The sequence below is a fragment of the Brassica rapa genome, chromosome A01 (genome assembly GCF_000309985.2).
Source record: "Brassica rapa cultivar Chiifu-401-42 chromosome A01, CAAS_Brap_v3.01, whole genome shotgun sequence".
Classification (NCBI taxonomy): domain Eukaryota; kingdom Viridiplantae; phylum Streptophyta; class Magnoliopsida; order Brassicales; family Brassicaceae; genus Brassica; species Brassica rapa.
The window spans coordinates 17,476,200-17,537,147 of record NC_024795.2 but is presented as its reverse complement, the minus strand read 5'-3'; the positions used below and the strand labels follow the sequence as shown (position 1 = coordinate 17,537,147).

Here is a 60,948-nt window from a genome sequence, read left to right as displayed (position 1 = left end):
TAATGGATATTGTGTGGCCGATTAAATTATACAAATTACTGTGTAATTGATTAAATTTATATATTAAATTACAGTTTTCTAAAGTATAACTTTTAAATATTACAGATTTTAATTAAAATTGATTACATTTTAAAACATATAGAGTAATCTATAAACTAACTCTATATAGATATGAGGAGAAAATTGCAAAGTAGTCTCACCTTGCATTTCTCTCATTCTGTGCATTCCTAATTGGAAGGAGATAATCAACATCTAATATTATGTTACTCTCAGTATATTAGAAATGGTTGAACCGTAAACCAATTAAAGATGATGTAAGGAATACATAAAGATGTATTTCCAGTTATCACAAATATAGAATTAATTGACAACAACTTAATTAAGTCCAGCGCAGGACAACAGAGAAGAGTTTTCATACTTTCTAATATTATAATATCTCACTATATTAGTGAGTAAATGAGTTTTTTCTAGCACAAATACTCACTTCATTTTTGGAGTTTAAGCTTTTATATCTGATGATATTAGTAGTTTGATCCCAAAAAAAAATGGTCAAACTGTACATTGTAATTGGAGAAAGAAAACAAACAAATATCAACTGAAGACTTTTAAGGTATATGAACAAAAATTAGAAATAACAATTATCTACTATTAAAGAATAAGGCAATAAAATTGTAAAAATACAAAATAAAACAAAAAAATATACAGAGAAAGAAAGATTTAATAAAATAAAATCAAAATATAATTTCCGTAATTGATACTCCCTCTGTTCCTTAATATTACATATTCTAGAAAAAAAATTGTTTTAAAAGATCTATTTTTTTAAATTTTCAAGACATGTCTTATTAACTAATGGCAAATTTCAAAAAACTTAATTGCACTTACTGAATTTTTATTGGTTTAAAATTATAGAACAAAGATAAACACAAAAAATTATGCAAATTTAATGTGTTTTATTAAAATATGTGAAAAAGCTAGAATATGTAACATTAAGAAACAGAGGGAGTAGTTCTCAGTTACACTAAAAAGTCTAAATTTACAACATACACAGTTTTATTTACATCTTTAAACCTATTATTTAAGTAAAATGATTCTAAAAAAGTGCCAGCTTGAAGAGTTAGAAAATATAGTAATATACGATAAATAATAATACATAACGTTAAAATTACATTATCACTAATCAATAAAATGACAACACATTTATTAAAACCATAGAATGGCACGCAACAAGATCTTATTAAATATACAAACGATAAATTAAATATGCTCAACGCAAACACACATAAAAATGAGACATCATATGTGAATATATTTAAATAAATAAATTTAAATATATTATATTCTTGATAATTTTAAAATTACTTAAAAAGAAACAAAATTATTAAAAAATTAATATACAAATAAAACTAAAGCAATATTTTTTAACGTCAAAATAATAAATGAATAAAAATATATTATGTTAATAAAATAGATTTTAGATTTTAAAGACTTCTAATTCATGTAATATTACAAAATTCAAAATTTGTTTATTACAATTAATATTTTACCATTAGATATATTAAAATAATATTCTAGATCGATATTCAATTGTTAGTTTTCAACTATTACACGTAAAAAATATTATTAAGTATGCTTTTTTTTTTAAAAAAAGGGATTTTATATTTTAAGTACGTTATGGGAGTACTTTTTCTTTTTGTGAATTTATTCGAGATGAGATTCCGATCTTTTAAACTAAGATAATTTATATTCTATACATAATTATATTTTTTTACATAACTGTAATATCTCGGAATTGATTTTTCATATTTTATTAGTTAATTGTATTACATATAATAGAAATACTTACTTCAAACCTAAAATATATAAAAAAAATTTTAAAAATTATTTATATATAATTTAATATACAAAAATTCACATACAAATAAAAATGATAAATGTAGAAAATTAAAATATATTATCCGCGCGTAGCGCGGAAAAAAAGATCTAGTACCACTTAATGTTTTATCAAAAGAGATAAATATACACTTATACTCCAATGTTAAATTAATTTAGACATTAGGGTTTATAGTTAAGGGGTGGGGTTTAGGATTTAGGGTTTAGGGTTTAAAGTTTAGGTTTTAGGGGTTAGAGTTGGGGAGTAGGGTTTTGGGGATAAGATTTCAAATTTTGAAAAGAATTTAAATTTTTCAAAAGATAAAATGCTATTTTGGTCATTTTAGTTTTTGAGGGATATTTTGTGACATAAACTTAGAAATGTATTATTTTGGAGAATTTTCCTTTATATTTGTTAATGAATGAAATTTTCTAGTTTCTATTTATGTAGATTATTTTATTGACAAAATTTTGTTCAGAATCTATTGAAAAAAAAAGATTATACAATAAGGAGTTTTATTTAAAATTTGAAAAATTCAACTTAGAATTTGGTGAGTTTGTCCATCTTCCACAAATTCATATGTAAACCTTCTTATCACTGGCGTACTTGTCAATCCAGAATGAATATTATTCATTTTTCACAAAAATGAATAAGAATGGATTATTGGCAAGTGGATATGACATGTGACAAGGCAATGAGACGTATCCCGTGCGTAACTTTCCTTCTTCCCTGGATAAGCATTTGCCACCTCTTTCGCCTTGTTCCTCTTTACTTCGCTCTTCTTGAATATTATATAAGATTTAGTGATGCAAATTCATATTTAAATTCATAGTTTTAAACTACTTTTTACTACTGATTAGTTTCTTTCTTTTCTTCTTCGATAATAATACTAATCCGAAAGAGGAATAATTTTTGCACTATTGATAAATAATAAATAATACACAAACAAAATATATAAAATATACTATTAATAGTAAGATCGAAGACCATTGAAAAGAAAAAATAGAAAAGACAGTTCCACAAAAATGGCGTTAACACTATGTGAGTCTTCTGATCAAAAGCTGATCAAAGTTTATCAGCTGAACTAATTTCCTAAACGTCATCCTTGTGTTTCCATGTTCAGGTGGAAGAGCTCGTCGCTTCGTCTCTGCAACATCAGTATATAGCAATGGTTGTCTTCAAAGAGTGAGTCCCACACCTTGATCTTGATATTCTCAATTACATAACTTCCAACCTAAGTTTACATTTTTATTTAAAACTACTTGTTGAAGCTGCAACAAACCGGATCGAATCGGTTTCAGCTTGGTGAAGCAAAAGCAATAAGATTATTACCAAGGTGATAAGTTAAGAGTTTTGTCTTTGTTTTTCAAAGTTGCGTTTCTATAAAGCTAGAATCTTTGAAATTAAGGGAATCTAATAATAAAGACAAAGATTACTCTGTTTTTTTTTTTTTTTTATGGTAGGAGGACAAACATGGTTCAGGAATTGGGAAGTAGAGAAGATTTTTTGCAAGAAAACAGAGATACTGAGACAAGTTATGATTTTCTGGGTGAGATGAGACAGAGGTTTCTTAGATTCAAGAGACAAAAGTATTTGTAAGTATAGAAACTCACTTTCTTGATCATCTATCTTTTTTTTTCTCTGTTTTTCTTTGATTCTTTTTAAATTGATGAATGGAATCCATAAAATCAGACCACAGATAGAAAAGTTTCAAGCTTTGGCCGTAGCTCAATCACCAAAGGTGAGTGTGAGACTCAACAGAATTATTCAGGTTTATTCAATTAATTGGTAAAGAAATTACTGACAAAGAAAAACAAAACAGGTTATGGTGATAGGATGTGCAGATTCAAGGGTGTGTCCTTCTTATGTACTAGGTTTTCAACCTGGTGAAGCTTTTACTATCCGAAATGTTGCCAATCTCATCACGCCCATTCAGGTGTATAAGAGTTACTCATTTTTCTACTTACAGTTTTTCTTACATCAAGATAACCTCTGAAACCCTTTTGTTGTTTTCCTCTTTTTGATTGAAAGAATGGGCCAACAGAAACCAACTCAGCTCTTGAATTTGCAGTCACTACTCTTCAAGTAAGCTTAAACACATACATAGTGAACATTGCAGCGAAAGAATGTATACACTCATGTTGTTTCTGCATAGGTTGAGAACATTATAGTAATGGGTCATAGCAATTGTGGAGGAATCGCAGCGCTTATGAACCATCAAAACCATCTAGAACAACCGTCTAGGTATAGATATATCTACACTAATGTTTTTTTCTCAACAAATCTTCAAATTGCTTTATTCTAGCAACAACTTTTGTGTGTATAGTTTGGTAGAGAGATGGGTCATGAATGGAAAAGCCGCCAAGTTAAGAACACAAGAAGCTTCATCACACTTAAGTTTTGATGAACAGTGCAGAAACTGTGAGAAGGTATCAAATTTCCAAACATCTTCTCTCTGTTACTTCAGGGTCGCTTGTACCTGAATCTGATTTATGTGTGTGCATGTTGTGTTTGGAGCAGGAATCTATAAAGGATTCCGTGATGAATTTGATAACCTATCCATGGATAAGAGATAGAGTAAAGAGTGGTGAAGTAAAGATTCATGGATGTTATTACAATTTGTCAGATTGTAGTCTTGAGAAGTGGAGACTCAGTTCAGACAAGAATAGCAATGAATTCTATGTTTCAGACAAAGAGATATGGAACTGAGAAAATGTACAACAACTATCAGTTCCTTTGTATATGTAAACCTAATGCAATTACTGTAAATAAGTATTAGGTGCAGACTGGAAGGAAAACAAAACAAATTTCAATGAGGAATTACTAAAGATATTTAATTGAGCTCATTAGATCCCCAAACTTACAACACCACAAAATACTTCAAACAGAACAACATTACATTGATGATCATAAGATGACACAAAACAAAATAAAAACTGACGACAAAGAAAGAAAACATAAAATAGAATAATAGAATAAGAAGAGACTGGTATTGATGGATAATCTCTCTCAGGTCTGTCTCCATGTTCTTAAACTTCAACCCCACCATTGATGCACCGCAACACCTTCATCTCTAAGTTTGCCATATAGAGCCAAACACTCCCAATAAGCCTTACCACTCTTACTCTGCATCTTCCTTCCCCTTAGCCCTAAACCCTTTGGCTTGCACTCCAAGAAAAGCTCATCCACCATTTTTATGGACTTGCTCCTCATCATCTCCTCCACCACTTCAGCCTCTGCCTTCATCACCACGTATTCCTCCTCCTTCACATTCTCTTTGAGCCACTCGGTCATCCCCATATTTTCAGATTCTAGGCTCATCTCATCGTTCACTGTCTTAATCTTGTACATCTCAAACTTGAGGTTCCTTGTTGGGTAATTCTTAACGAACCATTCTGTTCCACTGCTTCCTTTTCCATTACCCACATCGATAAATACTCGCCTTGAGTAACTCCCCAGGTCCATGGTGTCCCCCATAAGGTCTGGGAGGTACCTTGTCCGTTTCAAGTAGGTTCTTGATTTCCTCGAAGCTGCTCTTGGTGGTTCAAGGAGAACATCCTCTAGCTTACTCAAAGCTTTTTTCTTGGCCTCTTCTTCTGTGATAGCGAGAAGCTTTCTCCCGGGGGCCACTGTGCCCTCCTGTTTTCCCTCTGTTTTCCTCATCGCCATAACCGTGTACTCGGAGCTCTTCATGTAGACTATTTCGTAGTTTAAGTGTTCCAAGAAGTTTGGAGGAAGATCCTGGAGGTTGATCTGGACGGTGAGGATGCCGCCGACTTTGAGAGCCCGGTCTAGAAACTCAGCAGAGTCAATGTGACGAGAATGTGCAAATGCAAAATCAAAGGTCTCGCTTGGGACCCTACTCTGCGTCTCCTCATCGCTTGCAGATACGAAAAGCACCTCGGTTTCGATAACTGTTTGAGAGTATGAAGTAACCGTGACCTCATCATCTCCTCCACTAAGTAGGAGGGCTTTATCCCCAAGCTTAAACAGACCTTCCTTCTCTAAATCATTCAGAAGCAAAGGCAATAATAGCTCATGTTGGTCAGATTCAACCAACTTAGATGCAGCGGTCGAATCAGTTTCACACTTCAGGAGACTCAACCAAGTAAACGAAAGAAACAACAAAGCCAAAAGCATTGATCTCATAAAAAGAGTCAAGACTTCAGAACGAGAAGCCTTGAAGAAAGAATCTGCAGAGCCCAGAGAAGAGCTTGAATGTTCTCTTTTTTTCAAGAGGTAGTGACAATGCTTTTGGCACATGGAGTGAAAGTCATGGACAGTAACAAACACCATTTTTTTTTATGTTTGGTGAGACGAAGAGAGCGCCCCAAAAGTGCAGTTGAAAGTTAAAGAAGATGAAAAAGAGAAGAGAAAGCTAATAGAGAATTAAAAGGAATTATAAGAAGAGAAAACAGGTAAAAGAAGAAAAGAGAGAAGAGAGAAGGAAGAGAGAAAGGCGAGTCTAGCGAGTGCAGAACCTAGCGGCTGTATGATTTCCACCAGTTAGAGAAACACGGCTGCTCTTCAAATTAGACCAAAGGGACATCAGCTGCCTCATTCTCTGTATCTCCATTGCGGTTATCGCCTATGTACCTCTTTCTTGCTCTCAATCTGCTATTTCATCATTTAGACACACACACAAATATATATATATTTTCTTGGTTTTAATATATTATGTCTGGTTATCAATGAATCCTCAGATGTTTCTTCCCATTCTTTCCAAAGAAAAGATATCACTCACGGAAGCAACATATGGGATGAAAAAGAGATTGAGAGCAGGAAAAAGGTTTTTGTCGAATTGATTTTGTGGATTGATTTCTTGAGGCTTAAGTTTTTTTTTCTTTTCCGCAAGAGGTGAGAGAGATTTGGATTGAAAATATAAAGGAATTTTCTGTTTTCTTTTTAAGCCTTTGTTTACGCTATACCCCTACCTATTTAAAGATTTTCAGCTAAATTCATGGGAGCAATAACCTGTTTTGCAAGTAATCTCATCACCCTCTTTTATTAGGGTATGGCCACATCAGTGCTAACGTATTCCAGTTCTTACTTGTTTTAACTCTGTTGTTATAGGTATGATGAAACATAAACTAGTTGGACATTTAGACGGCGCTTAATCATTTCCAAAGAAAATAAGAACAATCTTTGACCAACAAACAAAAGGTACGCCTTCCTTTCACAATGTAAAATGTTTTAGAAGATGTTTCAAACTATGATGTTTTACTAGTTTAAAAATTATTGAAATTGGTTAATAAATAATGTTTTATGGCATCATTTAAATGATTACCTTCTCACCTTAAATTCATTTTATTAATAATATTTTTAATGTAATTTATCAAATGATATATATAACAAACATAATATTATTTACAATGATCATTTTTGAAAAACAACCAAAATTTTTGGTGTCATCTGAAAATAATATTTTGTTTAGAACTTTCAATCGTACATCAAACAATTTGTTATTGTTGGGAATAAACAATTTAAGAAGGCATTACTCATGTTTTCGAGCAGAACGCCGACCTTCTGATTCCTGCATGGAAGAAATTTCGGCTCAAACTTGGCTTCATTTCTACATCTAGGTAAAATGGAAGAATTCTAGTAAAAGAAATTATTCTATATTTCAAAGTATGGAAGTTTCTAACTTGTTGATTGCCGCTTACGAACAACCCATATAAGGGGGATTCATACCCTAGAACAAGAGATCGACCATTATACACACAAATACTAGAGATAGGCTGCTAGAACTATGATTTTTACACCAACCGTTTGAGTTCCTACTCTAAAGATCAATAATACAATACTTTTTTGTTTACTCTCTTATACGTTGTCGTAGTACCATAAACCCATCTACACAAATTCACCCTAACAGTTTGGTGCTAAAAGGCAGAGAGGAGAGAGAGGATGGAGTAATCTAGACTATGTGACGATGATGCAAAGTGAACATAACTGGCAGCTTCCGGCCACTCCATTCAAAATTGAGTTGGAAGCACATATCGAACCCTTGCAAAGCGAAGTCACAGAGTTACAGAGTTACACAGAGCTCGGGAAAATAACACCTCTACAGGTAACCGTGAACTACTCTTGGAGTTTCAGGTCTCATCACCCTCTTTTATTAGGGTATGGCCACATCAGTGCTAACGTGTTCCAGTTCTTTTAGTTGTTTTGACTTTTGACTCTGTTATAGGTATGATGAAACATAAACTAGTTGGACATTTACAACGAACTTAATCATTTCCAAAGAAAATAAGAACAATCTTTGACCAACAAACAAAAGGTACTCCTTCCTTTCACAATGTAAAACGTGTTAGAAGATGCTTCAAAATATGGTGTTTTACTATTTTAAAAATACTTTATTGTAAATTGGTTAATCAATAATGTTTTGTGGCATCATTTAAATGATTAGCTAACTCACTTTAAATTCATATTAATAATATTTTCTTTTAAAAACGTAATTTATCAAATGATATATATATAACATAATATTATTTACAAAGATCATGTTTGAAAACAACCAAAATTTTAGGTGTTATGAAAATAAATTTTTGTTGAGAACTTTCCGATTGAGAAACATACATCAAACAATTTGTTATCGTGTAAGATTGTTAGGAATAAATAATTGAGGAAGACATTACTCCTGATTTCAAGCAGAACGCCGACTTTCTGGTTTTTGTTTAGGAGAAATTCCGGCTCAAACCTTGCTTCATCTTTATCTACGGGTAAAATAGAAGATTTCTACTAAAAACGATTCTTCCATATTTCGGAATATGGAAGACTACGAACAACCTATATAAAGGGGATTCAAACCCTAAAACAAGAGATTGACCATTATAGACACAAATACTAGAGTTAGGCGGCTAGAACTATGGTTTTTACACCAACGGTTGTAGTTCGTATTCTAAAGATCAATAATTTTTGTTGAGAACTTTCCGATTGAGAAACATACATCAAACAATTTGTTATCGTGTAAGATTGTTAGGAATAAATAATTTAGGAAGACATTACTCCTGATTTCAAGCAGAACGCCGACTTTCTGGTTTTTGTTTAGGAGAAATTCCGGCTCAAACCTTGCTTCATCTTTATCTACGGGTAAAATAGAAGATTTCTACTAAAAACGATTCTTCCATATTTCGGAATATGGAAGACTACGAACAACCTATATAAAGGGGATTCAAACCCTAAAACAAGAGATTGACCATTACAGACACAAATACTAGAGTTAGGCGGCTAGAACTATGGTTTTTACACCAACGGTTGTAGTTTGTATTCTAAAGATCAATAATACAATACTTTCTTGTTTACTCTTTTATACATTTTTCGTAGTACCATAAACGCACATACACAAATTTGTCCTAACAGTGTAGCTGTAGAAAGAGAGGGGGGGGGGGGGGGGGGGGGGGGGGGGAGGGGATAATCTAGACTATGTGACGATAATGCAAAGTGAGCATAATGAGCATCTTTCGGCCACTCTGGTCAAAATTGAGTTGGGAACACAGAACGAACCCTTGCAAAGCCAAGTCATAGTGTTACACAGATCCAGGGGCGGACGTAGGTGAAGACGTACGGGGTCACGTGCCCCCGTCTCTTTTTTATTTTCCTTTCATAAACTATACAATTCAAGCAATGCTCTTCTAAACCTACAACTAAATATCATGAAATAAAATTATGTGCCCCCGTCTAAATGGACTCTTGCGTCCGCCACTGCACAGATCTCGGGAAAATAACACCTCTACAGGTAACCCTAGACTACTCTTGGAGGTTCAAGTCTTGAAGAATACAATGAAAACTTTCACAGATCGAAGCTATAAAATTGGTTCTTCGAGAAGATAATTCAGCTCTTCATACGACGAGCAACAAGAGACGATGGTTCCGAATCCGCGTTCGGCTCATGCAACCTCTGGAAACTCCGACTGAGGGAGGCATCGCCACCCTACGGACTCCACCACCGAATGGAGAACCAACTACTGGGACTGATACTACGAGAGGAACTCAAGAGAAACATTCAGATAATGTGTCTGACTCGTAATATAGACGGTGAGATGCAGGAAGCAGCCGCCGTAAAGAAATCCGCGATGACAGCCTATCTATAGCAGGTCTTATCCAAGAAGTTCAAAGTCATTCAGTTAATGATTGAGAGTTAGTCAATGATTGAGAGGCTCCCGGGTGCCGCTCCCCAAATCGAAAGAAGTGCTCATGATTCCTACGCTTACACCCCCTTCGTGGATGACATTGCCTTGATAGAGATGCCAAATAAGTTCTCCTGCCCAACATGAGAATATACGACGGCATCAGCGACCCATACAACCAAATAAGTTCTCCTGCCCAACAAGCAGTGGATGCTTACTATAACGATCTAGAAGGAACTCAGGGAAGCCACAATGTGCAAAGATTTTGGCTCAACTCTTGACCGGGCCCGCCTTGCAGTTGTACATCAACCTGCCAAACAGATCGATATGTTCCTTGGCAGCCATAACCGACTGGAGCAGTTTGTGAGTACCAGGAACCTAGAGAAAAAAGTTGACGACCTTTACGAATTTCTTCAGCATCGGGTTGATCCCCTGCGTAGCTATATAGCACGCTTCAACCAGGAGAAGATATCCATCCCAGGATGCAATACCTCAACCGCTCTCTCCGCCTTCAAGAGAGGCATGCTACGTGACGGAGACTTGTACAAGAAGTTAATCAAATACCAATGCAAGAATGTACAGGGTGTATTATCCCGGGTATGGGCACATATAAAACGGGAAGGGACTCAGCTATCAATCCAAGATCCCTAAAAACAGGAACAGAAGGGGGCAAAAAGCAACATATACGACAAACCCAATCAGAAGCCTGGAAAGCAGGTAACACAATATAATGGCAGTGTTGACATGGCCAGACATCTCCAATCTCTCCATCTCAAAGCTAGAATTGGTCAATGTTATGAGGCAGATGGGACCGTAGGTCAAGTAGCCTCAGAAGATGAGAGCACCGGAAACATTCTAGAACCAGAACCGTGGTGCGAATTTCATAAAGACCACGGCTATAAGACCGAGTTAAGGTTCCATTAATCTCTGACATCCGATGTTCTATTTGATTCTCAAGAGCTCCGATCTTACGATCTGATTCTAATCCCAAACTGTGTGTATGCTTCTCCAAAAAACCGAATCTCTCTTTTGTATCACGGTCAGTCTTAGCCGATTTATCGCAACTGATCCTCAAACCCTCAATTTCATCATGTAATTTCTTCACCTATGGATCCTTCTGAGCTTCTGGAACCATTGAAACCTCCATTGACGTCGAAGATAAGCTTCGCGTGTTGATTTCTTTGATCCAGTATCACAAACGTACCTGTTTTTAATGAACTAACGGTATTATTTATATGTGTAAAGAGTGTTTACAAATTGATTAGCAAAACCTTGACCTCATAACAGTTAGCGGATGATTCATATCGTCAACGGATGATTCATATCGTCACCCAAATATCACTAATACAATTAGCATAAAATGAAATGTAAAATAATATCTCTTATTTATATACTACGCTTCTATCCTTCTCCTTGTCCACATCACTCTTATTAATCCAGCTCATCCACCTTCATCCCTTAAACACTTAACTCGTCTGCAACCTCTTCTTCTGCTTCCTGAAATAGACCTTAAACAGTGTATGGGAAGATCTGCTGCTGGCGAAAGTGCAAGACATGTTCCACAATAGTATATGGACAAGTCCAGAACCAAAATCGTGCTTTGTAGTAATAAAAGAACCTTTAGCTAATGGCAGTTATGTTCGTCGAGGACATCATTTTTTAGCTATTTTTTTAAAAAGACATCTTACACCAACTCTCCCTTATATTAAAAGAGAAATATTACAATATTTTAATTATGATATTTGTCATAGCTAAAATGATTCGTCACTAAAGAATTAAATTGGTTCATTTAAATATATACTATATTTTTTATTAAACTAATCATAAATTAATAATTAATGTACAAATTGATATTTTATTTCTTTCCTTAAATACAATTTACAAAATTACCTAATATGATAAATATATATAATGCAATTAACAAGTTTGAATAATAAAATTTGGTAAATTTTTTATATCCTTCATAATTTTTGTTTAGTTTTATATTATTAAAATAAATTAAACAATCATATTCGCCATATAAGAAAATTTTATATGTTTCCATATATGTTATATTTTAAATTTTTGAAAATGAAACTTAATTACTAAAATTGTTAAAAGTCTCACATTTAAAATTTGTGATCAATGGTTAATTTGTTTTTGTTATAACATGACACAAATGTTCATAAAACTATATATATAAATTCTAATTTAATAGATATTCATATTAAAAGTATATATATATGTATATATATATATATATATTAATACTGTTTAAATTAAATTATATACCATATAAAAATAAATAATTTATTTCTTAAATTCTCATTGAACAAGTATTCAAAAATTAATATTTTGATTTTGCAATTTGCATTGAATTTTTAAATAAGATTATAAATTACTAAAATTATGAAAAGTCCACATAATTTTTTTTCTTTTTCAGAAGTTCAAAAATTTTGTTATAAAAATACAAATGATCATAAAATTATATGAGTGCAAAAATTTATTTAATAGATAATCATATTACAAAATATTATATATATATATATATATGTTAATATCATTTAAATTTAAATAGAGCAAATTAGCTCAATATACTGAAAAGAGTGTGATACCATTGAATTGGGGAAAAATGGTAGTGATGGAGGGAAAAAATTTGAAGGGAAATAGGGTATGGAGTGCAAATATGGAGGAAGTTGTGTGTAGGGAGTACAAATACTCTTAAATATATACCACATAAAATAGGTAAATATAATTGTTTTGATTTATTCATCATAAAAAAATGTTAAACAAAAGAGTGATTACTTTGATTTACGTGTTCGTGCCAATTCAATAGTATATGTAATAGTTACCTGCTTATCAATTATTCAATATATATTTATTATTTTATAATATGTGAAAATGCGATATAAATAATAGTGTACGTAAAAAGACTTGTATACCGAATGCTTGTCCACGTAAGGTGTGGATTTTAACCTAGTATTATTTGCAATTCTAAAAATAACATAATATCCGTACATTAATCTATATTTTAAATTTTGTAGTAATTTAGATAAGCTAAAAATGGACTAGAATTTGATGCAAAGGAATTAGTTAAGGATTTGTTGTTATGTTTCTGGAAGGAAGTGTGCCTATGGTTGTTAATTTGTGTACTAGTATTTTGGGAATTATCCAAAAATGACTCAAAATTTGATTTTTACTGCAAAAATATATCCAAAATTGAATTTAATGCAAAATAAACCCAAAATACTAGTAAAATTACAACAGCCCGTTATGACCAAACCAAAAACATATATGCACTTTTACAAATATAACCATGCGAAGTCTTGTCTCTGGTTAGTGAAGTCTTAGAAAACTTCTCTGGAAGTCTTCTCATGTATTAGATCTTAAAATAATTTATAAAATTTATAAAAAAACTATTTTGAGGAAAAAAAAATTAAAATCATGTATTTATAAACATTTCTAAATGATATAAATTTATATCTACTTGATATATGGTGTTTTTGACATCTTGTATATATGTCTTCTAATTGGTTTTCAAGTTTTTATCGAGTCTTCCTAGTCCTTTTCGAGTCATTACAGGTATGGTGTTGTACATGAGGGAAGATAGGCCACTTGGAGCAAAAAGGATAGAAAAGAGTGCAATTTGAAGTTTTTCATGCAGAGCAGTCTAATTGGTTGTTCCCGATCGAGCGGAGCAGCCCGCGTACCTGTTCCCGCGGCAGAGATTTTTATGGAAACATATAATATTTTGGGATTTACCCTAATCATCCCAATTTTATATCCTGCAGCCGCCAGAGACCTGCAATATATCTTTTCCTGCTTTCTATTATTATTCTATGCTATTTTTGGAAAAGAAAGCAGACTAGAGAGCTTTGTACCTTGGGGATTTGCTAGTTCGTAAAGGGAGAAGGCCATCTCTCTCGATTTAGAGAAAAATCCCATGAACCCTATCTTTACTTATTTTGCATTCATATCCATGTTTATTTCAGTTTCTATCTCTGTGTTTTTTTGTTCCATGGTTGAGTAGTCAGTTTACTTAGTCTAGGGTGTTAGGATATTGAGATTCATGAGCTGAATACAAATAGTAATTACTAGATCTCGCGCAGGTTTTCGTTTTCATTTATTTTTATATAAATATTTTGTTTTCAATTTCAAATTGTTATATATTATAATATATATGTGTCTATCAATTTTTAAAACTTAATAAGTTTACGGTATATTTTTTACATTGAATAGATTGTTTCAAACTTTCATATGTATTTGTATCTTCTTCTATATATATATTCGGATCATTAATTCGTTATTAAAATCGTAACTATATATATAAAGATTAGTAAAATATTGTTTTATTGTCATATTCAAAGATATTGTAATATTTCACAAATTTAGAAAGTTTTTAAAAAATTAAACTTTTCGCTTCATAGATTTATATTATAGAGTAAATAATTAAACATTTAATTTTTGTTTAATTTTTAGAATAACTATATAGTTTAAAATTTGTTTTCATTGGTTTAAGGTAGTAAAGCTTAACCATTGTTAGATAATATGAATTTTGTTATATAAAGAAAAATCTTTATAATTTTGAAAATTATCATCGATAAATATTTAAATAATTAACATATGAAGGTATAGTATTACAACATTAAATTATATCTATTTAATTAATATTATCTATAAATCCAATGGATCATCCATTGTTTAAATCCAATTATTGATAGCCCAATAAAAATTTCTGGTAGGCCCAAAATTTAAATCATAAGATTACAGATTAAATGTAACATGACTTTCTAGGAATATGTCTATTAGGTCTATTTTAAAAAAAAATCACACATGAATCAAGATTGTGACTTCTGTTTTAATATATAAGATTGTTTGATTGTCTCCATTTATTGTTACACTTAAAGCATGCATCAAGTTAATCACTTAGTGCCTGATTCTAGGTTAAATATATTCATCAAAAGTGTTTTAGGTTGCAAGAAATAAATGAATGGGCAACTCGTCCCTAGACAGCGAAGGTAGATGTTAGGGCGAGTTGTAAACTAATCGAATCTGAACATAATGTTTGTCTTCATATTCTAATCCAAACGACAGTTTAGGCATTAGGATTGCTTGATAAAAGGGGAGACGCCACGACAGTGGGTCGAACTTTATATGTTTTTTGAGTTCTAGACTTGTTTGGAATTTCTCCTTGAATAGTTGTTTAGCTCATGCTCGCTTGATATACGATCCATCGCCCTAGGCTAGCTTTCTTAATCATCTGAAAACCTTAATCCAATATGTTACTTGCTTCTTACGATACCTTAAACTCAAAACCCCCGTATTGTTTTAGCTTAATATTGAACTCATAAAGATAAAGTGTAAACTGGTCCTCTGGAATTGAATCTCAAGTACTACATCTACATTGTTAGCTTGCAGTAGTAAAGACAAAGTTTTAGTGTATAAAGTTTTGGCGCCGTTGCGATGGGGACAATATATTTTTACCTTTATTTTTCAGTTCTATATTTAGTCTAAGACATCAAACTTGCTTTTCTCTCTTTCTTGTAGCTAATGATCCAGGTGCATGACCAGTAGATATACTCGGAGCAACGTACAAGGATCATTGTTAACGCTTAGCGACGAAGAGCTCGCAAAATAGAACGACAGAACCGTCAACAACCGCGGCCTACTAACACCACAATGGGTGAAAATACAGACCATGATGATCTCATTGCTGCAATGGTGCTCATGAAACAACAGATGCAGCAGATGCAACAGACCATCAATGCACAACAAGCTGCTCAGCAAGCAGCGGCTGAACTTTCTGCACAGCAAGCTGAGCAACAAGGCGCTCCCATCGGAGAGAGGAACCTCTCGTGGAACTTCCCTACCACTCGCTCCGTCATCAACCCCCCTCCTTCCGCTCGACAAGATGATGAGATCAAGCCTGCTTTGATCGGCCTGGTGCAGAAAAAGATGTTTAACGGCCTCGCAGCTGAAATTCCGATGGACCACATCGAAAACTTTGAGAGAGTCTGCAACTTCTTTTGCACAAATGGAGTGCCACCAGACTACATCTAATGCACCATCTTCCCACTCTCTCTTGATGGGAAAGCAGCTCGCTGGCTAGACTCTCTCCCAACCGGTTCTCTCACTACATGGGAACATGTCCGAGCAGCGTTCTTAAATCACTTCTACACGAAATCCAAAACCACGGCTCTGAGGCATAACATCTCCAATTTTAAGCAAAAGACTGTCGAGCCTTTCTATGATGCTTGGGAGCGTTCCAAGGAGTACCGAAGGGAATGCCCTCACCATGGTTTGAGGATGATTACATACTGGAAGTGTTCTATGATGGAGTGAGCTGTGAGTTTCGTAATGCTCTAGATTCCTCGAGTATATGACGTCAAGTTCACTCAACAAGAACAAGGAGAACGGTCACTCCAAGAACTTAAACATCAAAGGATCTAGCGGCAAAGGTTGACCAACTGATAAAGGGCAATCAGAGCCAAGTATTCATCATGGAAGAAGCCGTACCAGAGAGCAGTGCTTTAGATGTCACACCTGAAGCAGACAACACTGTGGACGATGAACAATAGGTGAGCTACATCAATGGACAAGGATGGCAGTACAAGAACTACCACCCGAACCCTAACGTGAGGAACAACACTCATCTCTTTGCGTACCCTAAGCTAGACAAACCAGTTGACAATGCGTGGAACAGTCAATGACAGAACACAGGGTATCAGAAGGATTACCAAGGAAGAACATATGTTCTGAGCCAGATGCAGCACAACCAGTTCCAGAACCAAAAGCAGTAGACTGCTCAACAGGTTGCTGCACCTACGAGTGCTCCACCAGATGAGCTGAAGGGTCTGGGTATGATGATGCAACAGCTGTTTCAGGGTCAGCAGGATAATGCTAAGGCGTTGAATCAGGTTACCACAGATATCAACAACAGAATGGAGAACATTTTCACCAAGGTTAGTACAAAGTTCGACACTGTTGCTAGTCACATAAGGAAGATGGATGCTCAGATTGCTCAAACAGCTGAAAGTGTCAAGAAGCAACAAGGTACCCTTCCTGGAAAGAGTGTGATGAATCCTAGAGTTGATCACTGTAATGCAACAGAGCTGAGATGTGAGAAAGGTGAGGGAAAAGAACCGGACCAACTGTCTGTAGAGACTGCTCCAAGCGTAGAAGAGAGAACATAACAACCTGCTAGCTTTGAAGTGAGTGCTCCCGATGCACCTACAGAGATTCCACCAATGCGAGTCTATCTTCCGAAGGTTCCATACCCAATTCCACCTAGACATTTGATGGATCCCATTAATGCAGAGCAGTTGGCTGGGTTTAGGAAGATGGTTAGAAGGCTTTCTCAAAATATCTCCTTTCAACATGCGTGGGAGATTCGGCCATTACATGTTCTTCAAAAATTTCAGAGAAACTCAAAAGGAAATTAAGGCTCTCTTTACTGAATCATTGACACTAACACTGAGAGTATTGCCTAATATTGATGATCCTGGAAAGTTTTCTTTTCCATGTTCCATTGCTGGAGTGGAATTCAAGGAAGTTCTTTGTGACCCCGGGTCTAGTGTGAACCTTATCTCAAAGGCGATTGTAGACGAGTTAGGCATTGTTGATGTTGAGCATTCTCTGGTGACTCTGGCTTTTGCAAACTCTCACACGGCAGTCCCTTATGGCACCATTCGCAATCTTCCTGTTCAAGTAGGGGACTGTATTCTCCATTCTGAATTTCAGGTTGTTGAGATGAGCAAAGATTATGAGATGCCTTTGATTTTTGGAAGGTCATTTATGGCTACAGTGGAAGCAATCATCGACCTGCCTAATAAGAGAGTCTCCTTCTCCAACATCAGCAAGAAGGTTTTCTACAAGGCTGTCCCAAACAAATCACAAATCCGATACGCCTCTTGCATCTCAGTGGTTAATGGAGAACATCCGAAATTTTTTCCTAAGGAGTTTGGAGATAAGAGTGAGATCAAAGAAGTCCTGGATGGAGATCATCACACTGATACCAAGAAACTCAGTGGGAATGCAAGGGTGAAAGAAAAAGTCTAGAAGAAAAGGGTCAATTGTGACCCTATGATGACTTTGATACCTCCCTTGTGTGATGAGAAATCCATTGAGTATGAGGTAAAGTGCAAGTGTACCTCTAAACCTTTCTCTAAATTCAGAGTAATTCTCACACATGAGCTGAAAGAGAAAGGAGAAGTTGATGTGAAATGAGAAGAGTTTTGAAGCTGAACATGTCTGATTGTGGAGCTTGTTTTGGAACAATCCCTCATGCCTAACCCGACTGATCCCAGTCACCAAGTCAAGCTAGTGACTTAAACAAACGCTTGGTGGGAGGCAATTCACTAGTAAGTGTAAATATAATTTGGTTTTGTTTTTGTTTGCTTATTTTTCGTTTTAGTTTACTGAGTCCTAGGTCAAAAAGCAGAAAAATCCGTGATACTTAAAAATTTTGGGTTGCTGAAGGAACGACTGTTCCAGGCAGAGATCTTGCGATGGAACACCCAGAATTTTCATGGAGCGCCCGCTCCACTCAGGTAAGTTTCGCACACAAAAAAGATGTTTATTCTTGTTTTCACCTTCTCTCTGATTTATTTTTCAGACCAGGGATCTTATGAAGTAAGTCTGGGGGACAGTTTTCGTCGTTTACTAACTTGTTTCTTTCTTTTGAGTCAGTTTGAGTCAGTTTTTAGGATCGAGTCAGTCAAAACTTTTTGGGAATTAGGACCTTATGATGTGTTGATCACTAACCACCTCGTGCTTTAGTTATCTTATTCAGTGACCTTAGCAGTGATGAAAGACACACATGTGGACCTAGAACACCCTGATATTATCTCATTTGGTTCTCCAGAAGATTTTGGCTTGTCGAGGTTACACTGGAAAGACTCAGCTCCATTTAACTTGAACCTAATCTTGACTGCAATTCTTCTTATTATGGGCATTAGATCAGGGAAACGAGAATACACTCAGGACTTCTTATCCTTTTTATCCATTTAGCTAGTTTCTACCCTGCACCTTAGCCTTTATTCCACCTTCATGCATTTGTTTTTTAGTGTAATATGTGCAGATATCTGCAAAAAGATCGGAGAGGAAAGGATCAACACAGCCTCTTACTCGTTACTGCTGTAGAAATACCGTCAGAAAGGAGAACAAGCAGATTAAGGGAGCAACCGCTCCATAAGCAAAGAACTGCGCAAGAGCAGGGGTGGAGAACCAGAATGGTTGCGAAATCAGAACCACCAGTGGCACTCAGAACAATCATGTATTACCTCCTTCTTCGTCACATCACCATACCAGTCTTAAAAAAAAACAGAATAAGGTGATGGAGAAGGGGGGAAGAAATCAAAGAAACATGAGCCACTGGGAAAGTCGAGCAAAAGAGTAGGATACCAAGTTGAAAACATAAAGAGCATGCATGTGATCTGATCAGCCAGACGGTTGATCCTGATAGAGCAGAACCGTCGTTCCAGAGGTAGCAAAAACGAGTTGGGGTTGTGGACATCAATGGATCTATCCTCTCTTGCTATTTTGCGCGATATCCTACATGCTCTACAAAAAATGGTAGCCCCTAAATACTCTTAACTCCACCATCAAACAACTTGTTCAATTCCTAGACTGTCTACCCTGAATAATGCTTATGATGAGAAGTTCACGCTACTTTTAATTGAATGAAAGGAGCTTTGTCTGGAAAGTGTAGCTTTTTCAGGTTTGAGATGTAGAGTATGGAGCCAATCTTGAACAGCAGTTAGAGGGCTTTGGTAAGGGTGTGTTGTCCTAGTTTTACTGCTTATATGGTTCAGAGATTCGTGGTTAAAGTATGGTTGCTGAGAATAGGAGAGTTCCCACACTTTCAAACTTTTATCCTTGTTCTTGATACTTAACATTGTTTGAGGATAAACAAGGATCTAAATCTGAGGGAATTGATATACGGTGTTTTTGACATCTTGTATATATGTCTTCTAACTGGTTTTCAAGTCTTTATCGAGTCTTCCTAATCCTTTTCGAGCCATTACAGGTCTGGAGTTGTACATGAGGGAAGATAGCCCACTTGGAGCAAAAAGGACAGAAAAGAGTGCAATTTGGAGTTTTTCACGCAGAGCAGTCCGATTGGATGTTTCCGATTGAGCGGAGCAACCCGAGTCCATGTTCCTGCGGCAGAGATTTTTATGGAAACATTTAATATTTCGGGATTTACCCTAATCATCCCAATTTTATCTCCTGCAGCCACCAGAGACCTGCAATATATCTTTTCTGGTTTTCTATTATTATTCTACGCTATTTTGGGAGAAGAAACCAGACTAGAGAGCTTTGTACCTTGGGGATTTGCTAGTTTGTAAAGGGAGAAGGCCATCTCTCTCGATTTAGAGAAGAATCCCTTGAGCCCTATCTTTACTTATTTTGCATTCATATCCATGTTTATTTCAGTCTCTATCTCTATGTTTCCTTGTTCCATGGCTGAGTAGTCAGATTGCTTAGTCTACAGTGTTTGGATACTGAGATTCATGAGCTGATCACAAATAAAGATTATTGTTTGATTGTCTCCATTCATTGTTACACTTAAAGCTTGCATCAAGTTAACCACTTAGTGCTTGATTCTAGGTTTAATATATTCATCAAAAGTGTTTTAGGTTGCTAGAAATAACATGAATGGGCAACTCGTCCCTAGCCAGCAAAAGTAGATGTTAGGGCGAGTTGTGAACTAATCGAATCTGAACTTAATGTTTGTCTTCATATTCTAATCCAAGCGACAGTTTAGGGATTATGATTGCTTGATAAAAGGGGAGACGCCACGACTGTGGGTCAATCTGTATATGTTTTTGAGTTCTAGACTTGTTTGGAATTTCTCCTTGAATAGTTGTTTGGCTCATGCTCGCTTGATATCCGATCCATCGCCCTAGGCATGCTTTCTTAATCATCTGTAAACCTTAATCCATTCTGTTACTTGCTTCTTACGATACCTTAAACTCAAACCCCCCCCCCCCCCCCCCCCCCCCCTTATTGTTTTAGCTTAATATTGAACTCATAAAGATAAAGTGTAAACTGATCCTCTGGAATTGAATCTCAAATACTACATCTATATTGTTAGCTTGCAGTAGTAAAGACACAGTTTTAGTGTTTAACTACTAAAATTGAATTATATTCAACATAGATGAGTGAATTTAGATTGAGTCATGATAGTCTTTGGTTTAGGGTTTGGTAACATATGTTATAATATTGTTTGTTTTTCAGGGTTATATTTTGGAATGTTAATTTTTTAAAAACTAAATAATTGTGACCTACATGTGTTTAGTTTTGTGTATATTAAACACTTTATAAGTTGATTTTAAGTTCAAAGAATTTTTTTTTTGCTATTTAGTTAGTTATTTGATTGGATTAGGGTTCAAAAGACTTCCCAGAGAAGTCTTCTAACATATAACGCAACGACTTTCCAGAAGACATCATACATGTTCCCGCCCAAACTTTTAGTAGAATTATAGGTGTCCTGCTTAAAGTGAAGTTTTCCAGAAGTCTTCCTGGGGAAATCTTCTCATGGATTAGATCTTATAAGTACTTTATAAATTTTATAAAAATATTTTGATAGGAAAAAAATTGAAATCGTGTAATAATTAATATTTCTAAATGAGGTAAATTTAGATTTACAAAATAGAATTATTTTCAGCATAGATGAGTGAATTTGGATTGATTCATGATAATCTTTGGTTGAGGGTTTGGTAACATATGTTGTAATATATTTTTGTATTTTTAGGGTTAGATTTTGAAGTCTTAACTTTAAAAAATAAAAACAAATTGACTTACATTTGTTTACTGACTATTTAATAACTTGATTTTAAACACTTCTAAATTTGTTTTAAGTTTAAAAAAGTGTTTTTTACTTTGTTATTTGATTATAAGGTTTGGAAGACTTCCAAAAGATTTCCCAAGAAGTCTTCTAACATATAAAGCATTAGAAGAATTCTTGGCAAGAATTTAAACATGTGAAGTCTTCCGAAGTTTTTCAGGAAGTCTTCCGAAGAATTCTAGTAATTTAGGGTTTATAAGGCGTCTTAGAAAACTTCCTAGAATACTTCACAACAAGTTTTCTAATTTGAGAAGACTTCTCAAGAAGTCTTCTCATTAATACTATATTTTTTACTATTAATTGTTAATTGAAAAACTAACTTAAGCAGATTTTTTGTGACAGTGAGAAGACTTCATCTAACAGCAAAGAAAACTTCTCAGGAAGTATTTTATAAAAAATAAAATTTCTGACAAACTTCGGTCAATTGTAAAACTAACATGTTTATCCAAAAAGACTTCTCGAGAAGTTTTCTCGTTTTTTTGTTAACAAAGAAAAGTTAGGAAGTCTTCTATTAAAAATACACACAAAGTCAATTGCAAAACTAACTTATGCATTGACCAGAAAAAAAAATGATTTCAGAGCATTAAACCCATGAGATTACTTGCTTAGCTTCTCCAAGCACGAAGAACTTCACCACAAAAGTGACTCACTCGTTAATGACCAAGAATCATGAGCTTCAATGTCTATATGAACCTTACTAAGTTTGAAATCAAAATCTTTGTTTTTTGGATGAATCTAGAGAGAAAGCGAAAGAGATATGGTTTGTGTGCATAAGAAATGAGATAGAGAGAGTAAAAAAAAACTTTTTGGTACGTTAAGAGCTTCAAATTGATTGTTCATGGTGGTTGGTGTATTAATGGAAATGACAATATTGTAAATACTTGATGATGAAGATGATAGAATAAAACACTCATTTTCGAAAAAGAACAAAATAATAATGACATTTACGTGAATAACTCGAACTTTTAGATTTACAAAAATTGAATTATTTTCAAATGAGTGAATGCAGATTGAGTCATGATAGTCTTTGGTCGAGGGTTTGGTAACATATGTTAAGGTATTTTTTTGTATTTTTAGGATTAGATTTTGAAATCTTAACTTTAAGAAAATAAAAATATTATACTTACAATCTTTATTAGTTGGGTTTTTCTAAATATTCTAGGATGGGATGAGCCTCATCTTCATTTGCCAAACATCAGCAATTCAATTTCTAAATTAAATCAAACTAAGAATCGACGGTTTATATTAGGCCTGGCATTTTGGGTATCAGTAAGGTTCGGATCGGGTATTTCGGATCTTTGATAGTTCAGGTAGGGAGCTAGAGGATCCATTTACTAAATGGCATATTCTCGGTTCGGGTTTGGTTTGGATAGTAAAACGAGAAACTGAAAATACACGGAAAATTTTGGTTTTCATTTGGTTATGCTTCCGGTTCGGCTATTTCAGATAGTTCAGATATTGCGGGTAAAATATCAGATATTTTTGAGTAGAATATTGAATAATTAGGATGATTTAGATAAAAATCTCGAATATTTCAGATTACTTTAGATATTTTGGATAAACTATCTAGATACTTTCGGATATTTTCGGGTAGTTCAGATACTTTATAATAAATTAGTTTTCTTTAAATATTTTTGGATACTCTTAATAGATTTTTAAATTATAAATATATAATTAGTTGTGTCATATGTATGTATAATTAATATTTTTATATATTCGGGTATTCGTTCGGTTATCGGTTCACTTGTGTTTGGTTCAATTATTACATATATAGAAATATAGGAACCGTTCGGATATTTAAGGATTTCGGTTCGGTTTCAATTTTGGATATTTCGGTTCTGTTCTGGTTCGGTTCTTTAGTTCTATGTTTTTTTTGCCGAGACCTAGTTTATACTTTACCTCAAAGTCAACATTTACTATCACACTATCATTGTTTGGTTATGTGTAAGTTATATGGTACCCAATAATAGCTAATTCAAGCTGTATATCTGCTACAAAAGTTTTACTATATGGCCGAGTACTGGTTAATTTGTGGCTAAATTTAACTGTATTGTAACTATTTCTGAAATTATTCATTATGAAATACTTCGCGGTACTATGTGTTTTAATTTGTCTTATTCTTAATACAAATCTATCACTTTATATCAATATGCCATAGTTTTTATATAGTGATGGTCTCTTTCTCTTCCCACTTACCTTATATTATATAAGCAAGCTTCATAAATACGCATTGATAATATAAAAATATTGGTCAAGTCTACCATATAGATGTTAATTACATAAAGTACATAAACAGGTAGGGTTATTTATCATATGAAGCGATTAGTGATTAGTTAACATACCGAAAAGAAAAAGGAATAAAAGTCGCAAGGTTGTGGAAAGATAGGGGCCGCCACAGACTGGATTTGGAACAAGAGAATTGGATTTAAGTAAGTTTCTTAAGAGACAATGTTGGAGAAAATATATAAATTTGAGATAGCATTTGTGTTTTGTCATTTTGTGAACCTATAAAATATAAAAATATACAGAATATAATAAAATAATTTTAATCTTTATTTGTTGATCAACTTGGCCCATGTTGTTGCACTTTACGTTAGGTAACAGATCAATTCCAACTCACCAATCATTATTATAAAATTAAAGTAAATGAATAAATAAATGGCCCATATGCTCAAAACATGATCTTCGACAAAAGATCCTCTTTTCCTTTGCGTAGTGTTTATGACGTGTAAACTGTAACTAGTTTTAATGTCTTTGTCCGTCTATGCTCTTTTGTCTTATAACATCTATTAGATACTTTTTACAAGTGGCAAGAAAATTATTACTCTCAATTAGACGCTGAGATAAATATTTTTTATCCCTTAAATACGACTAATTAGTATTGATAGTCAAATAGAAATGGAGTTTAATGAAATTGAGATTTGATATCATAAAATACCTAAGTTAAATTATTACATTTTAATCAAACTAGAGCCTTTTCCGGGCTACGCCCGGGTTGTTTTATAATTTTTAATTTAATTTAAGTTTTTAGCATTTATATTTTGAATGTATATATATATATATATAATTGTATTAATTATAGAAATAAAATCATCAAACAAATATAAAAAATTTAAACCGTTTCTATCAAACAAATACAACTGTTAAATTCACAACTAATTTAAACTTTGGAATAATTGAATTTCCATTTTTCTACTAACAATAAGTTTTTACTTATGCTATTGAAAATTATATTCTCTTTTGCATTGTCTCCTTGTTTTTATAACATAATTTGAGTATTTATATCGATTTGTTTTTATCTTTTTTTACTGAATCAATTTGTTTTTATCTGCTTTAAGAAAATGGTGGAATTAGGAACAATTGAAATCACAGTGATTAAAGATACAATGGTCATGAGAATGAGTTGTAAGAATCATGTCACTATTTTCTTTTCCATGCGAGTTTTTTTTTTTTTAAGAAATATAGAACAAAATATCCTAGATAATATTTATATTTCGCAACATTTATTTTGTATGTTTCTTCTCTAATAGGTCCATTTCACTGGTTTTTTTTTATAAAAGCATATAGTATTTGGAGAAAATTCAAAAACATTAGTTGATTTTAAAAACTCGAGATTTACTGACCTTAATCAAGTAGATTATTAATGTGTCAGACAAAGAAAATCTTTTCTTTAGTTTTTATTTATTTTTTGAAACTTACTTTTTCTTTAGTTCAGGTTGTAGAAAAACAACAGTCGTAAAAAGAAAAGTATGTAGTCCTAGATTATCTATTTTCACGTATAGTAGAGACCTTGACAAATTTGCCTGCCCCAACCCAAATACACTATGAGGACGATTCAGTTTCTGAAAAAGTGAATGGCAAATCCATTAGCTGTGATGTCAAGTTAGACACAATAAATAACAAAAATAAGGATAAATATAATATATTTTTGTCATCGGATATATATAATCTATTAGATCCAAATAAAATGAATGAGGAAAAATGACCTTATTTTCCTCCACCAAAGTGTTAAAAATACAATAAAGTGAAATGGGAAGAGCTTATCCTCATATGCTTGTGTGTTTGTGTTGTATTATCACACAGATTAATTTTCTTAAATAATAGTATTGATGACTAATGTTGCTCAAGGATAGCTCATGCATCTAACGAATTCAGTGACTTTTTATGTGAATTCAGTACCGCTTGCATTTGAAAAAAAAAAAAATAGAATAGGTTGTTGTATGATGTTATCAGCCTAATGTCAATGTGTAAGAACGTATACTCTGCTTCTGATGTTCTGAATATAAGGAGATTGGATACTTTAAAAATTTTGGTATATAGAACATGAGAATCCTGGGATGAAAATCAGAAAATATACTTGCTTGAAATCACTTTGTTTAAGAAGTCTGATCTTAAATTTACTTTTTGAACAATATCGATTCTGAAACGCTTAGTATATCAAACGAAATCTTTGAATGTTTTTCTTCCTCATCAACCAGCAAAGAAAACAAAAAACAGAGTTCGGTCTCGAAATCACAATCCCTCCAGACACGATAAATAATTGAGATTTCTTCCCTTTCGACACCTCAAATGTCCAAGCACAACCTTCTTTGACTGTTGAGTTCTCCTCCTTTACCCAAGCACCCGCTTTTCATTGTTCTTCATCTTCTTCCTTAGTCTTCTTCCTTTCTTTTTCTTCTTACCATCTTAGATAACCACTTCCACTGCAACAGATGCATTTTTTTAAACAATCACTCTGTAAAGATGAATCTGAACTCTGTAAAGATGAATCTGAGACTAACAAATACTTGTGATAAATCAAACCTACATCGCATTTCAAAATCCACTTCTGTAGATGCAGACTATTCATAGGAATAATGCTAAAGAGAAGACCAAATAGATAAACACTTAATCAAAGTCGTAAAATTTCCAAAATTAAACGATCAGAGATAGAAATAAAATATCAACTCGCGAGCAAAGATGTATTCTTTACCTTACAAAAGTCCTGAACAACAGTAGTTTAGAAACACTTGAGTTTAAGCTCTTGGTTCCCATCAGCCGTGGCTAATGCTCCAGCTTCCTCGCTAATAACAGCCAACATTTCTTCCCACTTCCCTTCTTCATCCAAAAGCTCAAAATCAAGATTTTAAACAATCAGTTTCAAGTAGCCATGCCTTACAAAACAGGGAGATCGTGAAAACAAAGCTTTGAATGAAAGAGTTATAAAAGAACAAAGACGTAGTGGGTGTACCAAACAGTGAATACAAAAAGCTTTTATTACTTACAAATATATTTGGTTGAGAGTGATTCTTGAGAAGCTTAAGTTCCTCCTCCATCTCCTGAATATGAGTTTCTATAAGCCAAAGTAGAAAAGTCATGAAACAATCAGAAAGAACCAACTAAGATCACGTGATGAAAGAGATGACGGATTACAATATTAACAAAGAAACATGTCCGTTATTAGCAAACCTGAGTTTTTTTCCTTGGAGGCGATCCAATCAGAACTTGGGACGATCAACTAAAATCAAGTTAATTCAACAATAACAATCATTAGAGTGAACGCCAAAACAAAAGTAAAATTATGTAACCAACAAATTAAGATGATAGATTTTACTACATATTTAGAAAGAATCAGCTTGGGAGTTTGTTGATTACCAAAAACTCATAAGAGGAATCAAACATGACGGAGAAATGGAAAATAAAAATTGAATTGCCGAGAATGATAACAGTTTTAAAAATCCAAAAGGAAGTTAACTAATTATCCTTTTTATCCGCAAGAAACTCTTGGTATCGAGATTAATAGCTATTGAACAGGCAAGGGATATTTGAAAAACCTAATAATCCCAGTACATGATGAGTCTCCAGACAACCTCTTGAGAAAATGGCAAATATGCAGATTGTCGAATGTCAAGGAGGACGACTAAATCGAGATTAGCCATGACGGAAAAGGTGAATAGAAAAGTAAGAACTGCAGAGTACTTGGTTTGGGTAGTGAGGGTTCATGTGTATGGCTCTAAATTTATAGCAAGTGGTTGAAAGAAACATGAAACATCTGGATTTGGAGGATGAAGAAGCATCAGGAGGTTGATCAAAACAATAAAGGACTGAGTAAAGAACATCATTGATTGATGAAGTAAGGACAGCTGTAACGGCAATTACAGAGGAAATGATCGGTGGCGACCAAGTGGAAGAAACATCTTTCGATGACGTTCCGGAGTGAAAATAGGTTTAGGTGTAATGTTTAATCTGGGCCACAGCAAATTTTTAAAGCCCATATAAAAACCGCAGTTTCAATGTATTTAACTCAGCGAAGCTGACATGGCGGATTAAAATGTTCCTATTGGTCGAATTTAATTGTCGACGTGGAGGGCCTCTCCTTGCACCATATTCCCCTTTTAGTATAGGTTAGATTTAATGAAGTATTAATTTATGAATATGGTTGAATCGAGAAAGATTTTTTACAAATATGGAAATTCTTTTAATTTATGAAGATATTAATTTTATAAATAATTGCATTATGATCAAACTGGTTGGTAAGTGACCGGAACTTTTAAATCACAAAGCGCGAAAACAAACATATGGGGAAAATATAGAAAATGATAAAAGTATTTGGGACGACCTTTTTAAATATTAAAGAAAGAAAAACAAAAGGGTCTTAAAGCCTTTTTCAATTACCTTTTAAGGACTAAATTCCGCAAAAATTCTCTCAGCCACCCTCTCCTTCCTTCCTTCCTTCCAACGATAAGACATAGAGGCGGAGGAACGATTTCAATTTTTGTTTTCCTGATTGTTGATTGGATTCTGATCCATATAGTCTCCCAAGGCTCGATTCCTTCCTTCTTTCTCCAACTGGTTAGTTTTTCTTTTCTAAAAAAGAAAATATTGCTCCGATGAATCTGTATCTGTTATTACTTTCGGGGGGGTTTTTTTTTGGGCATTTAATTGATTAACTGATGCGGGAAGAAGAAAAAGGTTATTTGATTAATGTTGATGGTGAAGAATCAGTTTTCTTAAAACAAAGTGTGTAATATGATAACTTAGCTTAAGGAGAAAGCAACTTGAATGGTGAGTGGACTAAATAAAACATTTAAAAAGTTTAATGCTTTCTGTAACTGTTGCATTGATCTGTGTTACTGGATTCTTAAGACAAGCTTAAAGACAGCTGCTTTGTGGGGGTTGATGCAATGGTTTAAATAGTCCTTTTTTTTTTCCTTTTGATCTTTGTTTGTTTGCATTTCAAATTAGTGGATAAAATCAATCTTGTTAAAATGTTGTTTTTGGGAGGAAAGAGTGAGAATGGCTGGCACCAAGGGATCAGAGAGTGTTAGGAGTTTGATGAACCCAGGGAAAAATGCTTTGCTCCCTCCAAAGATCCCGTTTCCTAGTGGTTTGATGGGTTCAAGGCACGGTCACAAGGTTAGTGTTGAGAAAGCTCACCAGCGGACATCCTCCGAGAGCCATTTGGTAGAAGAAGAGCTTCCCTTTTGGCTTGATGATCTTCTCAATGAGCCTGAGAGCCCTTCTCGCAAGTCTGGCCATAGGCGTTCGGCTAGCGACTCTTATGCTTACCTTGACGCAGCTAATGCTGCTACAACCATTAGTGATTTCAGCTATAGGAATCCAGTTTCTTCTATTCAAAGAGGAATTCAAGAGCTTGATCCTAGTCAGGACGCTTCCTTTTACGCCGATGGTAGTTTCCTCAAGCAGAGGAATCGACCATCTGGGGCTCGTCCTTCTTGGACTCGAGAGAGTGTTGGTGGTGGGAAACACATGGGAGCATCATCATATATCTCTCAAGATGCAACAGCGGAAACAAAGAGGCTCTCTTCTGAGGAAAACAACTCCAATCCTCAGCCTGGGGCGTATGAGGCTGATAATACTAAACGAGCCAAACAGTAAGTGATCTCTTTACTCCTTCTTGAATGATTTGAATAGCAAATATCACGGATGACTGATTTATCTTAACATGGCTCCCTGCAGGCAATTTGCACAACGATCACGGGTACGTAAGCTTCAGTATATATCTGAGCTAGAAAGGAATGTACAAACATTGCAGGTAACGCTAAGAAAAAGAAAAAAAAAGTGAAAGATGTATTCAGTTATGATATTTTTTTTTAATTTCCTGTCGATAGGCAGAAGGCTCCAAAGTTTCAGCTGAGCTTGATTTTCTCAACCAGAGGAATCTTATTCTGAGTTTGGAAAATAAAGCTCTTAAGCACCGCCTTGAAAGTATAGCTCAGGAGAAGCTTATCAAACAACGTAAGTTTCTTCTCCGGAAAAATGTTCTTCTAGCTTCTTTTAGTCATCAAGATTGAACATTACGTAATATTTGCACTCCTCCTATTTACTTTAAGCTGCTGCAGATACTAATAAATACGCTTTACAATACTTATTAGCCCATTGGATACTGTACTACGACTCATGAGTTGTCTATTGTGCAGTGGAACAAGAGGTGCTGGAAAGGGAGATTGGAAGACTACGAGCTCTGTATCAACAACAACAGCATACTCGTCAACAATCAGCAAGTCACAAACGTGCAAGTAGCAAAGATCTGGACTCTCAGTTCTCGACTCTTTCCCTGAACGCTAAAGATTCCAACTGCAGGCGTGACTCTTTATCTGTCATGGGTCAGTTGCACTTTTAGTCAGTGTCTCTCTACCCACGGGTTCATTACCTCTAAGAGGGCATGCCGTTTCAACGAGATCAGGCCCTACTCTATTGTCTCGTAATGCTCCCTCACTTTTTATTATGGTCTAGTGCACCTGGTTTCCATTGCCTGAAAACCTATATTACTTCCAGCATATGGCTTGCCTGAGGTGCTTTAGTTTGAAGATCAGACACCTGGACTTCATTAATCTGGTGATTGTTGTGGTGACTTGTGGTTTGGTAAAAGATACACCGATATGTGGAGTTGTACTATGCTATCTACTGTTTATTTGTTTGTATTTTATGTTACTGGTAAAATGGTGCATTCCCGTCGAGTGAATGGTTCATGTAAAGTCGATGACGTTGTAAACTTCCCCCAAGTGTGAAGATAATTTGATTGCTTGAGAATTGCTGAATTGTACAATTCAGATTCTGAATTCTTGTGTCGAGGCAGTTAAGCTGGTTTGGAAGTTTGAGTTGCAAAAGTTCTTCACCTACTGGCTAGGAGAAAAACTATTTTCTATAGTGCTTTATAAAGTTATGACAAAACTACTTTTTAAAATTTATGATAAAACAATTTTAATTAACAAATTGCATGCTAAAGAAATGAAGCTGGTGTACAATAAAATTTATAAAATATCAATCCACTAATAAAAACAAGTTAAACAAAAAAATCTTAAAATAACATTTATAAGAAAGTAAAAGTACAAATATACCTTTTATTTCACGGTTAATTATGTACTTGTCTATATGTCTATCAATGTTCTTGAAACTTTGTATAGAATTAAGGCCCAAAACGTACAAATCAAGGCATATATGAAGCGTAGGCGTTAACAAGTTATATATTTATACTATATTTTTAAAAAATTATGTGTGCTAGTTAAAAATTACTTTGATGAATTATAAAGATAAGATATATTTAAAAACAAATTAAACAACTTATGAAATAACACTAAAAACAAAATTAAGAAATTAAACAACCTATGAAAATAACACCAAAAACAAAATTGAAAAATTGATGATGAAGACAATATAACTAAATTAGTCATAATTTATATGTTACTTAATTTAACCAGTTTTACCAATTTAAATAAATTTAAATCAAGTCAAATAAATCTAAACAAAATTGAATCAGATAAATTGGATTTTAAAAATCATTTCAATTATGAGCGATTATTCGCTTAGGCGATGTGTCTCGTAGATCAATTTTTTGAATATTGATATATATATATATACACAATTCGTTGCACAAAAACAAAGATATATATACGATTATTTGGTTTAATTGAATGATTTCAATAGAACAAGCAGACATACATAGTTAGTATCTGATATAGACCCAAATCAAAATTTAAGTAAACTCAATTTAAACTATTAAAATAGAGCCTTATCCCCCTAATAATTATTTCTGAAATGAGTTGCATATTTATCATCACCATATTCAGTCTTACTAAAATATGATAGCATGACTTTTGGAAAATGATGTAGATGCCATTAACCTAATTATTATGACGTGTACAATTTTCCTTATAAAAATTTATATTTTTTGGTAAGATTTTTTAAATATTGTAATGACTATTAACTCATATATAACCTTTAATTTAATTATTTTACATATATTTATTTTAGCAAAATTATTTAAATATACTAATAATTAATGACTCATATATCATCATTAAATTAATATACATATATATGTCACATTAATAAAAATAAACTAAATATAGTTACAAATATATATTTTACATTAACTTATATATCAGATTTTGTATATATATTATCAAAAATAGTTGTAAGTATTCATCAACAAATACAAAGCTAAATCAAAACTAATCAAATAATTTCACAATGTAAACTGAATTTTTCTTTTGAAATAGAAACAAATATTATACATAAAATTATTATTTATGTGCATGTGCATGGCCATAAAAATTTCTAGTTAAATATAGATATATTCACTAAAAATATTAACAATCAATTTAAATTTGACTTTAAATGTAAAATAAATATGCAAAAAAGGTTGGACCCGGTGGTTATGGACTTTGGACACATGCCCAGAAATGGCACGCGTCTGATGTGCGATATTTCCAGATAGAATTATATTTTGTCCGTTTGTGTACGAGTGGATGTAATTTCACTATTGAGTCACGATAATTTGGACAAATGTGTTTTGCATAGCCAGGATCATTTTCTAACGGGTGCATAAGATATACAAAATTTAGATGGGCTAAGAGGGAATCGAAACTGAGATTCTGAGGGGGTGCACTTATGCATTAAACCATCACAACTCACTGATTTTGGTTGAACGTTTGCATACTAAATAGCTATTATTAATAATATTATGGATGCATGCGCCCCCATAGTGGCTGTACTAGCTTCGTCCCTGTGCATGTATGATGTAATAGTAGAACTCCGACATGGCGGTTTTGCCAACTTGCAACTCAGGGCAACATTATCGGTGATGCTAATGACATATCTTAGCATTAATCGTATTTAATTTAAATATAAATTAGCCAATATTACGAGGGACACTGCTTAACTAAGAAGTCTTTTGTCTCGTCCTTAGGAGATACGTGGCGTCATGGGAATGGCGGATGAAAATTCGTAAGGGCAAAATCGATTTTGGATCGAGTTTCACTTTCCTCGTCTCTTCCGTTCTCTCTCGCGGTGATTGAAAGGGGGATTTTGTCTCAACGGCGCATCTCCTCTCTGACGGTTCTCCTCCCGGAGGATCTCCTCCCGAGGCATCTCCTCCCGACTCTGGATCTCTCCACGGTTCTCTCGACAGATCTGTTGACGGTTCTCCTCTCTCATCAACATCGTATTCCGTGATTCGAAGGTGAAAGAGTAGGTGTTCCTCCTCCGTATGATTTGCATGTATTTGGTTCTCGTTTTCGATCTACTTTATTGGGATTTGCATGTATATTTTTTTCGTTTGTGTTATTAATCTGATAGTAATTTTTACTCGTTCATTGCTTTGATTGCTTTGCTATATATCTATTATAGGGATTTCAAAAATCGATTTAGGGATATTGGCTAATTTTTACTCGTTCATTGCTTTGATTGCTTTGTTTTGCTTTTTTTTTCGTTTGTGTTATTAATCTGATAGTAATTTTTCGTCTCTAGAGTCTTTGACAGAGTGTGGTTATTTACTGATATGTTTGTTCTTTTGATTCTGAGGTTAATAGGTGAGGTGAGGTTCAACTACAATAACCCGGTTTCTATTAGTAAACAGCTCTAAGAGAAACAACCATTTCGTCCACAGCTCAAGGTAATTAACTTTCTCTTCAGCTCCCAAGTAATCTAGTTGGTATATTAACTCGTGTAAGCATGAACTATTGTTTCTGTGATGAATGGTGGAGAGATTATTTGTGTGATGAATAGTCGTGACGTAATCTAGTTTCTATACTGAAATAAACATCTAGTTTGGTTGCAACCAAAACGTGTAGACTTGAACTCTTGTTTCCGTTATGAAGTATTCTTGTTTGTATACTGAATTGATAGTCTAGTCTGTTTGCAAGGGTGGTTTTTTTGGTAGTTAATGCACTTGGTAGTTAGGTTATTATGGTTGTGTAATGTGTAATAACTGAGATGTACTTTTGTAGTTAGGTCATTATGATAGTGTTAATTAAAGTTTCACCTATTAAACCATCATTCCACTGAACGATTTAATATTCATCATCTTCTTTCTCTCTTCTCTGGTATAACTCTCTCAGATTCCGGTTTCTATTCTCTTATCACTTCTCTCTTCTTAATCCTATGGATCCAAGGATTTCGTATAACCAGTCTGCTGGTTATATTGGCCTTCTTCACAGTCAACACGAAAGTGTTCATCATGAGAACTCTCCTTATGAGAGTTTGCATTCTGGATCTTCACAGATCCCTCAATTAAGTTCACAACAATGTGAGGCTCCAACTCCACCTACAGACACACCGGTGGAGCGTGGGAGGAGACATAAATGGACCCCTGCAGAGGACGAGATGCTGATTTGTGCCTGGTTAAACACATCTAAGGATGCTATAGTCGGCAATAACCAAAAGTCAGGGATATTCTGGAAACGAGTAGGAGATTATTTCTTTGCAGCTCTGAATGGTGGAGATGGTGGTGAAAGTTGCGAGCAACTCCATTATAGGCAGAGGTGGCAGAAAATCAATAATCAAACTAACAAGTTTTGTGGTGCATATGCGGCTGCGGAGCGACAAATTAGTAGTGGTCAGCATGAGAATGATGTTCTCAAGGTGGCCCATGACATATTTTATGCTGATCAGGAGTCCAAATTTACACTTGAGCATGCGTGGTGTGTGTTGAGGTATGAGCAGAAATGGCTTAACCTCAACAGCACTAAAGCTTCTGGAAGTTCAAAGAAGAAAACCGTTGAAAAAAATTCCCAAACATCAACCACAAGTGTTGGTGAACAAGAGATACGCCCAGAAGGTTTAAAGGCTGCAAAAGCTAAACGGAGTAATGCGAAGGGGAAGTCTGTTGCTGAGTATACAGCGGTTTGGGAAATGAGGAAGGAGGATTTGGAGAGGGAAGAGAAACTGTCAAAGCTTGCCATCTTAGACACTCTCCTAGCCAAAACCGAACCACTCAATGAGGCTGAAGAAGTAGCCAAAAACAAGCTCTTCGCCGAGTATATCTAGAGAAATATCTCATACAACATGTCCTAAAACCTTTGTGCAAGAACTTTGTTTTTTTTATTTGTGTCTTAAGTACTTTGCTTTTTCTGTTTTTAATGTGAACGGTGTCTATGTTTTTAATCTATTTCCTGGTTGCTTTGTATGTCTATCTTTATAAATTAATCTATTATGTTTACTTGCTCGTTGATTAATTATAATGAATGTCCATCTTTATAAATACATGTGAATCTTTGTTAAATAACTCTCTAATATTTACCTTAGCCAACCTTCCCAGTCTGAGGACTTTGGTGGGGATGAGTCGGACAGTGACTACAATGAAATAGAAGCTCTGATTCAGCAAGACCAAGCTCAGTTAGACTACGTGAACGCTCAGGAGTTTGTGTACCCTCCGCAGCCTGAGGTTGAATTTGGTTTTCCACATACATGCTACTGTGGGAGTCAGCCTCAGATAGCTACGTCTTACAGTACAACCGATCCAGGTCGCCGATACTACACATGTACTAATGTTGATGATGAAGAGTGTCATGTGTGGAAATGGTGGGATGAGGCTGTAATGGAGGAGATGAGAGCCAGGGATAGACACACACTTCAGTTAGCCGAGAAGGTAGATTCTCTGAACTTCTTGAGTGACTATGAGACTGACCAGAAGCTTGTTAGACTAGAGAACATGGTGTGTGAGTTGGCCAAGAATAAATCAAGGTATAGCTTTGATTACTTTGTTGCGGTTATGGTTATGGTCTTAGTTTTCAAAGGTATCGTCCTCATCTTTATCTAATGTATTATGGTTATGGTTTAGTTATGACTTGGATTAGTAATGACCTATGTGTAATGTGTACTTGTGTAATGTGTACTTGGTATTTGGATCGTGACTCAAGTAATTTGATATTGTAAGCTCGTGACTCAAGTTACATCTTACTGTAAGCTTGTGACACTTTCCATATAGAGTATCAACATGTGAAATTTCAATCACAATTCACTAGATGTCAAAAGAGTAATTTCAAGTGTCACAAGATGTACTAAAGGGTCACAAGACAAACAATATACAATCTCATAAGACAAATAATATACAATCACAAGATATGAACTTCTTGAGCCTATAAATAAGAGATACATATTCTCGTTAAAATTACAACTTCTCTACTTCTCATATCAAAAACAACTTCTCTAGTACTCAGATTAAAAACAATTTTTTTTTAAAATTAAAAATGGCATCTTCTTCCCATTATCATTACCACAAAGATGATGATGCTGAATTTGAATCTATGTTTGAAGATTTTTTAGAAATCCCAGATATTATTCCCAAACCAAAAGAGCGAAAAATGTATTTTTATTGAGAGAAACCGGGAAGAAGGCCACATGAAACTTTGGAATGATTATTTTAGCGAAACTCCGACATTCCCGCACAATATATTCCGGAGACGGTTTCGAATGAACAAGACTTTGTTCTTGCGTATTGTGCATAGACTCTCCCAAGAAATTGAGTATTTCCAACCAAGAGAAATGCAGCCGGACGGTCTAGCCTATCTCCGCTCCAAAAATGTACTGCAGCAATTCGACCATTGGCGTATGGTGGTGGGGCTGATACCGTTGACGAATATGTCCGACTAGTGAAACAACAGCTAGAAAATTTTTGCACCATTTTACCGCTGGAATCATCCAACTATTTGGCAATGAATACCTAAGACGTCCCACACCGGAGGATCTGCAAAGACTACTATATATTGGAGAACAACGTGGATTTCCAGGGATGGTTGGAAGCATTGACTGTATGCATTGGGAGTTGAAAAATTGCCCAGCCTCTTGGAAAGGAATGTATTCACGAGGAACCGGAAAACCAACTATTGTGTTGGAGGCGGTAGCTTCATACGACCTCTGAGTATGACACGCGTTTTTTGGAGCTCCAGGTACTATGAACGATCTTAATATTCTTGATCGATCACCTGTTTTTGATGTCATTATTAACGGAGTAGCGCCACAAGTAAACTTCTATGTAAATGGTAACCCGTACCATTTGACATATTATCTCACGGATGGGATTTATCCGAAGTGGACGATTTTTATTCAGTCTATCCGACTCCCACAAACTGAGAAGCATTCATTATTTGCTAAAACCCAAGAATATATGCGAAAAGATGTGGAGCGTGCCTTTGGAGTGCTGCAAGCTAGATTTGCGGTCGTCAGAAATCCCTCTAATTTATGGGATAATGACAAAATTGGAAATATTATGAGAGCATGTATCGTCCTCCATAATATGATTGTCGAGGATGAACGATCATCATCCACTCAGTATGCGGTCGATGAATTTCAAGAAAGAGAAGAGGTGGATACATTTTCTGTCAATATGGCTTCAAATCTCGGCAATTCGATTGATCGTCGAACAAGCGTTCAGAATAGACAAGCCCATCAAAATTAAAAAAAAAACGATTTGATTGAAAATATATGAACTAAATTTGGACATCTTCCAAATAACATATAATTTATAAGTTTATATGAATTGAATAAAAATTTTGTTTTGTTTTATTTATTATTTGTTATTTTTTTTAACTTTGTAATTTTCATATGTTTTCAATTTTAATGTTAAACTTCTCTTTTATATGTTTTATTAAAAAGTTGTCCTTTATATCTCATTACACATTAAAATAAATATTTTATTTACTAAGATACAAGACAAGTTCTACCAATAATCTACAAAATTACAAATGTCCTTAAACTTTGTCCCTAACTTAAAAATATTAATAAAATATCCTAAGGACTTCTTTTTTGTCCTACCAATAATGTTGAGAATAAATGTTTACTAACTTTTTTAAGAAATTACTTTTAAATTAATCATTCCCTCTATATATTCACGTGTTTGTTCCGCAAATATTATTTAAATAATGATTGATAGCAAGGACAAAAGAAGAAAATTGAAAACGCATTGAAGTATATAAATATATAAGATGCGCATCTGCAGTGCGCTGCTGCTACCTTTCTTCTTCCGGTCAATAAAACAAAACCCTTTCACTCTCACCAAGAGCCACAACAATGTCAATGTCTATCCTTCTCCCCACCAATTTACAACAATGCCCTTCTCCTTCCTTCTCGCCCTCAACCCCACTACTCTCCCCGTCTCCTTCCACCGCTTTCTCCTTCGTCGGAACTAGCCGGAGATGCCTCCGACTGGTCACCTGTTGCGTCTCTTCCGTTCAAAGCTCCGTCGCGAACGGTTCCGCTCCCGCCGCCGTTATCGTGGAGAGAGACCAGATTCGTCTTGGTCTTCCTAGTAAAGGACGCATGGCCGCCGACTCCGTCGATCTTCTCAAGGTGACAAGTTTATTGCACTGTTAATGCGATGACGTTGAAAAATAATTAACAAGTTTTTAGCTTCAAAGCCTCACTAATTGTACTTTTTTTAATTTATTTATTGATTCGTCATGAGTCTCAGACAGTAGCTTTCTGTTTCTGTCGTTTTTTTTTTCTGGTAAAATGTTAATATAAAATGAAAGACCAGCCCTCTAGCTCGAACCCGGGTGTATAGTCTCTTATGTTTCTTTAGCTTTTGAAACTTCTATGTTATGTTTAAAAAACTGTTTATTAAAGTGATGATCATCTCTTTCTATACAAGATTTTTTTTTTTTTTTTTTTTTTTGAACTTCTTAGAAGTGTTAGTGATTTGTAATCTCTTAACTCGTTCTGAGTTCTGACTCTTGATGTTTGTTCTGTGAAGGACTGTCAACTTTTCGTCAAACAAGTCAATCCTAGGCAATACGTTGCACAAATTCCCCAGGTATTACATTCCAAGAGAACTAACTACTCAAAACGACAGCGTCTGTGTGTGGGTCTTATCTAATTATACTGACTGGTGATCTTTTCATGTCCTCCAGTTACCAAACACTGAAGTCTGGTTTCAACGGCCAAAAGACATTGTCAGGAAGTTACTGTCTGGAGATCTGGATCTAGGTATCGTTGGTCTTGACACACTTTGTGAATATGGTCAGGTACGTCACCACCATTATAAGTTTTCTCTTGAACAGCTTTGATATCATAACTTAAATGTTTGAGATTTCTTTCTTTTTTTTTTGTAAGGAAAATGAAGATCTTATCATTGTCCATGAAGCTCTCAACTTTGGAGACTGTCATCTATCCATTGCGGTATCCTCTAATCTATTGTGATTAAGAGTCCTCGAATGATTACGTTGGATGCCTATCTTAATGCAAATCTCAAATGATCTCAGATACCCAACTATGGCGTTTTTGAGAACATAAATTCTCTCAAGGAGCTAGCAGATATGCCACAGTGGAGTGAGGAGAGACCATTACGCGTTGCTACTGGCTTCACTTATGTATGATTAGTTACACATTCTCCTTTTGGTGCGCTGTTGTAATTAAATTAAATTCCTCTCTGGATGCATTGAGCTTTGACATAATATTTTGGAAAATGTTTCAACTGCTATTTGTAGCTCGGCCCCAAATTTATGGAAGAAAACGGCATAAAGCATGTGACGTTTTCAACTGCAGACGGAGCTTTGGAGGCAGCTCCGGCGGTGAGTGAGATTTTACACTATTTAACATCTATGCGAGGTTGCTATCTTTGACCTTTGTTGTTTGCTTAGAGGTTTATTTTTCTATTCTGAACTTTGAAATTGCCTATAGTGGAAAGATTTTTGTAGCCGCGCAAGTAGCTTGAGACGAAGGATTCTTTTGTGTTGTTGACACATATTTTCTTGTTAATTAGATGGGAATAGCTGATGCCATATTGGACCTTGTGAGTAGTGGGACAACACTCAAAGAGAACAACTTAAAAGAGATTGAAGGAGGGGTTGTGCTGGAAAGCCAGGTGACTGTTAAGAGTCTGCATAGAATCATTTTGTGGACCATTATTCCTCAACGTTTCCTTTTTAAATTTCAGGCGGCACTTGTGGCAAGCAGAAGAGCATTGACCGATAGAAAAGGAGCAATAAAAACAGTTCACGAGATCCTCGAAAGATTGGAGGCGCATCTTAAGGCAGATGGCCAATTCACCGTACGCGCTTTGTCCTTTTTCCTGCTTTCACTTTCTTTTCTCTAAATATTTTCATTTTTTTCAGGTTGTTGCAAACATGAGAGGAAATAGTGCTCAAGAAGTGGCTGAGCGTGTGCTGAGTCAACCATCATTGTCAGGATTGCAGGTTAATGTTTTCAAATGGTTGAAATTTCTTAACCCTTAGCTTTTTGTATTTCTCATTGACTGTTTATAATGAGAGCAGGGACCAACAATAAGCCCAGTTTACTGTACACAAAATGGGAAAGTATCGATTGATTACTATGCCATCGTGATTTGTGTGCCAAAAAAGGCTCTTTACGAGTCTGTGAAGCAACTAAGAGCGGTTAGTAATCCGTGTAGTTTCTTGCTTACTAATCTCACCTTCCAAATATCTGTGTATACTGTTCGCTCTCTTGGTTCTCTAGTCATTGACCATCAATGTTATTGCAGGTTGGAGGCAGCGGGGTATTAGTTTCACCTCTTACCTACATTTTTGATGAGGATACTCCAAGATGGGGTCAACTCATGAGAAACCTCAATCTTTAAATGTTTTGGTAAAGGGTAGATGCTTACTCTGAACAAGCTATAAGAAGAACCATTGGTGTAAGTCAGTGGGTTGTTACCTGTGTCAAGTTTATAGTTCTGTTTTTGTTTTTTTTTCTCTTGTTGCTGTTGTAGTTTCTACCTCGCTTTTCTGTATGGATCATGTGCGTTGTTGTTAATAATCTGTTGGACCAATAATAAAAAAAAAATAATAATAAAGATGCGACATGTTTGAAGCTTTTGTAATTCATTTTGGTATCAAGGAACACATTTTTTTTTTGGTAAACATCAAGGAACACATTTGTTAACAGTTTATCACTGGCCTTGTCACCTGACGTGTAATTCCAAAAACAGGCTCCTTCTGCGCACACAGGCTCGTTGTTAAGAGTTCTTCAGTCTGACTTCAAAATTTCATTTTTTTTTTTTTTGACAGCAAACATTTATAGACTCATGTAGACTCTGTAAATCAAGGTGGTAAATCTGCATCTATGTGCACGACGAAAGACGGTTGTTGTCGAGCACTACGTGCCAAGCTATCCACCCTTTTGTTCTCCATCCTAGGAATATGAACGATTTCTGAGTTGACAAAACTTTGTCGCAAAACCTTGATATTTTCCAGGTAGTTTTGAAATGCTGGTCATTCCTCTGGTTTCGAAACCATCTTCACCAGTTGAAAACAATCCGTTGCAAACGTAACCTGAAACTACCTGAAATTTTGCATACATTCCATTGCCCAAATTAATGTCTCCATCTCCGAATGAAAATGCGAGAGGGATGCCCTTACATTCCGTGCCCCCAATAAGCCATCAAACCCTAGTTTCCTTAATAATATGATAATGTAGTTCTTGTGTGACGACACGTTTCTGTGTCTACACTTGTTTACTTTAAAATTTTAAATTAAAACATCATGCATTTTTATATAGTATGTGATTTAATTTAAACAATATTAAATATATATATATATATATATATTTTTTTTTTTGAATCTGAAACCGGTAGGAACCGACCCAGATCAAAACAGAAAGTTTATCAGGTTTTATATGGATACACTATTTATATACTTGTTTACTAGGTGTTCGTTTGTTCATGAGTGCATAATCTTTTTATAATTATTTATTAATACAAACATTATAATTTAAAGACATCATGATAAATTGTTGTTCAATCCGTCAAAAATTGTAAACTGAACATCAAATTATTTATATATGACAATTTTTTCATCAAAATGTATAAACTTGTTATTGCATTAAAGTTTTTTGAAACATTCACATATTTTTAATATTTTTTAAAATATCTTTATACACGACATTCATTCATAATTAATAAATCTAATAAATAAAACTTTGAAATGACTGAATATTCTATTTTTAGTTATACATATTTAATTTTTTATTGATTAATATTTAATTATAAAATTTTGTTTCTAATTTTTGTGACGGCAATTTTATTTTCGGATAATAACATAATATATATATATATATATATATATATAAATTATCATTAAAATTTACAATAAAAATTTCTTTTTAGTTAAAATTTATTACATTAGTTTATAATAAATTATATTATTTAAGAAAAATATATTTAATTAATTATTAATGATAATCAATTGTATATTTCTTATCTCCTGTGGAAGTCTTTGCTGGCTAAAAGTGAATGTATAACTCACAAATGGACCTTTTTTGCAAATTCAACTGAGCTCTAGGCAATGAACCTATATCCTTGTGACCACATGATGGGAGCAGGGGCAGACCCAGGTGAGAAGGGGTTGTAGTACAGACCCCACACTCCTTTTTATTTTTTCTTTAATAACTAACCTAAATTTATTAACACCTGATACCCCTCACCTGTATATAAGTTACACTATGTGCCATATACTATGTAAAGTTCTCCGTCCGCCCCTGGATGGGAGTGTAGTGGGATGTCTAGGAATCCAGATTACTTAGGACAAAACCCGTCTACCACCGGACCACATCGTGTGGTTTGATTTTGGTTCTTGAATACACTACTTATTGGTGTAGGTCTCGTGTTTATGCTATTTTCAATCGTTTTTTCTGTTTGTTCACAAACTTTCCTTCTTTAAGTAATGGAATTCAACCGGAATTTTTATGGTTCATAGAGCCATTGAAGCTTACGATTCTTGGTGGTTGATATCTTGCATATTTACATTGTCTTATCCATTTATTCATGTGCATTTTCATCATATAGATTAGGATTTAGCCATGTCTAGGTTGCATTTTGCATACATATGTCTCTATCAGGTATTTGAGTACCACATGAGTTTCTGGAGACATTTGGGTGCATTTGGAGCTCAAAGGAGGTGATTAGAGTGGTCTTTGGACGAGCACTGCCTGGAGCGACCTCTCGGAGCGACGTGCTGAAGTCGCTCTGCACCACATCCCGGAGCGACTCATCCAGAGCGACTGCACAAAGTCGCTCGCGATTTCACGTCCGGAGACACACATTCCGACCTCGGAGCGACCTTCCAGAGCGACGTGCTGAAGTCGCTCCCGAAGCTTGGAGCGACCTTACCAGAGCGACAGGGAGAAGTCGCTCGCCATCTTGGTTCTCGGAGACAAGAAATCGCTCTCGGAGCGACCTCTCGCAGCGACCCAGCGAGGTCGCTTCCGAAGCCTGGAGCGACTTGTCGGAGCGACGAGCCGAGGTCGCTGCGCGTCTAAACTTCACTCGTACTTATGATTTCTCAAGGGCCTTTTGGTCATTTCATTATGCACGTTTTTATTTTCTAAACCTATGTTTTATTACTCTGTAAGCCACCAGGAGGGAGATCATCTTTGTTCTTAGAAAAACCACCAAAAACCTTTGGAAAGTCATCTCTTTGAATCAATTGATCAGTTTTGTTATTGAAATTCTGTGTTCCCATTTATTTCATGTGTTTCTCTACATGATTAATCTGAAATCCAACATGGGTTTAAGAAGAATCATGGAGATTAGTGAGTAATCACCTTTTGAATTCATGGGTTAGGGAGATTAAGGGTGATTAGGTTAGAACTAGGATGTTTTAGTGTAGATCATTCATATTTCTTTGTTAGTAGAGTGAACATAAAGCATCTTCTGAGTTGGCCACTCAGTTGTTGATCCTTAGGCATTTCTCACCCGAAAGGTGTTCGATGAAATGCCCGAGACAACTCTCCTAGGCTTTTAGCATACTTTGCCAAAGACATTTGTTGTTAGAGATGCTAAGATAGCTAATAGACTTGTTAGTAATGATTGCTTCCATATATTCAACCAAAGACATTTGATGTTTGAATTGTGTTAAGTAAATGAACATTCACCTAGACATAGAGTTTGTTTAGGATTGTGTCTAAGCTTAAGGTTAATTGATTGATTGATCGTTTGCCATCTTTAGTTCGAAACTTGATCACCTGAGGTCTAATCCCTATATCCATGAGTTCTCTTTTCCAATAGTTAAGAAAGTATCGTTTAGTTATCCTTTTTTATTAGTCATAGTTTAAAAACCCATCTAAATCATCGGTTGCACTTAGATTAAGTGATTACTTGCATTCTCGGTGCTTTGATATCTCTCAGAACTGGTTCGACAATCTTTTATAATACAACATTTGTCTTAGGAGCCTTGAAAACTCCTAACATCAGTGGGTCACTTTTGTTTTAGATTATGAGTACTTGGAGAAGACTTATGTGTGTTAAACAAGTTATCTCACTCGTTGAAATTATGAAACCAGTTTTTTTTCCCCAGACCTGTAAGTCGTCTGGCTGTAAACGATTTACATGGAAATCTTCTGGTCAATGCAGAAGTTAATTTTGAAATTAACTTTTAAATATGTTTTTATAGATGACTTACATGGAAGTCGTCCATCTTTGTTTGTTAAAAAAAGATTTGTAAGTCATCTAGGGTAAACGGGTTAGTTTTGCATTTGACCAGACTGTGTTAGAAATTTGAATTTTCTTGGACGACTTACACGTAAGCCGTCCAGTAGAAAATTAAAAAATCAATATTATGTTATACCTAGACGACTTACATGAAAGTCGTCTCAGGTTAGTTTTGCAATTGAAAAATAAAACAAAAAAATTATATTTTTCTAGACGACTAACAAGGAAGTCGTCTATCCGACGACTTACATTGAAATCGTCCATGATTTTATTCCGAGATTCTGGTCAAACGTTGCTTATCTTGGACGACTTCCATGTAAGTCGTCGGACGGACGACTTCCCTGTAAGTCATCTTGGAATTTTCTTTATATTTTTAATTTTTCAATTGCAAAACTAACCTGAGATGACTTACACGGAAGTCGTCTAGGTATAAAAAAATATTGATTTTTTTAATTTTCTATTGGATGACTTACGTGTAAGTCCTCCACGAAAAGTCAAATTTCTGACACAATCCGGTCAAATACAAAACTAACCCGTTTTCCCTAGACAACTTACAATTGACAGAGCGGAAATACCGTCTAGTAACCGATAACGCGAAGGTAACATTGAATTTTGAGAATGCCTGTTATCTAAGCCTTCTTAACGCCGTTGAATTCTTATAGAATGCCCGTAAGTAAGGATTGAAGAGTTTGTTAACACCAAAGCTCTAAGTATATATATTAATCAATAATTCAAAAGTTGTGTCTCTCACAAAGCCAAGAGATCACAGTATATAGGGACATAAGTCCTAAGACAAAAGAATAAAGGAAAACCTAAACATAAGCTTAAAAGGAAAATATATATAACTTAGAAAAGGAAATAAGAACACCAAAGCCCGAGAGGATACAATGTACGCTACATCAGGTCTCCCCCCCCCCCCCTAAGGAAGATTAGTCCACGAATCCTGCAAGTGTAATGTCATCGGGTTCGTTTTTGAACAAGTGCAGGACATTGAAGACGTCAGCCGTATGCACGTGAGGAGGTAAAGCCAAACGGTATGTGTTGGCATTCATCTTCTCCACGATCTCCACTGGCCCTATTTTGCGAGCCTTCAGCTTGTTATAGTGACCCACCGGAAAACGTTCCTTCGTTACAACAGCCCACACAAACTCCCCGACTTGAAAATGAACTTCGCGCCTATGCTTGTCTGCTGCGCGTTTGTATTTAATTGCCGCGCCTTCCAAGTTGTCTTGCGCCTGTGTATGGATGCTAGTCAACTCGTCAACAAGCTCCACCGCCCGACCATGGAACTCTCCCGGCTGTGGAAGTGTCGTTAAAGACAATGGTCCACGAGGTAAAACTCCATAAACGACTTTGAAGGGACTGAAACCGAGACTGTGATTGTTGGCATGATTGTGTGCGAACTCGGCTTGGCAAAGAAGTGCATCCCACGAACGGAGATTGTCGCCAACCAAGCAATGCAACATATTCCCTAAGCTTCGATTCGTGACCTCCGTTTGGCCATCTGTTTGTGGATGATACGCAGAACTCATGTTCAAACTGGTTTTGAATAACTTCCACAGAGAACGCCAGAAGTGACTAATGAATCTGGAATCACGATCAGAGACGATCGACACAGGGAGACCATGCAACCTATATATCTCACGAAAGAATAGTTGGGCAAGCTCATGATTAATTACATGTAAGTCGTCTCGAGTTTTTTTTAACAAACAACAATGGACGACTTCCATGTAAGTCGTCTATATTAAAAATCAATTGCAAAACAAACCTAAATGGACGACTTCCTAGAAGTCTGCCAGACGATCACCGTGGAAGTCGTATGCGTTAATGTTTAATAAACTTTCATTTTCTCTAAAACTATAAAGAATTTTTAACATTTTCTTGTTAATTCATGTCTATTAATCAATATTTTAGCTACTGAATGAAATTTATAACTTAATTTGTGATATTTATGAGGTTATCAACATTCATGTTTATTAAAGTTTCTAGCTGATCCGAGAAGACTTCCACGGATATGTAAAACTAGTTTTTGAATAACTTGTATTTTTCAGAGTATTAAGTAACTTCAAGATATGTAAAAATCATATTTTCAAAATATGTTTTTTGCCTTAGTTTTATTAAATTTAACTAATTTTTTCAACACAGACTTGTAAAAATTGTGATATGTTTTTACTGGTTACCATTGTTTGTTTCCATCTCTTTAGTATGCACTAATGATGATTATTTCTATGAGTTGGTAAAATACTTGTTTTTTAAAATGTTGTATCAATGACTTAAGTATCATTATTGTTATATACATCAATGATTTTTTTTGCTATGAGTGAGTAGAATGGTAAAAATGATTCTTAATATGTTGTATCAATCACTTAAGTATCATTATTGTTATATGCATCGACGATGTTTTTTGCTATAAGACTTCCCAGAAGACTTCTAATGAAAGTGTTATATCTTTGAACTTATGTAATGGTTTATCTTTTCTGAATTTGACTAAGTTTTCTTGAGAATTCTTCTCCTTTAGTTGTAATAAATTTGATTAATTTTTTCTGTTATTGTGTTTTGGTATTGAAGTTGTATCAATAACTTCAATTATGTCAAGTAATTTTGGCAAGTTAATATTGTGGAATATGAACATATTTACCAATTTTTTTATTAATATCTCTTCAAATTTACAAAAACAAATCACAACTAAAGGAGTACACATGCAAATCACAAAACATACCAGAAACAAAACTATTATAAGATTATTCATCTACAAAGACAAGCTTGGACTCCACTTGATATGGAAGAATACTCCGCCATATTTTAGCGCATTATATTTTAGAAGACTTTCCATAAATCTTCCAAAGTCTGCTCCACATCTTGAAAACATGCATATCAAAAAATGTTCAAGTGGCTTAAAACAGACAAAGTGAGTGTAAGATTATATAGATCTACTTTTATAGAACACACAAAGTACATATCCAAGTGGAAGATTAGAACCATCTGGTTAAAAACCTGTAACAAAAAGATAGATTAGTGAGAAAGACATGAGACAAAAATAAAAAATTCATATAAAGTTTGGTGTTTTCAAGTCAAAAAGATTAGAATGGGTTTGGAGAGTTTTAGTTTGGAAAAAAAGGAAAGAACTTTATGCAACATGAAGTTACCAAATGAAGAAAAATCAGATATTTAAACTTACCAAAACGCTCAGATCTGTTATGCAAGGGAGACATGTGAGAAGATTCCGTCAGAAGATTTCCAGGTAAGTCATCCTGGAAGTCTTCTAGCGCATTATATTTTGGATGACTAACATGTAAGTCATCCCAGAAGTCTTCCAGATCTGAAAAACGTTCAAATGGCTTAAACCAGAGAAAATGAGTGAAAGATTAGATAAATCTACTTTTATAGAACACATAAAAATACATATCTAAAATTAATAGATCTACCTTTAAATGAATGGAAGATGAGAACCATGTGATGAAAAACATGCAAAACAAGATAAACTAGTGAGAAAGACATAAGTAAAAAACAATAAATTGATATAAAGTTTGGTGTTTATAAGTTCAAAGAGATTAGAGAGACGTTGGAAAGTTTGAAAATGAGGAACATACCAATTTTGTTGCAGCCATTTGAGAGGAAGAGAAATAATGTATAAATGTTTCTTTATATATGGAGACAAAAATTCCAATAAGGTTAAATATTTTCGATTCAAAAGACTTTCAAGTAAGTCTTAGAAGACTTACTAGACGACATACTTGTAAGTCTCTTAGAAGACTTCAATATTTTTAGCAGGAAACTAAAATATTTTTAGCAGGAAACTAAAATATTTTTTCCGGGAGTTAGAAGACTTTCAGAGAAGTATTCTAATCACCAGACGACTTACCTGTTAGTCGTCTAGACCCTAAACGCAATCCCTAAACTAAATTAACTAACTAAACACTTCATAAAATCAAATTAAATTTAAAAAGTGTTTACTATACACAAAAATAATCACATATAGATAAAAATTTAAATTTTCAAAAAAACATTTAAGTTTTCCAAAATCTAACCCTAAGAATACATACAATACTACAACATATATTACGAAACCCTAGACCAAAGAATATCATTATTCACTACTTTCACACATCTATGTTGAAAACAATTCAATTTTATTATATCTTAATTTATATCACTTAAAACTATTTATAATCACATGATTTTAATTTTTTGCTTATCAAAATATTTTTTACAAAATTTATAAATTATTTTTAAGATCCACTATACCACACAACTTCCATGGACGTCGTCCAGAAGACTCGGAAGACTTAGCGGGGATATATTCGTAAAAATGAGTTATGTTTTTTTTGTTTGGTCACAAGATGCTGACTGTAATTTCACAAGGTTTTTAGATTACTTTTGCATTTGATTCAAATTTGGGTATATTTTTACAATCAAAGTCAAGTCAAGTTTTAAATCATATTTGGCAAATTCATTTGAAAGGGTTGTAATGTCAAAAAGTCCATAGTTACCCAAAACATTACTGGAAGGGTTGTAATGTCAAAAAAATCCATTAAAATTTTGCATATTTGAGTTTTTGACGCTTGTTTTGTTTTGGATTTGGCACATATGCTTTTTTTGGTTGGCCCATAACAAACCCATTAGAAAAACGACGACGTAAGTGTTAAATCTGCAGAGAAGGGTCTTAAAACTCTAAAAAAGCACCGAATCGTCTGGGGTCTAATAAGCGACGCTCGAAGAGTCGAAAGTCGAAAGCGCGGTCTCGTCGAGTTCTATTAAAAGTTTGGTAAAAATCTCTGTTTCCCTCCAACTTTTTGAATCTCTTCCTCTTCCTCTTCCCCCAGTCCGCAAGATTCTCTGCTCTGCTGGTTTGCCCTAGATCTAGTGTTTAGTGAGTGATTCAAGATTGTTTTGATTCGATTAGCCTATATATGATCGGATCTCTTGATTGCAAATTGTTTGTGTTCTTTCGGATAATCTAATCCAATCAAGGTTTTTGCAGGAGTCTCTCGTTGTTAGAGGATGAAGCGTAAGGGAGGACATAAGAAAGGGAACAAGTCTAAAAAGTCCACTGAACCAGAGAATTTGAATGAGTCTGTTCAAAACAGCGACTCTGAGCAAAGTTCGGGTGAGTGTGAGAAGAGTAAAACGGAGGTTGATGCACCTGACAGTTCACCTAGTGTAGATCCGGTTAAGTCTGTGGGGCGTGTTAAGGTTAAACTGAAGACCTCCTCCAAAGCACCCGAACCTGATGTTCCCTTGACTACTCCTCAAAAAGAGGATCCTGTTGTTCCTCCTCGTTTGCCTGAGCGAAAACCAGTTCTCAACGTTTATAGGAAGATGAAAGGTATTAAGATCAAGTCCTGGAAGGCGGTTGATGGGTCTAGCTCTGTTTCTGAGAAGCCCCTGGATGCAGTTGATAAGGAGACGAAGACGCCTGATGAGACTTCTCAGCTTGAACCTGATAGTGCACCCGTTTCTTCTCAGAAGAAGACTGATAACAATAAGCAAGAACTGGAAGATTCTCTTACGGTGTCGTGTCTACCTTGTTTGTTTGTTGGTTTCTTCTTCTTTTTATGGTGATGAACAATTTTAACTAAACCTTATTGGTCTTAGGTGGTCAAGAAGATTATGAAGATGGAAGCTGCTGATCCCTTTAATGTTCCTGTCGACCCAGAAGCTCTTGGGATTCCTGTAAGTGTGTGATCCATTAGCTTCATCTTTATTTTATATATCCACCGAACATATCAACTTTGGCTTGTGAAAGCTCATTTTGATCTCAACTTAAAATTTCTTTACTACATTTACTAGTCTTGTTATTTAGCTTAGGGTATGGGTTCATCTTTATGTGAAGGAAATAATACTTGTTTTAAATCTTTTCTTTGCTTGTCAAGGGGTTTCAGAATTGTTGTCTAACACGTTTAGCTGTTTTCGGGTTATGTAATTAGGACTATTTCGATATCATCAAGACACCTATGGATTTTGGAACAGTATGCAGTAATCTTGAAAAAGGCAACGTATACATGAATTCTGAGGATGTTTACAAGGATGTCCAGTACATCTGGAATAACTGTTCCAAGTACAATAAGAAAGGCGATTATATCGTCGACCTGATGAAGCGAGTCAAGAAAAATTTCATGAAGTACTGGGCTGCCGCCGGATTGTATACTGAGCAATCTGCAGGTATTGTTAAAAATTTAATCTTCTCCAGCATTTTACTATTTCTTCTCACGCGTTGTTAAATTTGGTAGGTGTAGTTTTACGTTTCTGGTTCCCCTTAGGCATATAAAGTAGACATTGTGAACACATAAAACTTTTAACAATACCTGCAGATTGTTAACAATGTACAGTACTGGCATTGTTTCTGGTAGCTATGCACTTTGGGCTGAGTAATATAGCTTACGGTTTAACTTATATGGTTTCTTCGATTTACGATCAGAGAATGCTCAAGTAGAGGATGGTGGAAATGCATCCTCCAAAGGTAGTCAATCCAAGCAGAAGAGCCAGAAGCGCCATGGGTATATGCCTTTGAAACTTCTTTTTTTTTTTCCTTTATGATACGTGGGGACTCATAAGCATAGTTTGGTTTCAACGTTTCATCAGTCTTCCTAGGTTTTATAGACAAGAGGTTATCTTTTGCAAAGCTACTGTAACCTAGGTTTTGTCAAATTGTATTCTGTTTTCTGTAGCCCAGTTCATACGTCTTGCAGTTGTGATATAGAGCTTGTGTTGTCCTTTATTACTGGGTTTGGGATTTGTGATGGGATTCAGTTTCATTTGATAGTGTCATTATTTTCGCTTTGCAGAAGGCATCACAAGAGTGATTGCATGTGTGCGGTATGCATTTTGAAGCGACGTAAAAGAGAACGTCACAGTTCTCAAGGAAATTCTGGAGCAGTAGAGGTTAGTAATGTGTTTTGTTTATCCAAAGAGAGCACACAGCCCGGGTGCTTGGCTTCCATTGGCTGTAACTAAATATCATTCTTTCTTGAAGGAATCTTCACCTGTGAGAAGTCCTTCTGTGGATAATTCATCTATTAATATGCGTGAGGAGCAGGACATGGATGTTGATGTTGACAACAAAACTAGACAAGGAAAAACAGAAATCGTGGAACTAGATAGTCCAGTGGCAAAAAGACAAAGAGTTGGTGAATATAAAAAACAAAATGTGGAGGAAGAGGAGACCCTTGAGGTGGAGAACGAAACTAAATCCAAACCTACTGTCCAGGATAAGACTCAATCGATTGATACATGGACAGAAGAGACTGGTGACGAGCCCGTGACTAGTGCTGCCGAGAAATTGGCTGTTTTAGCTTCTGTTGAAGGTTCAAAAGCAACTCAGAATGAAGAGGAAGACAAGGCAAAACGACTCCGGGAGCAGAAGGTACTCTCCGAGCTTTTATTATGATGTTTTGATTAAGCAGCAAGCACTACTGAGAGTAATTGTATTATTGCAGGAGCTGCAGGAGTTAGAGCGTAAACAATGGAGAGCTAAGATGCATGAGAAGTTCCAACTCAGAAACCCTCAGCTGCTAAATCTTTGCGAGACTATCTTTCCTAAAAGCAACAATCAAAGTTCTGTCTGGAACGGACCTCACTCACTGTTTAAACGTCCAGAAGGCTCAAATCGTACTAGTTCCTTACACAAAGCAGTGGAGGCCTTGATGAGAAGTAGTAGTTAAGGATTCACAATGTAACATAAGTATTTAGCTATCGCTCTTCGCTTTGCCTGTTTAGATATGTTTGATTGATACATCAAATGTCAAACACCATAAGATTCTTTTCACTGAAAGCAGAAACATCAATTTGTTCATGAATTTTTAGACAAAATGGATTCGCTTTTACCTAATGATTTGACTGCCATGAGACGATAAGAAGGGAATAAAACGTCAATTAAGGCATTGACTTAACTATTCCACACAATGTCTAAAAATTGTCCAGTTGATTGTTGGGTCAAGTTGTGTAATGCGAGAGCATGAAAACGACTTTCCAATGAGTTTTTTTTCCTTCCCAACCCATGATTGCTTGTTTTCAACCAATCAAAGTTAATGTACACATCTTAATCTCTATAATATTATTTGAAAAGTTAGTTTCTTATGTGTCGCTCTCATATTAACTCTCACGATGGTTGATTACAATTATACCCTTAATGAATTAAAATATTAAATACTATTATTTATTTTTTATTTAGTTTTCTTTTAAATTTTTTCCAAAAACATATACCTATAATAAAAAAGGAATTTTTTTTATAGAGTTAAAAAAACCAAATTGAAAACGAAAATATATGTATATATAATATGATTTCAAAAAAAGGAAAGTTCACAAAACAATAATATTACAGTTAAAAAATATTTTAAATAACATAAAATATAATTTTAAAATAATAAAATATTTTATTTATATATATATTTTCTTAGATGAAAAACATAAATTTGTATATGATGTGATTTCATTAAGAAAATTTTACACAGATAATCTTGATATTAGAAAAAGAAATAACATTTCTTTTAAAACATAATTTTAAACAATACAAAAAAAATTCAAACTAATAGAAGTATTTTTATATATCTATCTATTTTCTTAGAAGATTACATAAAATAATTGAGAAACATAAACTGATATATGTTTAATTGACTAAGAATAGTTTATAATTAGTATTATTGAAGTGTTTTATTTATTTTTCATATATTTTGTTGACTATAATATCTTCCAATTACATCAAAAAAATATCGATAAATTATATTTTACTTATATAATATTATTTTCAAATAAAATCACAATTTTGTTTACTGCTTATTTTTAAGAGATATTAAAAACAAAAAAAAAAATAGTTTGATCAAATAGTTGCAAAATATATATATTATATTTTATCATTATTAAAGTTATTTGTTTTCTTAATATTAAATTTTCTTTTAAATTTTATGTTTGTGGAACTTAATATAACCATAATCAAAATACCAAAGCAAATTTGAATTCTCATTTTAATATTATTTAAAATAAATTTTAGTTTCCATTCAATAAATTAAAGGCATAAAGTTATTTAGAATTTATAAAATATTTTAATTATTGTAAATATTAATATGTGTTCATGAGCTTCCAAAAATGTATCACCTACTTATGTATGTAACTTCCTATTGAGCATCACTTTATTTTTTAATATATTTTTAAAAAAATCAATTTATAATTTGATAAATATTATGAAAATACATGCACGTTTAAACGATAAATAAAATTGATTTGATTTGACTTGGTTATAATAAAAAGTAATTACATTTCATTTGAATTTGAAAGAATAACAGTAACTCAATATACTCACAACATGAGTGATTTGACTAATCTAACTTATATCTAAAATCATAGATTTAACTACAATAAGAATATATAATTTTATAAGAATAGTAATTTATTTTATAAATATAAATCATAGAACAACTCAAAACACATTAAAATGAAAATAAAATATTAAACAACTGTTGCAATTTACTTCTTTTCTAAAATTTATATATATGCATGAGACTTGAGAATATTATCGTGATATTAATTTATGTAATTTGGAATCAGACACTTTAGTTTATTATTTTTTTTTTTCTAAACACAATATATCTGAAGTTGTACATAATTTTCATAAAATATATTTACATATTTAAGACAACAACCACCTAAATGCAAATAAGAAATTAATCAAAATTTTAATATATTTAGAATAAAAAATATTATAGTTGAATTCAGAGATGCAATCCAAATTATGCAAATGATATCTAAATTGATTGTAAAAACAACATAATCGATTAAATATAACATATATAAAATCATATGTATTATTAAAGCAATATAACATTATAAATATAAATGATGCATACAAATTATAAATTAATTTAAAATTAAAAATAAATAGCAGTCAATTATTATAGTATATTTATTTCAAAAACATTTATAGCCGTGCATGAGCACGGGAAAATCACCTAGTATCATATAGTGGAAAAGATAATGATTTTCAATTTCAAGATTAATTTCCAAATTAATAGGCATTTATTTACAGGGTATACCATTCAAATGATTATCAATCACATGACAGAACATAAAACATCGATTCAATAAAAACGTTATTATAATTGTGACATAACAAAATATATTAGTGGTATATCGCCATCTTTTTTTGGAACACAATAATAACAAAAGAGAATTAAGCCTCCTCTTTAAAAAAAAAAAAACATAAACTATAGCAAAGAAAATTAAACATGCTAATTCTTAATAAAAAGTTGACAGCAGATGTTGGATCAAATTAAACGCCATTATGCAATGCAGGTCTCAGGGTCATCAATGTCTGATTTTATTTAATCCAGTAAACATATAAAGTAGAATGTTTTTCCTATTTATGTATAGTGAAAACAATTAAAAATTGTGCTATATACATAACACAATCCAGTTTACATATCTATACTATTATTTATGAAGTGATTTTGCTGATTTGTCACATTCGCCGTGATTTTAGCTAATTTTGCTTATTTGTCATATTATTATTAGTTTTTAATTTAAATATTTAATTTATTAATTTAAAAAATATAAATATTTCGAAATTTTTAATTAATTTATTAATTTAAATAGTATACTGTTTCGAACTTTCTAATTGGAATTATAATTATTTTAACTTTCACAAGTTTCTTATTAGTTTTAGCTTAAATCATTAATTTATTCATTTAAATAATATAACTAACTCAAAATTTCTAATTGGAACTAAAATTATAATTGTTTTAACTTCACAAGTGAAGACTAATTCTTGTTTTCATGTGATGTAAGATGTTTTAAATTTTATAGTTTCATTTTTCTCATTCATTCCAAATTGTATCGGTTATAGTTTTTTTCATCCTTTAGGTATAGTGTTTTCTGGTTGTTTCAATTGCTTGCGTTATCTTCATGATATCACTTTTATTCTGATGAACGCTCTCTTTTCAGTGGTTCAATCATTTTGTGCAGATAAACAATATTTTTTTGTCAAACAATATTATTCTTTGAGTTGTTTGCATTAACGGCTATATGAACAACGTCAAAGCTTAATTCTCTCTTTAGCTTTAGATCCTTTTTTGGATTCTTGACATCTATATTTATGTACTTTCGATATTTGTTTTCTGTTTAGTTGGAGTTTTATGTTTTTCTTTCTTTCATTGAGTTTAAAAGACTAGGAAGCAAATCGGTTTTGCTACATGCAGTTTAGAATTATGGATTAGTTATTCTAAATTATTTAATGGCAGTTATGTCACTTATATGTTGTATTACTGTTTAATTTATAAGAAAACTTATGCTTTGATATTAAGTTTAGAGAGTTGCTTATGTAATCATGTTATGAACATGTGTTTCATGGTTTAATATTTAAAACGGCTAAAGTAGATATATTTTTAATGAATAATTAGATTTATCATTATATAATTAACTATAATAATAATAAAACTATCATTTTCTATTTTTTTGTTTATTAAATGTAAACTTATGAAATATTTCGATAACTCAATGTATATATTTATCAAGTAAACCAATGAAATAATATAATTATCTCAATTGTTCTTTTAAGTTTTCTTCTAAATTATCATCGAACTTTATTTTTTATTTACTTTTTATTTATTTTATTTTACTTGGATTTGTGTGTTTCAATGTTTTTTGGTAATTTAATACATTTTTCTGGTTCAAAAATACAAAGTAGATTAAGAGAGACCAAAAGTTTACATTCTTCGTTGTCCAAAAGAGAAGTTCACATTCTTATTTTACTTTATTGTGTGTAATATTTGTTATGTAATTATGCTTTCATGGTTTTATAGTTTTATAGCTTTACTTTGTACTAAGAAGACTTAGACCGAAATAAAAATTAAAGAAAACTAAAATGATTAAGAATATAAAGAATAAGTTATTGTCATGTTTAAATCATAAGAAATATATTAATAACTATTAGTAAAACGATTATGCCCGCATGTGCGGGCAAAACATCTAGTTACATAGTGAAACTACTTATATTACACTATTTCCTTATTTTCCTCCTGATAATAATGACCTATATTCTTAGCATTAAACTTTTTTAAACAATAATTTATTATGATATTACAATTATGAAAAAGATTACATAGACGATTCGATAACCGACAACAGTACATGTCTTACGAGGGTCTACGCCTAACTACATCACCTGAGGCATCCTATGAAGTTCCATGTCTGACCGGACTTACTTGCTCTATATTGAAGTTGTAAGTTTTTCTTCCATAGTCTGCATAATTGTTTTAATAAATCGATTTCTCTAGGAATTGAAACATAGACCTCCTATAAGTCTGGGATTCGAACCCCAGACCTGGGTGTAGAAGTCTTTAAACTTTAACCAATAGGCGACGGTGCTTCCACATTCTTAGTGTTAAGCTTATCAACAAAATTCATACTTTTTGACCCTTCTTCATAGTGTAGAACTTGAAGTCCTTCTCCATGATCTACACATTTCAAAATCATCTTAACCATAATACTAAATGATTATAACTTAGAAGTGTCATAATTAGTAATGCAGAAAAGGTTGATATTTCAGTCAAAAAAAAAAGGGGTTAATATTCTCATTTTTAATACGACTTAGATATATAACATATGAGTCTATCAACAACCTGAGAGAAGAAGAAAATCTAAATTACTATTGACCATTGAAAATTCTCCTAAAAGTTGTACATGGTAATTTCATTATTTTTTTCTTACATTTAGTTATTTTCTGTTGATGTTTTTATCGAGGATTTGGTTGTCCGATCGTTCATACTTTGTGATTGTCTATAAGGCATGTATTTTGTCATTTGAAAATACCATAAAATTAGATTTCATGAAATTAGATAACTTGCCTTTAACCATTTATCTCTCATCAAAAAAAAACCATTTATCTCTGATTTTTAAATAATATGGTCGAAAATAGTCTGTTGCAATAATATTAAATAAAATGTTTACTATTAATTCTGACTAATATTAAAACTACTTGTATACTCATGTTTGTTAGAATGTCTTTTTAGTAGCTTTTGTCCCTTCAGTTTTATAAATTTAAAATCATTAGAGATCTATGAGGAAAATACTACTATTTTGTATTTTTAAAATGATGATACATATTTCTTTATATTTCTTTTTTTTTAGATTTTTATTAATCCATTTTATTTTTTAGATTTTAATATAAATTAAAATAAATAGTAAAACAAAACCCAAAACAATAAAATAATATTTAAATACAAAAAGAGAAAGTATATAAAAATTTAAATATTTCATGCAGCTTATATACTTTAGCGAGAAAAATATCAAAATATCATGCAGCTTATATACTTTATCTATTAAATTAAAGAGTTGGAATCAACACTTTGGGCCGAGGCACATGTACTCAATAGTCAGAAAAGGGAACAACATGTACATGTCAGATCCACGATACAAACTTCAGGACGATGGTGCTTTACAGATGGTTCTTGGAAAGATAAGAAATTATTCTCGGGACAAGGATGATATAGTACTTTACCGGGATTCGATGGTTTATTAGGAGCAAGGAATGTAAGGGCATGTCTTTTACCTCTCCATTCGGAGATGAAAGCTTTAATTTGAGCAATGGAATGTATGAAGAATTTAAGACAATTTCATGTTACATTTGCAACGAATTGTTCTCAATTGGTGAAGATAGTTTCGGAACGAGAAGAATGACCAGCATTTGGAAGTTATCTGGAAGACATCAAGCTTCTACGAAGGAGTTTCCACAACTCAGATATTGTTCATGTACCTCGTACCGTCGTACGGAGAATCAAAGGGCGGATAGCTTAGTACGCAGTGCTAGAAGACAGTCGTCTTTCGTTGTTCACATGGATGCAGAGTTGCCGATTTGGTTTACATAATCAATATGAGTCTGTGAATTTTTTGCTATCAAAAAAAAAATTAAAGAGTTAAATTTATTTTGTTAGATTGTTTGACATCTTCTATAAGTTCAAATATCTGTCGAGAAATACAAATCCTATCATAAAAGGGTCGCTCACATGTCAGCAAATAAATCAGTCACTGACTTGTGTCTGTAACATGCATATACATTACGATACTTTTGTCACATTGAACAATAAAAAAAATCGATGTGAAGATGTGAACTAAACATTACGACCAAAAAAAAGAAAGATGTGGACTATTGCCATCTATCCCGACCCATCTTGTTGCCAGTAAACTTCAACCATTACTCCAATTAAATTCTCTGCGTTTGGTGTCAAGGATCCCAACAAATCTGGCTCCCACTGGTATCTTTATCTGTATCTACAATGATCATATAATTTAGTGGAATTCCTCGGCTCTGTTGCATTTTATATTTATATGTGCAATTGGATTTACCTTTTTGTGAGATGCCAGAATCTTTATTGAGGGTGACCATGGTTGCTTCAGTGGTTGCAGTTTCTATTTCACCCCGTCTAGCGATGTTCAGAAACACTTTTTCAAGAGTCGCAAGCCCGAGCTGTAAGGCCGAGATTCTAAACTCAGATTCCCCATTTTCTACCTCAAAAAATATTGCAGAAATATCTCTAGAGATAATATATAGTACATTTCTTACCGCAAGAAATGTTTCTTTGTCGTGGGGGATAACAAAAATCAGAAAGCCTTGTTTTTGGATCAGCACGCTCAACTTTCAAGTGCTGCAAATAGTATATTAGTAATTAGGGTAAACTGTCCGGTAAAAACATATTTGGGTCTTTATAATACCTCATTACAAAATCTCTCCAGTGGCTCGTGCGAAGCTCCAGCACCGATGCTATTGTTCTGTTTGCTTTAAGAGAAGCTAATGGTAGGAACAAAACCAGTGCCGAAGTGGGAGTGCAATTAAGATTACTAAAACCTAGGTTATGACTCAAGAGAAGGAAGGTGGTGATCAGTGCCGTCCCGTAGTTGAGAGTGGCCTAAAGCAAAAAAATTATGTGACCTTTTACATAAGATACTAATGGTAAATAGTAACCACAACAATACAAAAAGGATTAAAATAATAATTATTATTATGGTTAAGATAGGAAATATGTTGGATAAGATAAAAATGGAATAAGGATATGAGAATTTAAAATCAAACAAGGTAACCATTTCTCCAAAATATTATATGAAATGGCCTTATTTTTAGTATATAAAATATGGCCTGAATCAAATGCTTCATCTGCCTTACGGCAGGGACGGATCTGGTGGTGATAGAAGTATTGTGTACTTACGCCGAAGAATACAACGCTGCCATTACTGTATCTGTTGGGTCTACCGATCCCATCGAATCTTTGAGGGTAGTGAAAATAACAAAACTTATTTCCCGACTTAGAAGCCACCACGAAACACATTGCTTCTCTTAGAGTTTTGCTATTGCAGATGTAGTGTCACATTCTGACATTCAAAAGGTAAGGCACAACTGATAGAACCCCCAAGACTCGTATCTTCAATTGAATATCACAGCATGAAAAGACGAAAGTTTGTGAGACACCATTATATATCAGTTTAAAATATACAATCAAGGATTAAGCATAATTATTTACCAACGAATTCATGGCGCCAGCCTTCTTGTGATGGTCAAATCCAAGTCTCACGAGAAGATAAACCAGCCTAGGAAGCTCATGGTTTTCTACATCGCAAACATTGTTGTTTCCAAGGAAGACCTTTTGGAATGAGCAAACATGAAAAATAAACAGATGCGTTTGGGAGTAATGCATACACACCACACTTATAACAAAATGAAACAGTTGACACCTCTGAGAATCTCACCTAGATCATGACAGGATGATCGGGCCAAGAATTACTGTCATGCATAGTCCAGTCATCTTCAGTAACTGTCTGTCAAGTCGCAACTATAACGCATTGATGTTAACCTTGAATTCTTAATCTCTTTGTGTCAAGGAAAAGAAAATGTAAATTTTGTAATATAAAGTCAGAAACTAATATTAACAAACCTTCATGGTTCCATGTATAAAAGAAAGTGAAACCACCAAAATAAGATTTCGTGGTTTTAGTTTTATAATAGCAACAGAGAGTAGTCGTTTAACCACATACCGGGTTTTTGCTCTATTTCGGTGATCTACTTCTTGGCCATCTTCCTCATTATCATCCTCGTCCTCATCCATCTGAAGGTCGTCTGCGTCAACAACTTGATCAGATGTCTTTTTCTTTAATGGTTGACCTGCATAAGAAACAGTAGATAGGTTCAAATCGGGGAACTTAATTAAGAAGCAATCAGAACTGAAGATTAAATAAAAAGGTGCACATCCCACCTGATATCATAGTTGTGCTTTAGCCTTGGAGTTTAATGAGGCCAGTGTTTTGGCCTTTGGGGAAGACGATGTGAGGAACTGTGGTCTTGAATCTCACCATATATATAGTTAGGTTGGGGAAAGGGAAGAGGTTATTGTGTTGAATGGTACAGTTATTGATCTTATAGTGGGGAGGTCGATAGGCAGAGATATTGTCTTCAACTTAAACCGCTGAAGGGTGTAAAGGAAAA

General features: G+C 33.9%; 6 protein-coding genes, 2 long non-coding RNA genes and 1 other non-coding gene across 15 annotated transcripts in view; 5 read left to right on the top strand and 4 right to left on the bottom strand.

Moving 5' to 3' along the window:
- Nucleotides 1-2,658: 2,658 nt before the first annotated feature.
- On the top strand, nt 2,659-4,716 carry LOC103828756 (beta carbonic anhydrase 6, mitochondrial). Its single transcript, XM_009104394.3, has 10 exons — nt 2,659-2,911; nt 2,994-3,055; nt 3,142-3,206; nt 3,334-3,465; nt 3,563-3,611; nt 3,693-3,806; nt 3,902-3,955; nt 4,026-4,114; nt 4,197-4,299; nt 4,391-4,716. The coding sequence occupies exons 1-10, from the start codon at nt 2,896-2,898 to the stop codon at nt 4,577-4,579; spliced, it is 873 nt and encodes a 290-aa protein (XP_009102642.2). The 5' UTR covers nt 2,659-2,895; the 3' UTR covers nt 4,580-4,716.
- LOC103828765 lies at nt 4,693-7,671 on the bottom strand. Its single transcript, XM_009104403.2, has one exon. The coding sequence runs from the start codon at nt 6,164-6,166 to the stop codon at nt 4,907-4,909; it is 1,260 nt and encodes a 419-aa protein (XP_009102651.1). The 5' UTR covers nt 6,167-7,671; the 3' UTR covers nt 4,693-4,906.
- An 8,499-nt stretch (nt 7,672-16,170) lies between these two features.
- Nucleotides 16,171-16,277, bottom strand: LOC117129079. The gene has a single exon (XR_004452648.1). It is a non-coding gene; the product is annotated as a small nucleolar RNA R71 (small nucleolar RNA).
- Nucleotides 16,278-18,648: 2,371 nt separating this feature from the next.
- On the bottom strand, nt 18,649-28,125 carry LOC103828729. Of its 5 annotated transcripts, XR_625386.3 has the most exons (4): nt 27,275-28,125; nt 27,091-27,158; nt 26,799-26,923; nt 18,649-26,529 (listed from the first exon to the last, which is right to left on the bottom strand). It is a non-coding gene; the product is annotated as an uncharacterized LOC103828729 (long non-coding RNA). The 5 variants fall into 5 exon arrangements; XR_004450748.1 differs by having other exon boundaries at nt 18,649-26,936; XR_004450749.1 differs by having other exon boundaries at nt 18,649-26,923.
- A 286-nt stretch (nt 28,126-28,411) lies between these two features.
- LOC103828747 (uncharacterized protein At4g06598) lies at nt 28,412-30,859 on the top strand. The gene is made up of 5 exons (XM_009104380.3): nt 28,412-28,657; nt 29,095-29,700; nt 29,786-29,861; nt 29,938-30,064; nt 30,247-30,859. The coding sequence occupies exons 2-5, from the start codon at nt 29,102-29,104 to the stop codon at nt 30,447-30,449; spliced, it is 1,005 nt and encodes a 334-aa protein (XP_009102628.1). The 5' UTR covers nt 28,412-28,657; nt 29,095-29,101; the 3' UTR covers nt 30,450-30,859.
- A 256-nt stretch (nt 30,860-31,115) lies between these two features.
- LOC117127550 (glutathione S-transferase T3-like) lies at nt 31,116-37,748 on the top strand. The gene is made up of 2 exons (XM_033278170.1): nt 31,116-33,722; nt 34,168-37,748. Exon 2 carries the CDS (start codon nt 34,211-34,213, stop codon nt 35,093-35,095), a length of 885 nt encoding a protein of 294 aa, XP_033134061.1. The 5' UTR covers nt 31,116-33,722; nt 34,168-34,210; the 3' UTR covers nt 35,096-37,748.
- A 231-nt stretch (nt 37,749-37,979) lies between these two features.
- Nucleotides 37,980-40,885, top strand: LOC103828719 (ATP phosphoribosyltransferase 1, chloroplastic). Its single transcript, XM_009104351.3, has 11 exons — nt 37,980-38,395; nt 38,799-38,858; nt 38,956-39,069; nt 39,158-39,223; nt 39,307-39,414; nt 39,532-39,615; nt 39,807-39,908; nt 39,981-40,094; nt 40,159-40,239; nt 40,318-40,437; nt 40,545-40,885. The coding sequence occupies exons 1-11, from the start codon at nt 38,117-38,119 to the stop codon at nt 40,638-40,640; spliced, it is 1,224 nt and encodes a 407-aa protein (XP_009102599.1). The 5' UTR covers nt 37,980-38,116; the 3' UTR covers nt 40,641-40,885.
- An 8,199-nt stretch (nt 40,886-49,084) lies between these two features.
- LOC103828710 (bromodomain-containing protein 4) lies at nt 49,085-52,313 on the top strand. Of its 3 annotated transcripts, none has more exons than XM_033277784.1 (8): nt 49,085-49,254; nt 49,461-50,000; nt 50,085-50,162; nt 50,417-50,651; nt 50,908-50,986; nt 51,275-51,371; nt 51,463-51,852; nt 51,926-52,313. In XM_033277784.1, exons 2-8 carry the CDS (start codon nt 49,491-49,493, stop codon nt 52,148-52,150), a joined length of 1,614 nt encoding a protein of 537 aa, XP_033133675.1. In that variant the 5' UTR covers nt 49,085-49,254; nt 49,461-49,490; the 3' UTR covers nt 52,151-52,313. The 3 variants fall into 3 exon arrangements, with proteins under 3 accessions (XP_033133675.1, XP_009102588.1, XP_018511549.1); XM_009104340.3 differs by having other exon boundaries at nt 49,152-49,254; nt 49,471-50,000; XM_018656033.2 differs by having other exon boundaries at nt 49,189-49,359; nt 49,471-50,000.
- A 3,264-nt stretch (nt 52,314-55,577) lies between these two features.
- The window catches only part of LOC103828700, an 8,578-nt gene continuing 3,207 nt past the window's right edge, over nt 55,578-60,948 (bottom strand). Inside the window, exons 1-9 of the long non-coding RNA XR_004450740.1 lie at nt 60,719-60,948; nt 60,501-60,627; nt 60,216-60,284; nt 59,990-60,109; nt 59,678-59,890; nt 59,187-59,380; nt 59,038-59,119; nt 58,821-58,941; nt 55,578-58,745 (exon numbers count right to left, since the gene is read on the bottom strand). The exon at nt 60,719-60,948 is cut by the window's right edge and continues 3,207 nt beyond it. This is a non-coding gene — a long non-coding RNA (uncharacterized LOC103828700). The remainder of the gene's footprint in view (nt 58,746-58,820; nt 58,942-59,037; nt 59,120-59,186; nt 59,381-59,677; nt 59,891-59,989; nt 60,110-60,215; nt 60,285-60,500; nt 60,628-60,718) is intronic.

Coding starts and splice junctions, on each gene's coding strand:
- LOC103828756 (XM_009104394.3), top strand. Junction 3,612..3,692: donor CCGTAGCTCAATCACCAAAG/GTGAGTGTGAGA, acceptor AAAACAAAACAG/GTTATGGTGATAGGATGTGC. Junction 3,807..3,901: donor ATCTCATCACGCCCATTCAG/GTGTATAAGAGT, acceptor TTTGATTGAAAG/AATGGGCCAACAGAAACCAA.
- LOC103828765 (XM_009104403.2), bottom strand. CDS start 6,166: ATGGTGTTTGTTACTGTCCATGACTTTCACTCCATGTGCCAAAAGCAT.
- LOC103828747 (XM_009104380.3), top strand. CDS start 29,102: ATGGCTGGCACCAAGGGATCAGAGAGTGTTAGGAGTTTGATGAACCCA. Junction 29,862..29,937: donor GGAATGTACAAACATTGCAG/GTAACGCTAAGA, acceptor TCCTGTCGATAG/GCAGAAGGCTCCAAAGTTTC. Junction 30,065..30,246: donor GGAGAAGCTTATCAAACAAC/GTAAGTTTCTTC, acceptor TCTATTGTGCAG/TGGAACAAGAGGTGCTGGAA.
- LOC117127550 (XM_033278170.1), top strand. CDS start 34,211: ATGGATCCAAGGATTTCGTATAACCAGTCTGCTGGTTATATTGGCCTT.
- LOC103828719 (XM_009104351.3), top strand. CDS start 38,117: ATGTCAATGTCTATCCTTCTCCCCACCAATTTACAACAATGCCCTTCT. Junction 39,224..39,306: donor ACTGTCATCTATCCATTGCG/GTATCCTCTAAT, acceptor AAATGATCTCAG/ATACCCAACTATGGCGTTTT. Junction 40,240..40,317: donor CATCATTGTCAGGATTGCAG/GTTAATGTTTTC, acceptor TAATGAGAGCAG/GGACCAACAATAAGCCCAGT.
- LOC103828710 (XM_033277784.1), top strand. CDS start 49,491: ATGAAGCGTAAGGGAGGACATAAGAAAGGGAACAAGTCTAAAAAGTCC. Junction 50,987..51,274: donor AAGAGCCAGAAGCGCCATGG/GTATATGCCTTT, acceptor TTCGCTTTGCAG/AAGGCATCACAAGAGTGATT. Junction 51,853..51,925: donor AACGACTCCGGGAGCAGAAG/GTACTCTCCGAG, acceptor GTATTATTGCAG/GAGCTGCAGGAGTTAGAGCG.